We start from the raw sequence: 72,089 nt of genomic DNA, 5'->3' as shown, positions 1-72,089 counted from the left end.
AACAACGGGTGAACTTGTTTCTAAACGATACTTTGATTGATGAGAACTTTATACTGCCTAAGTCCTATTACTTATGTATCATCAGGTATCAAGAGGAGACGAGCATCGCACGAGGAGTAGAGGAGCAGCTGGACGTGAAGACGGACGTCAAGATGGACGTGAAGCTGGACATGGAGCTGGACATGAAGATATCTCATGGACGCGCGAGGGAGGAGCGGGAGGCATGCGCGAGAGGAGAAGTCGACGTCCAGGCCGGTCCAGCGCCCGGTTAGACCGGCCTCCAGACCGGCCAGCCCGGTCCCTGGCCCGGTTGACCGGGCGGCAACCGGAACGGATTTATCTAACAGGAGCCAAACCGGATTTTTGCGACGTTTCCGGTTTGCCGCCCGGTCGACCGGACCACGACCGGCCCGCCGGTCCACAGCCCGGTTGACCGGATTCCGAGCCGGCCCAGTCCGAGTCTGTCTCGACCAGATCTATTCTGGGTCGGTTTTCTTTGTATCTTTTCGACCAGAACTCGTCCCGGACGCCTATATAAGTGCCTTGGACGACCCCCTAGCTGCTTTAGACCACGTTTAAGATAAACCCTAGTTCATAGTTGTTTGCTAAGCAAAACTATTGTTCCCCAACTCTCCAATTCGTTGCGATCTGGAGTTTTATGCTACTGAAAGTTTGTGTGATCTGCTGTTCCATTGGGGATTAGAAGATTGCAATCTACCGCTTCGTGGTCGGCGGCTACGTGCGCAAGTGTGTGGAGTTGCGAATATCTTGCAGGGTTGAGAGCTGTTGCATTGGCATCAGGAATCAATCGAGAGACTTCGTCGGCGTCATACAAGTTATCCTCCTCATCATCATCGATTCCATCCGCTGCTACCATCGTGTGTTCATCACCACCGTCGCTTACTGAGAAGATCGGGACACCCCTTATCACCGAGTGTCTAGCCGAAAATAGTTCGGGTAGAGACTAAAGCATGCCTCCTCTTAATGTTATTCTCCTTGATTGTTCTTATTCATCTTGAATCAGCATCATCTTCTTTTATCGGGCGCGCGTCCAGCGCTCCCGATGGGAGTAGCCCCCGAGTCTAGGTACGGATGCTTGCAATCCGTGCGTAGACTCAAGTTGTACCACTCGACCGTTTTGCTCTGCCGAAGTTTTTCTGCAAGTCTTTATAGGTCATCCGATATATTTTCCGCACGTAAGGGATAATGAGTAACGTGCCCAACTTTTGCTGGTTAACTGCCGATGGCAAAACAACGTCACCCTACACAGAATCAAGTCCCCGGGCATGATCCTGGAGTGCAAAAAAGTTCTATCGGGTGCGCGTCCAGCGCTCCCAATGGGAGTAGCCCCCGAGTCTGGACACGGGCGCTCGTAACTGTGTGCAGACTCGAGCTGAGCATTCCATCCTTTTCTTCAAACGTTTCTTCTCAGTAATATCTTCGAGTCTTCATTTTATCAGGTGCGCGCCCAGCGCTCCCGATGGGAGTAGCCCCCGAGTCTGAACACGGGACCATCCGATTTTACTTCATTCTTCTTCGAATGCTTCGAGCATTTTTTACGACGTCACTGTTGACGTTATTGACGCCCTGATTTTGACTGACAGGACACGACCCATTGGGCCCATCCTACCTCTTCCTTGTTCTGTTTTTAAGTAATATCCTCCCTTTTCGCACGGTTACCAAGGCGCCTCCTCGATTTCCGTGATCAACAACGGAAAAAGGGTCCTCTTAAAGAACTGGAAACAACAACACGTGTCCACGCAATCCTCAAGTTCTCCCTTACTTAAAATCTCACAGGACAAAATCCTTAGCATTCCCTTCTTATTCACCGTAGCATATTCCTGTTCTTCTTCTACCTCTCTCTTTCACAACCGCTGCGCCGCCACCATCGTTTTTTAGATCTTCTCCAGATCTTGCAATGGTAAAGAAGAAGAACCTCGCTGCCGCCGTCAGTTCCACGAGCGGTGGCACCGCCGCCAAGGCCTCCTCGAATCTTCCGAAGAGGAGCGCTCCAGATGCTCCTCCCCCAGCTCCGGCGCCGCCAGCGCCGCCAAGCTCGATAGCCAAACCTGGAGACTGGCTAGCGTCCTCCATCACAAAGCGTGAGGGGAATGTGATTCTCCCAGGTGCGATCTCTCGGCCCAATCCTCCTGCTGGTTTTACCGTGATGTTCCTGTCGTTCTTGTATCGGGGTCTCTCGCTTCCTGCTCACGAATTCCTTCATCGTCTTCTGCGGACTTACGAAATCCAACTGTGGCAACTCACCCCTAACTCAATCCTCCATGTTGCTGTGTTCATCACCCTTTGCGAGGCGTTCTTGGGCGTCGAGCCCCACTTTGGGTTGTGGAAGAAAATTTTCTTCGTAAAGAGATACAGCAGTAGCAATGGATCTTTCGTCATTGGGGGAGTGGGGTTCGTTGTCCGTTCAGAGGTCAACTACTTCAGTTTCCCAATGAGAGAATCTGTGCAAGGATGGAGACTGAAATGGTTTTATGTTAAGGATTCCCCAACACCCGAGTCCCAGCTTCCTTGCTTTGCCGACGTCCTTGAAGCCAAGCCTAAGCATTCTTGGAAGAACATCCTTTCTCCCGATGAAAGGACAGCAGCCGACAAATTATTTGCCAAATTCCTTCGGATCAAAGAGGCCGATGGCCAAACCATGATCGGCACAAAGGTGGCCGCAGTGTTCTTGAAACGTCGAATCCGTCCAGTCATGACCAGGGTTCATCCGATGTGGTTGTATTCGGGTCCAAAGGATGAAACCAGGATAAACATCGCTGAACTATCGGAAAAGGAGCTGCTTGATGAAGTTCGTCGCCTCACTCTCTTTAGTCAGGAAGATTCGATCCCATTGTTATCTTCTTATTCTCCTCTTGATGCCGATCATCCGCCGTTAGAGGTAAATTTTCCTTCTCATACTCTTATTACCATGTTCCACTTTATCGACACAACTGCTATTGTTCTTATTTGTTCTTTTCTTCAACAGATCCCCGTAACTTCTGATAACTTGCATGATTTACCAAACAACACTTCCGAGGGAAGAGGTTCCTCAGCCCCTGTTGATTTTCATACTGCCGAGTACACGAGCCCAAAGAACGAACACGATGACCCGATAGATTCTGAGGTTGTCTACACCGATCTTCCTCCCTCAGCCAATGATGCTTGCGACACAGCGGGATCAGTGCGTGATGACGACGCTGATCGTGATGCCTTTGTTAATGCAGCTGTGGAGGAGACCAGAGCTTCACCCGCGAAGAGATCAATCGGCGGCTTTGCCGATGAAGATGATCTCTTCGACATGTAAGCGCCTTCTTCCAAGGATTTGTACTCTGCTTCCATCATTCACTTTCTTTTTTAACTTGTGCCAACCATCCCCTTTCGTAGTGACGAAGGTTTTATTGAGCCTCCGTCTAAGAAGGCCAAGTCTGGCGACGTTCCGCCGGATGTTGCGGCTTCCGAAGCTTCGGCTCCTACGGCAGCCCCCGTGGCTCAAGTGTCGACTGCCTCCTCCCTTTCTAGGGGGAAGGATATTCCTTCGACTGCTGCCGCCACGTCCCTTCCTTCAGGGAAACCTGTAAGTCTTTCTCGATCATAACGCAAACCTTCCTGAATATGCCTTGATTAACGATTCTTTATTAACATTTAATTCCCCTTTCCCTAAGGATCTGCGTGGCGTTATATCTTCTTTGGAGGCCTTCGCCTTCCAATTTACTTCCCTAGAAGCAGACAAGGTTCGGCTGCAAACGGAAGTTAAATCTTCTTCTTCAAAATTGGAAGGCGCAATCAAAATAGCCACCGAAGCTCGCCAAGAAGTCGATTCCCTGAAGGAGGAACTTGGCAAGCTAAAGGAAAAGCTGAAGGAGGAGTAGGCGTCTAGGCTGGTCGCTGAAGCTTGGGCGATCGAAAAAGATGATCTTCTTCGCCAGTCTTCCTTGGCTTTGCTTGGTAATTCATGTTTATGCTTCTCTGTCGATTATTACTTTATGAATTCGATTCTTTGTCAGTAATCTTTTCTATTTCATTCTCTTGCAGAGGCCGCCGACATCCCTGCCAATGCCTTGGACAAGATTCCAAACAACTCTCCGGCAAACGGTGTGTCGATGACTCTCGCCTCCCACCGGCTTACACGGGAGCTTCTTGAAAAGGGCAAAGGTGCCATGGCGCGGATGCACTCGATGATCTTCCCCAAGATCAGTCAAGACAAGACTCTGGGGCAGCTGATCGATGCCTTCGCAGTCGACACCAAGGAGGTTATCGAGGTATTCAAACGCACTTCGCGTACCTATGGTGTCCTCCTAGCCTTCCAACTTATGATGGGTCATGGCTTCAAGGCCGATATCGAAGAGATGTCTAGGGAGCTGCCGAAAGAGCAAGATGGGCGGTTCATTGATTTAAGCATCTTCAAAACGTCAGCCCTTAAGTGTGCACGCCAGCTCCTTGAGCTGGTTTCATCAAGGAAAACATCGGATGGCCCTATTTTATCGACCCAGACCCAAGCCCCCTGATTTTTGTAACAAACTTCACTTTGAGTTGATGTGAAACAATGTTCTGTCGCAAAACTTGTGATTGTAATAAACTCCGTGCTGGCAATGTTGCTAGTACACCCTTGCTATGACATTTTTACTTGTACTCTCCCGATGGGAGTAACTTCCGATGCTAAAACGATGCGATCCGTCATGCTTTTGACGCTTTTCTTTGCAGGTTTTCCCAGTGCCTGCGTTTGTTGACGATTCTTCGGGTGCTCTTTCTGAAGATGATCGAAGCCAGCGTATGAAGGATCGGATCGCGTAGCTGGAAAAGGACTTGCACAATACCTATGCCTTGGCTGCCATTATCAAGAAGAAGGGCGAGATTGCAGTCGACGTAGAGCGCTATGCTCTTACTGAGCTGCATAAGGCCACCGAAAGCTTGAACTGTAAGTTCCTTGATCCTTTGTGCTTATTATTCTTTGTCAGAAATGCATTGTCTGATCTTCCGTTGATTCCTTTGCTAGTCATAGCTCTGAACCGTGCTGAAGAGAACAAGCGAATTCATGAGCGCGTTAACGCATTAACCTAGCTGTCATCAGCCAAGGAGATTTTCTGGAGGGAGCACTCGAAAGCTTCGGCTGTCGCGCAGTTCCAAGATCGGGTCCAGCAGGTCCACCATTTCTTCGACAAGTGCTATAAAGCCCTAAGGGTAATTTGGAGGACGATGTTCCCCTTGAATGCGGTCCCTCCTACGCTGTTGACTCTGATGTCTGAATATGGGAATACCAAGAAAATTCGAGACTTGGTGCGAGCTCAGGTTTTTGCAGGGGCCAGATTTACACTTGCCCTTGTCCTTGCACGCTATCCTTCGGGAAATCCGCTGACTATCGCCAACGCGGTTGGTGATTTGGAGATGCTGTACCCGAAGGTAGTGTTGCCCACCAATATAATTGTGGACAAGGTTGAAAAGGATTCGAAGGTACCTGAAGAAAGAGAAACTCCGCAATAGTAATTCAGGGTTAAGTTCTTATTGTAAATAGGTAATTTGGCTACTTCATCCAAGCGTATGGATTGCGTAGTTGAAACTTTTTTGTTCGGTAGATACATGTATATGTACTTTTACCGTGTTAATGCCGTTGGCAAATTTTGAAGGGGCAAATCTTAATTGCCCGTTTAAACGCATGTGTATTCGTTGGTCAGCAAATTGTTTGAGTGATCAGCTCGTGTTGCAGGTCTTGCTAAACCCGTTGTATGTGCAACTTTGCTTTCAACCGATGTATGTTCAGACAGTAGCTCCCGAATATATCGGGAGCAGTAACTCTGCCGATGAGCCCGTTGTTCTTTGATATTTCCATAAGTAAAATATCAAACGTGGGTTGTGTTATATGTATTTCCAAACTCTTGCTATTTACGGTGCTCGTAGAGGCATCTATAGCAGAGGGAAGGGTTAGCGTCCTTGTTTATTTTGCATCCTGTAGCACTTGTAGAGGCTTTTTCGGAGCACGATCTTTTGCCACGTACTACGTTGCACCGTCGTTCGCCAAGGGGCGTAAGCAAGGTTTACGATGATGCGGTTTAGGTGCTCCGAATTACTGCAATGCTTTTCAAGGAATCAAAACTTAAATTCTCATTAATAAAAGAAACACGGGACTAAGGGGCGAAAAAAGGAGAGCCCTGTTTGAAAAGAAAGGGAAAACTAAACACTAGTGAACTGCTTAAGCAAGGAAAGGGTTCTTCTTATCTTCCGGCTTGTCCACCACGTTAGTGGTTATCGAAGCATCGTTGATTTCACCAGGGGTCTCGACAGCGACTGCCAGTGTCTTGCTGTCTCCTATGACTGTTGTGCCGTCAACTGCCGAAGATTTTGCTGCCGAAGCTTCTGGGGCAAGGTCGGCTTGCTTCTTCTTCGTTTCGCTGATGTGTTTTTCTTCCTTATTATCGCGTGACGATGACTTGGAAGGGAGATCGGTGATTTCCTGTTTCAGCCCAAACTTTGCAGCAATCCTCTGAAAGTCGCGATCACAATTGTCCGAGCGTGAGAAACTTCCATAGACTGTGATGTTTGTCCCGTTGCTCCCAGGCATTTTCAGCTTGAGGTATGCGTAGTGCGGTACATCCATGAACTTGGCATAAGCTGGTCTTCCGAGTATAGCATGATACTGCGATTCCCAGTTCACGACTTCGAACTCGATCTTTTCCTTCCTGAAGTTGTCGGGTTTGCCAAAGACGACGTTCAGGTAAACTTTACCAAGAGAGTACACCGGTGAAGTGGGGAGGATCCCATGAAAACAGGTGTCTGTTTCTTCTAGCATTCTCATGGTGATCCCCATACTCTTGATTGTGTCGAAGAATATCAGGTTTAGTCCGCTTCCACCATCCATGAAGACTTTCCTCATCTTGAACCCCCCCGATTTGTGCCTCGACTAATAAGGCAGCGTGTCCTGGTTTTGGTATGGTCATCGGCTGATCCGCTCGGCTGAACGTAATGTTCTGGGATGACCACTCGACATACTCTGGGATGTTCGCCATGATGCTTTCTGCCATATTGATTTCTCGGGTGAGCTTCTTCATTTCTCCTCTTGGAACACCTGTCCCGTGGATCATGCTCATCTGCCCACGCGGTGGTGGAAACGCGTCATTGGGTTGGTCAGGTTGAGCCTGCTGGACCTGATGCTGCGGTGGAGGTGGTGGTGGTGGCGGTGGTGGCTGTTGCTGCTGCTGGATGAGTTTCTGCATGTCAATTAACTGCCTACAATCTCTGAGCAGGTGGCTTGACTTTGTTTTGTTGTCTTTAGAATCAACGTACGAGTGCAAGTAGCAGGGAGCGTTGATCTGCTCGGCGAAGGGTAGCTCGGGAGTCCTCTGTGGTCGTGGTTTGTAGTTGCCACGGTTTCCAGAGTTGTTCCGATTGCCATCCTGTCGATCGTCTCGTCTGTCGTCATACCGATCGTCCTGCCGATCAGAGTATCCTGCAGCTACCAGGTTAATATCGTCGTAACTGCGGTTTTTCCTTTTCTTGTGGCGATCCCTTCGTCCACCCGAGTCATGCTTCGGCTGGTCGTCATCTTCGTCGTCACTGCGCTGCCGCGGCTTTCGTACGTTGTCCTCACCATCAACCCAGTTGTTGGCGATTTCCATTAATTTGGTTATGGTTTTTGGCTTTTTGCGTCCGAGTTCCTCTATGTAGCTTTCACGTCGGATGCCATCGCTGAAGGCATCGATTGCTCTATCGACAGAAACATCTTCGGCAGCATTTAGGAGCTTGGTGAATCTCCCGATGTATGCGCGCATCGATTCCTTCTGCTTTTGTTGGCAATGCCGTAATTCCTCAATCACGACGGGCCTTTTGTATGTTGCTTGGAAATTGGCAACGAAAGCGTCTACTAGGTTGTCCCAAGATTTGATGGAACCCTTCGGTAGGCCTCTTAACCAAGCTCGTGCTGAATCCTTCAGGTAAAGCTGCAAGCATTGCATTGCTGCTATCTGATTTCCTTTGTGCAGAATCACAGTCTGCAAGTAGTCGTCTATCCAGGACCTCGGCTCCTGCTGCCCATCGTATTTGGTGGCGTTTGTAGGGGTAGGTTTGAAATTTCTGTGTGGCATCGCCTCGCGGATTTTGTAGCTTAAACAATCGGCCCCCCTTAGGTCGCCGTCGTTCTCCTGCCTCTTGTCCAAAGAATCACTGTCATATTCCTCCCTAGCGGCGTGTCGTCGCCTTGCTTTGTCGATTCTGCTCTAGGTGATTTCATCTCGAGCATCTCTCGCATGATGCTTTGAGCCGCTGGCCTGTAACGTGGTCTTTTCCTTCCGTGGGACCAGATTGTCTCCCAATATTGCGAGACTTTCTAGGGCACCTCGATGGGCTTGGGCCATAGAACCTTCAGGGCGCTGAATGATGAGATATGCAGCGAGATTGGCAGTCGCTCCCGCGACGGTTTTTGGCCGTGGCATGCCCGCGGTGTCCGTGGTCATAAAGGACTTGGTCAGATTTGACGTTATTTCTCTGGCGTCATCTTCCGAGAGCCTGGATAATCTTGATCGGTGCTTGCCTGCGCCTTGAGTGCTTCGAGAGGTGCTTCCTCGCGAGCCTCTCCGTCGTTCACTAGATTGGTCTGCCGCGGATAGGCGTCTCTCGAGGGTGGCTTGCTCTTTCGATAGTCGCTCCCGGTTTTTCTCCAATATGGAGCGATAAGCGTTGAGGGTTCCAACCGAGGTTCCTGCAGGGAGCGGTGTGTTGTGAAGTACGGCTGCCTTGGCTGCTGCCCACTCCTCCTCTTCGATGGTGTAATCGTTGTTGTTGTTACTGGCACTGTTCCCAAAACTTGCTCATCTGCTGGAGCAGGGGGTGTGATCTCCGTCCCCCTGTTCCTTGTGTTTCCCGTGTTGTTGGGAACATAAACCTGGTGGTGTGCCGCTCTCCGGGTGGCACCTTGGACGATGTTGTCGACACTGTCCTCTCCCGATGAGTACTCGGCATTGCAGATGAACGGTGTGTCGCTTGATCCTAGCTCGTGCCTGGTATCACAGTTCAAGCAGTAGTATGACGTCATCTCCGAAGAGGCGGGATTGTCGGATCCAACCGACATGGAAGACGTCAAACGAGGAGTCTATGGCGCGGGCGAGTTCATTGAGCCTGTCAGACCAGCCAAAAGGTCGACTGATGACGACGTGCTTGGACTTGATGATCTGGAGGCGAGTGGTTCCAGCAGTCGAAGGACTCCTTTTGAGTTGACGTTGTAGTGGACGCTGCCGAAGGTCATCTCCATGTTTCCTTGTAGATCAGAAAAGCTCAAGCGATACGAGTCGTTGTGCGGGGTGAATTCATAGGAGCCGAAGCAAATCGGGCTTCCCAGACTCGGCGATGACGGTGTCGATGAAGCTGCCGATGACATGACTGGATCTGCCGATGATCGATCTTGTGTCGACAGGGTTCCCACAGATGGCGCCAATTGTCGAGGGTACTCCTCAGCAATGCCCTTCGATTGGAGCTTAGGGTTGATGGAATCCTGTAGGCTGACACGAGACATCGGTTCACAAACAAGCGGGGAGAGCGATTTACCCAGGTTCGGGGCCCTCGATGAGGTAAAACCCTTACGTCCTGCCTGTCTGATCTTGATTATGAAAATAGTGGGTTACAATGGGGTGCCGAAGGGTTCGGCTGAGATCTCGTCGAGAGGCTAAGTGCTGCGGCGACCTAGCTCTAGACTTTTGGTGGCTAAGATTGCTAAGATTGATCGTATTCCTGGGCAGCCCCTCTCCTGGTCTTTATATAGGAGGCCAGGTATCAAGAGGTCTAACCGAGTACGACTAGATTTACAGTAGTCCTAGCTCTAAACTTTCCTTGTTCGGCTCCTTCCTTGTCTTGTCCACCAAGGAATCTTCTGCTGCGCCATCCAAGTGGCCCGCCTTGCCTTCGAGTGCCTTCTTGGGCCTCCAACTAAATTGTACAGGATAGGGCAATGTCGGTTACCCGAAGGGTAATGCCCATGTCACCGTGCCTTTTTCTTCGTGTTGAGTCTAGTGGCTTGACGAAGAACTTGTTGCTCGATCGTTGCCCTTGTATCTTCATGTAGCTTCTTCATGTATTGGGCTCGCTTGTCGATGTTCATGTTTACTTGCTCATGTAGCGGAAGAGGAAGGAGGTCAATCGCCGTAGGTGGTTCAAACCGGTAGACGACCATGAATGGAATTCTCATTGTTGTAGAATGCTTGGCGTGGTTGTAGGCAAACTCCGCATGCGGGATGCAATCTTCCCATGACTTCAAATTCTTCTTGACAAGGACTCGTAGTAGTGTGGAGAGGCTTCGGTTCACCACTTCGGTTTTCCCATCGGTTTGTGGATGTGAGGATGATGAGAACAAAAGCTTTACGTTGAACTTGGCCATTAGTGTCTTCCAAAGGTAGCTCATGAACTTGACATCTCGGTCCGAAACAATGCTTCTTGGTACGCCGTGGAGTCTCATAATTTCCCTAAAAAACAAGGAGGCAATATGTGAAGCATCATCCGTTCGGGAGCATGGTATGAAATGAGCCATTTTAGAGAATCGATCAACCACTACAAAAATTGAATCATGTCCATATTTGGTTCGAGGCAATCCTAGTATGAAATCCATGCTTATATCGGACCAAGGAGCATAAGGAATAGGCAACGGTGTGTGAAGACCATAAGAGTTGGATGTGGACTTAGCTTGTAAGCATGTCGTGCAACGGTTGCATAGGCGCTCCACATCTCGCTTCATTCTTGGCCAATAGTAATGGGTAGATAGCATGGAGAGCATCTTGTCTCGCCCAAAGTGTCCCATAAGACCACCGCCATGTGACTCTTGCAAAAGCAACTTACGAAGGGAAGACTCGTGTATACAAAGTTTGTTAGCTTTAAACAAGAATCCTTGGTGCAAATAGAAATCATCGATGCCCTTTTGACTAGAACACTTTGCAAAAATTGGGCCAAAGAAGGTATCGGAAGCACATAAGTCTTTGATTTCATCAAGACCCAAAACATGGATATCCAAACGAGTGAGTAAAAGGGCGAGCTTGCGAGAAAGAGCATCCACAACTACATTATCCTTGTCCTTCTTGTATTTGAATACATATGGAAAGGACTCAATGAACTCAACCCATTTTGCATGTCTTTTGTTGAAATTGTGTTGACTTTTCAAATACTTCAAAGACTCATGGTCGGAGTGAATGACGACCTCTTTTGGCCAAAGATAGTGTTGCCAAACTTCAAGAACACGAACCAAAGCATAAAGTTCCTTGTCATATATAGGATAGTTGAGGCTTGCGCCATCCAACTTCTCACTATAGTATGCCACGGGTTTTCCATTTTGCATAAGGACACCAATTCCAAGTCCACTCACATCACATTCTATCTCAAAAGTTTTTGCAAAAATCGGGAAGAACAAGGAGTGGTGCCTCGGTGAGTTTCTTTTTCAATTCATCAAAAGCGTTTTGTTGTGCCTTGCCCCAAACAAACGGAACATTCTTTTTTGTAAGCTCATTTAAAGGGCAAGCAATGGTGCTAAAATCTTTCACAAAGCGTCTATAGAAACCGGCAAGTCCATGAAAACTTCGAACTTGACCAACGTTTTTAGGAGTGGGCCAATTGTGGATGGTCTCAACCTTGGAAGAATCAACTTCAATCCCATTGGCGGAAACCACAAATCCAAGAAAAACCAACTTGCTTTGTGCAAAGGTGCACTTTGGAAGTTTGCAAAGAGCTTTTCACGGCGCAAGATGCATAAGACTTCTCTCACATGTTGCACATGGTCCTCGAGATTTTTGCTATAAATGAGAATATCATCAAATTAGACAACCACACTCTTGCCAATGAGAGGTTGCAAGATGTGATTCATGAGACGCATGAAAGTAGATGGAGCATTTCAAAGACCAAATGGCATGACAAGCCATTCATAGGGACCAAGTTTTGTGTTGAATGCCGTCTTCCATTCATCATCAATTGCCATGCGGATTTGGTGGTAGCCAGTACGCAAATCTATCTTGGAGAAAATCGTGGCACCACTCAATTCATCAAGCACGTCATCTAAACGTGGAATGGGATGGAGGTATCGAACGGTAATGGCATTGATGGGCGACAATCCATACACATTCGTTGCGACTCATCCGGTTTAGGAACGAGAATCACGGGAACCGCACAAGGGCTTAAGCTTTCACGTGCATACCCTTTTTCGAGGAGATTTTGAATTTGGCGTTGAATCTCCTTTGTGTCTTCGGGTTTGGTACGGTAGGCAGCGCGGTTTGGTAGAGGGTCGCCGGGTATGAGGTCGATGCGGTGCTCGTTCCCTCGATGCGGTGATAGTCCATGAGGAAGCTCGTCGGGGAAGACATCTTGGAACTCCTTCAAAAGAGACAACAAAGACGAATGAAGTGTTGTTAAGTTGTTAGTCTCCGAGGATGGCCCCTTGCAAATGAGCACATAGTGCATATTTGTGGATGGGTTGTGGTGCACTGCTCTCATCTCACTCTTGGTAGCTATGAGGACACTCTTCATCTCACTCACATATGGCTTGTGGTGCTCACTTTCTTTTTGGTGGGTCACTCTCTCACCGCTCATCTCACTAGTGATAGTAGCTTCCTTAGCCCTCGCTAAAGCCTTTGCATTGTCCGCAATTACTTGCCTAGGAGTCATTGGGCGTAGGATGAATGTCTTGTCGCCGACCTTGAAGCTATAGGCATTTGTGTAGACATCATGGTTTGCTCTTTTGTCATATTGCCAAGGGCGACCAAGTAGCATGTGGCACACCGTCATGGGCACGACATCACACTCAACGGTGTCTTCATAGGCGCCAATCTTGAAGGATATTGTGACGTTGTGTTGTATCTTCACGTTTCCATTGTCACTTAGCCATTGCACATGGTAAGGATGGGGTGTTTCCGTAGTGTGAGGTTGAGCTTGGAGCATAGTTCGGTGCTTGCAAGGTTGTGGCAACTCCATCCATCGATGATAACCTTTATTGACTTGCCATTGATTCTGGCTCTTGTTTGGAAGATATTGCATCTTTGGTCTTCATTGGGGAGTGCATGGGTTGTCAACACTTTGGTCACCACAAGTGATGGGCTTGCATCATGCACACATAGGACTTGCTCTTGGTCTTCCAAGTGATCATCTTCATGATTGGTTGCGGCTTGTACCAATGCTTCATATTCACCTTCACTCAAGTACTCCACATCTCCATCATCCCGAGTTATCATAACTCTTTTGTTCTTACATTCAAAGGATTTATGTCCTTGAGCACCACACTTGAAGCAAGTGATGTTACTAGATCCCGTGGAAGCTTTGGAGGACATAGTTGATTGGTCCGGTTTGAATCTTGTAGTCTTGATGGCACTTCTTGTTAGCTTGGGAGGATCCTTGGAGGCACTAGCACTTGTATTTTTGATGCTTGAAGAGGTACTTGTTGCATTTCTTGCGGCAAAGAAGGTCTTGGACTTGGCACTTGCTAAGTCTTCTCGCACTTGGCGCTCGGCCCTTGTAGCTTGATGAAGTAACTCAACCATGTTGGTGTAAGGCAAGAACTTCACTATCCTCTTGACGGGAATGTTCAGCCCATTCAAGAATCTTGCCATAGTTTGCTCTTCTCGCTCATCCACATTGGCACTCATCATGGTCATGTGCATCTCCTTGTAATACTCAACGGAATTGAAGCTTTGCTTGAGTTGAGTTAGCTTGTTGAAGAGGTCACGTTTGTGGTGGGTGGGCACAAAGCGTTTGTGCATGACTTCTTGCATCTCTTACCATGTGTCAGTGGGCTTAAGTCTTCCTTGTCACGCTTCTTGTTTACTTCTTCCCACCAAACATTTGCATATCCCTCAAACTCAAGTGATGCCATGGCTACTTTCTTTGCTTCGGAGAAGTTGTGTATGCGGAAGATCTTGTCAACCTTGAGTACCCAAGATAAGTATGCATCGGGGTCTTCCTCTCCTTGGAACTTGGGCATGGTGAACTTGAGCTTCCAAAAGATTTCTTCCTCATTGCGGTCATTGCGTCTAGGAGGTGGTCTTTCTTCACCAGGGTCTTGACGTTGTTGAGGTAGATGTTGTGGACCTTGAGCATCTCTATTGTTGTTGCTATGTTGTTGACGAGGAGGTGATCTTCCATGACCTTGATCTTGATCATCATTGTTGCGGCGGTGTCGAGGCATCACACTTTCTTCACTTGATGCTTGGTGATGACTTGATTCCTCATTTCTCGCCCTAGGAGGTGGTCTTCTAGCATGAGGTCGATCATCATGATGGCGGCGATTATCTTGACCTTGAGGGTGTTGCGGTTGAACAACATTGATGATTTAGCGCTCTTGGTGCGCTTGCCTTTGTTCCTCTTCATGAAGGCGTTGCCGTCTAGCTTGAGCTTCTTGTACTTGTCGTTGCCGTTCTTGTTATTCAAGTGCTTGTTGTTCATTGCGGATACGCTCTTGTTCCCTTGTACGAACAAGCTCTTGATCATGTCGAAGGCATTCTTGTTCTTGTTGGAATTGAGCATGGAGATTCTCTTGTTGAAGGCGCTCTTCTTCAAGGCATTGACATTCTTGGACAAGTCGAAGTCGTGCTTGCTCTGCTTCTTGAGCTTGTTGGTGAAGCATTTGAGCATCCACATTATGGTGGCGTGGGTCTTCATTGGAATCATGGTGAGACGGTGTAGGAGCTCGTGACCTTGAACTTTGAGAGTGTGAAGACCATGAGTGGTGCCTCCTATTGTCTTGGCGGTTGAGTGTGTGAAGGATATTGTCCAACGCCGTCTTCATCTCCCTTGTTTCTTGACCTTGTAAAGCGAGTGTTGCTTTCAACTCTTTGTCTTGAGGTTCAATCTTCTCATTCAGGTCTTGAATTTGGTTATTGAGGTCTATCCTTTGCACTTGAGCTCTTTCTTCATAGCGGACGGTGATGTGGGCATTACCCTTCGGGTAACCGATATTGCCCTATCCTGTATTGATTAGTTGGAGGCCCATGAAGACACCTGGAGGCAAGATGGGCCACCTGGACGGCGCACCAGATGAATCCTTGACGGACAAGATAAGGAAGCGGCCGAACAAGGAAGGATTAGATCTAAAACTGTTGTAAACCTAGTCGTACTTGGTTAGACCTCTTGACGAGGGGCTGCCGAGGGAGGAATCAATCATAGCAACCGTAGCCACCAGGAAATCTAGAGCTAGGTCACCATAACACTTAGCCTCTCGACGAGATCTCAGCCGAACTATTCGGCACTCCATTGTAACCCATTATCATCATAATCAAGAACAGACAGGCAGGACGTAAGGGTTTTACCTCATCGAGGGCCCCGAACCTGGATAAATCGCTCTCCCCGCTTGTCTGTGAACCGATGTCTCGTGTTAGCTTGCAGGATTCCGCTAACCCTATGCCCCAAACGGAGGGCATTGCTGGGGAGTACCCTCGACAATTGGCGCCGTCTGTGGGAACCCTGTCAGCACCAGGCAATTCATCGGCAGCACCAGTCACGTCCGCAGCGTTCGTACTCGAGTCGCCAATGCCAGCGGAACCAAGGGATCCAATCCGCTGCCGATCTTTCGAATTCGTGCCGCACCGCGAAGAGCCTCACTTGATCCCTGCGGGATCGACTGGCGATATGGATGCTACTTTCGGTGGTGTTCACTTCATCATCGACTCTGGAGGTTTCCTTCGCCTCCCCGGGGCCAGCGTATCCAGTCTAAAGGCCGCAGTCCCAGAAAGCATCCCTCCAGTGGCAACCCTAAGGATTCCATCTAGGAGCATACAAGAGAACCACCAAGGGGGTTTCAACGTCGCAGCAGGGCGAGGGAAAAGACGAAGGGACTCGAACCATGGGGAGGAAGGACGAACAGTACCTCACCTTCGGCAGGTCGAGCAAGGATACCACGATACATTATCAATCAAGGGACGCACCCGCTCGCCGTATCTATCGGCTACAGAGCAGCTCGAGGCACCATGTTACCTCCACTCTTACATCGATCCGAAGGACGGTCGAGAGAAGTCTAGCCACCTGCTATGGAACTGTCGACAATTTCTGGAGATTCGGCAGTTCTGCGATGATCTCAGAGCCAAGGCCATATCAAGAGTTCATGCAATGGAGAGAAGGGCAAGATCCTACAGTTATGCACCTGAACCGTACGTACCAGAGCCATACATACCAGCAGGAGAAGATGAGCTTCGGGACGAGCGTGCAGCAGAGGTGTTCCCGGAACCATGCGGTCAAGTCAATATGATCCACAAAACCAGCTTTTCGAAGAGAGAGATCAAGAAATTCTCCCGAGAAGTAAAGTACGCAGAGGTCGCCATGGTCGACACACCTGACTTCATCGACTGGTCAGATCAGAGTATTTCCTTCAGCAAGGCGGATCACCCGAAAGCCGTTCCGAGGCCTGGCCACGCATCCCTTGTTCTCGAAGCGCAGATCGGAGGATACAATATGAGCAAAGTATTCATGGATGGAGGAAGCGGCCTGAACTTATTGTTTGCCAGCACCATGAGAGCAATGGGTTTAACAGTCGATATGTTAAGAGAATCCGATACAGGATTTCACGGTATCATACCGACTCGACCCGCCTATTCTCTTGGAAAAATGTCATTGGACGTGGTCTTCGGCACGCCTAGCAATTTCAGGAAAGAGAAGATCGAGTTCGAAGTAGTCGACTGGGAGTCTCAGTATCACGCCATCCTCGGTAGGCCCGCGTTTGCCAAATATATGGCCGTACCCCACTATGCATACTTGAAGCTGAAGATGCCAGGCAACAACGGGACCCCAATAACTGTCCATGGAAGCTTTGCTCGATCGGACAACTGCGACCGGGAGTTCCAGAAGATAGCCTCAAAGTCCGGAGTCAGGGAAGAGCTCAACGCAATTGACACCATTACAGATCACACGCAACCACCAGCCGACAATCAAAACGAGAGATCCGATGAGTTTGACGCTGCAAAGGAAGTTAAGAAGCTACAGGTGCACCCTACGGACCCGAAGAAAACGGTAACCACGTCGGCTGACCTTACTGGCGCATAGGAAGGCGCGCTCATCGAGTTCCTCCGTGAGCACTGGGAGATATTTGCATGGGAACCATCCGACATGCCAGGTATCCCCAGGGAACTTGCTGAGCACGCCCTTAACATTGATCCGACAGCCAAACCAGTGCAGCAGTCAATGCGCCGGTTTTCTGAACCAAAGAGAAGAGCAATTGGCGAAGAAATCAGTCGACTCCGTAAAGCAGGATTCATTCGGGAGCTCAAGGACGCCAAGTGGGTAGCTAACCCCGTCATGGTACCTAAGAAGGACACCACCGCTCTACGCATGTGCATCGACTACACCGGCCTTAATAAGCACTGCCCAAAAGACCACTTCCCGCTGCCTCGCATTGATCAGATAATCGATTCTACAGCTGGATGCGATCGCCTCTCCTTCCTTGACGCATACTCCTGGTATAATTAGATCAAACTGAAGAAAGAAGATCAGGAGCTAACCGCGTTCATCACCCCGCACGGCGTTTTCTGTTACAACGTCATGACCTTCGGGTTGAAAAACGTGGGAGCAACGTATCAACGTTGCATGCAGGCTTGCCTTGGGGAGCAGATTGGGAGGAACATCGAGGTTTTCATCAACGACATTGTGGTGAAAACGAAGTATGCTGCCACCCTCATCGATGATTTACGGGAAACCTTCGACAACTTGGACAAGTATAAAATTAAGCTGAATCCCAAGAAATGTTTCTTCGGAGTGCCAGGGGGACAAGTGCTTGGGTACTTTATTTCGGCCAGGGGGATTGAAGCTAACCCTTTGAAGATCAAAGCTATTCTCGACATGGAGCCGCCAAAGAATTTGCACCAAGTGCAACATTTGGCAGGGCGACTGGCAGCGCTTAGCAGGTTCATCGCCACACTGGGAGAAAAAGCTTTGCCTTTCTATAACCTGATGAAAAAGTCAGAAAAGTTCGAGTGGACAAAAGAAGCGCAAGAGTCCTTCAACAACCTGAAGAAAAACCTGAAGAACATAGTGACTAACCCAGAAGCCACAGGTCGGGTGTCCCAATGGGCCATCGAGATAGCGCCGCACGACATAACTTACGTTAACCGAATGGCGATAAAGTCACAAATCCTCCCAGATTTTGTGGCAGATTGGATCCAGTCGCAAACGCCAGCAACGCCTGACATGTCGGGATCATGGACAATGTACTTTGACGGGTCAAAACGGAGCACAGGCGCGGGAGCAGGAGTGATATTGATATCACCGCAAGGGGATAAGATGAAATACATACTACGTATGGACTTCCCCCTGCCGACGAACAATGAAGCAGAGTATGAAGCACTGCTGCACGGAATGAGGATGGCGAAAGCATGCGGGGCAACTCGCCTAGAAATCTATGGAGATTCAAACTTAGTGGTACCAAAATATGGAAGCCAAGTTTGAGAGATGCGAGCTCAAACATATCGGCAGAGCCAGCAACGAAGAAGCCGATACTCTGGAAAATATAGGGTCCACGCGCTCCCTCATTCCAGATGGAGTTTTTTACGAAGTCATTACCCAACGATCGATAAAGGAGAAAGCTTCGGCACCTTCAAAACCATCGACTGCCGAACCAGTGGCGAGCCAGCAGCAAACTGTCGAAGAACCTTCACCATCATCAGCAGAGCAAGTCCTCCTCCTTGAGCCGCTATGGACCAAACCTTTACTAGCATACCTAACTAAGCAAGAGCTGCCAGAGGATTCTGTGGAAGCAAGGCGGATTGTCAGGCAGTCAAAGGCCTTCACCGTGATAAATGGCGAGCTTTACAAGCGCAGCATTTCGGGTGTCCTCCAAAGGTGTATCGCCATTGACGACGGAAAAGCACTACTGCGCGATATACATGAAGGAACCTATGGACACCATGCAGGAAGCAGGGCCCTCGTAGCAAAAGCCTCCAGGGCAGGATTTTACTGGCCAACAGCAGCGTCGGATGCTCGAGACCTAGTCATGAAATGTGACCCCTGCCAGCGTTTTTCCCCAAAACCGCACTCCCCCGCAACAGATCTAATGACAATACCTCTAGCCTGGACTTTTGCTCAGTGGGGACTCGACCAAGTTGGACCACTGCCGAGGTCGTCGCCTGGGGGGCACACGTATTTACTGGTCGCAGTCGACAAGTTCACCAAGTGGATCGAGGCGGTGCCCGTTCGGAACCAAAAGGCCGAAACAGCCGTTCAGTTTTTCAGAGGAATAACTTGTCGGTTCGGTATGCCCCACAGTATCGTCACGGACAACGGATCTAACTTCGACTCCAAAGAATTTCGGAAGTTCTGCGACGATGGAGGAATCAAACTGAAGTTTGCATCAGTTAGCCACCCACAGACCAATGGGCAGGTAGAAAGGATCAACGGTCTAATAGGGGATGGCCTCAAGAAACGCCTTACAAGCGCGGCTGGAGCTTGGGAAGAGGAGCTACCATCTGTGTTATGGAGCTTGCGCACTACGCCTAACAGGTCAACTCAGTACACACCGTTTTTCTTGGTGCATGGAGCCGAAGCAGTCCTACCAGCCGACGTTCAGTTCGAAGCTCCTCGGGTGACAGCATACACAGAATCCTCTTCAAACATCGCGCTGCAGGACGCTGTGGACCTTCTCGACGAAGCACGAGACATTGCCTTAGAGAGAATGACGGTGTACCAACAAGCGTTGAGGAACTATCACAGCCAACGAATATGCAGCCGAAGCTTCAATGTTGGAGATATGGTGCTTCGGCTGAAGCAAGAAAGACCCCTGAAACTTGAATCCCCGTGGGAAGGACCATACATCGTCACTGAAGTGATACCAGGAGGAGCATACTGGCTCAAAAATCTAGCTTCGGGAAAAGACGTTGGGAATCCATGGAACATCGCACAGTTGCGACGGTTCTACACATAGGAAGCAATTGTTCTTACTCATCCAATAGCCTTTAAGGTTACTTTTGCATTATGAATAAAGTTCTAATCAGGTTTTCTACCTTTTTTCTTAATTCAGGTCCCATCACCCGACCATATCGTTTGGGGCCCTAAACAATCGGCTCTTACTCCCATCGGGAGCGTTGGCCTGAAGAATACGCTTACACAACTTCATTGATTAAATACTCTCAACGAGAGCTAAGATTAATGACGCACCAAAACAACCAATCCAGTCCTCGAAAAAGCTTCGAGTGCTGCAGCTGATGGTTACATTATCACAAAATGAGGCTCAAACCGGTGCACCGCCTGACGAAGCCAAGCGTCTAATTCCCACGACTAAGTCGATGGGTCTCGCTCTTACAAAAACTTACATATCGGCTTCGCAATAACATTGCAAAAATTCAACGAAGTCGTCGAGAGAGCAGGTTGAACTGATCACTCAGCCGCCCTCGACAATAAATTATCAACCCAACTTGTATAGCGTGTAACGCACGCAGTAAACTTGTACAAAAGCAATTTCATGCAGGTACAAGGATGTTACATTCAGGGCTAGGCTCCCTGGTTCCCTTGACCCCTCATTTCCTTTTCAAGACAAGACTCCATTCGAGAGACAATGGTATATGCGGGGCCTCTAGCAATATCATAATATTGGCCCAAACTCCTATCAGCATTTGCTACGGCCCTTAAATCTAAGGATGGGTGACACGCCAATACCGAAGCAAAGGCAAGTCCAGCACCGGCTAGAATCTCTTTCCGCACCAACTGCCGAATCATTTTTGGCGACTTGAATCGTGTGAACAGAGCAGATAAGGTTTCGGGAGCTTGATCTAGGGGAAACAAAGTATTCTAGACCATCGTGAGATGGGCATGGAACTTATCGAAGTAGTAATGTGCCTTCTCCACCCGATGCTCAAACTTCGCCATGATAATGGCCTTCGGATGATGCAGCCACATATCGTGTTTTGGATGAGCAGTATCAGTCATTGCCTCGACCTTCTCATGGATTTTCCTGTCCTCCTCGGATTTGTCTGAAGATACAACTGGAAAGGAACGAATATCAGTTAAAAAGAATATCCGAACTACGTCAGGAGTTAGAAGATGGGGAAAACACTCACAGCCCAAACTTTCAGTGGCAACATGAAGACCATCAAGAGCATATTGCTCGATAGCGGTTGCTATTTCCCCCTTCTTCTTCACCAACGCCACCATGGCTCGAAGAGAAGCAATTTCTTTGTTTAAACGAGACACTTCGTCATGTAAGCGGCGAACAAGGAAGAATCGGCATTAGTTGAAGGGTTCGAGAAAAGCTCGGCACGGGAAGAAGATGAAGGAATCTGCAGGACAATTTTCAATTCAGAAAGACATTAACATAAAACTCCCATCGGGAGGCGCTGGGATATATATTACATTCAAAAGGTTGTTCAAGCTGGCAACAGAGCTGAAATAAATGGGTCTAAGTCAAGATTACGACTGGTCTTATTTACAAATCAACAACAAAGCAAGTTTAAGGAGGCGCTGACGATGCGCCAGGGGCAGCTTCAGGAGCAGGCTTGGCTTGTTCTTCATCTACCAATTTCAGCAATTGATTGGCACAAGTTACTGCCGACCTTTTGAAGGGTTCAAGGTCGACTAAGTGGTTGTCATCATCCATATGCAATGCCTTAGACAACTTCTCCAAGTCAGACCCCAGCCCATGACCCATTAGCAGTTGGAAAGTAAGAACCGCCCCGAATAATCGAGAACGGCGTTTCAATACCTCCACTGGCTCTGAGGAGTCGACAAGAAAGGCATCCGCCATATCGCCAAGGGTCTTGTCCTGCTGCACCTTCGGGAAGATCATCGAGTACAACCTCGACAGTGCTCCTTTGGTCTTTTGCAGAAGTCCAAGGACTTGGACATTTGACTCAGCGGCAGGTGACAAGGCATCGGATGTGGAGTCCTCCCGGAGCCGATCGCATCGAGTAACAGTTATGTTGGCAGCCTCTGAAAGAAAGATAGATTAGCAGCCAGTAAAGAAATACTAGAAAAAGAATTATGTGTCGAGAATTTTACCCAATAAGTCTTTGATGGACTCACGGAGGACACCTTCCTTCTTATCGACTGCAATCGCTGTTGCACACCGGGCCTCTTGCTCCTCCTTCATCTGCTGCTTTAGCCTCGACAGCTCCTCCTTCAGCGAGACGTTTTCCTTCTTGGCTTCGGTGGCAAGCCTTTTGGCCAACAGCAACTGATCAGCCGAAGACTTTACGGTCTTCCGAAGTTGGGCATTTTCAGCCTCCAGTCGGGTAAACTGCTCGGCGAAATCTACCACCGCATCGACTGTGGCATAAATCGGCTACAGCAAGGAAGTCAGGGAGACTCAGTCGATAAGAAGGAGGTTCGAAACAAAGCAAAATTAAATACTTACGTGATCACGGGAAGCCGACGAAGTGGGAGCATCGCCAGGAGGAATAACCTTCGACACTGGGATTTTCTCCACGACCGTCCTCGTAGGAGGCGTTGACTTGGCAGAAGAAGGGTTTGGCTCTTTAGCCGATGATGCTCTCCCGACAGATAACTTAGCCCTCTTTGCGAGAGGGACGAGGTCATCATCAGAGCTACTTCAGAAAATAAAATGGTTAGCATATACGATGACGAGAGTCAAATTACGAAGAAGTGAAGATACTTACAGTTCTAGGTCATCCTCGGCAGCAAAGAAGCCTGATGGCCCCTTGTCGACAGGAGGAGGCGGAGAAGCTCCAACGACATCATTATCTTGGTCACTGGGACTAGATTCAGCCATCGTGATAAAATCCTCGTCTATCTGCAAGCGACGCTTGCTCCTGACGAAAGCAACTTCCTCGACAGTATCACCCTCTTGGACATCGCTGTCCTCGAAGATCTGCTGGGCATCATCGGTCCCCTCAGAATCGTTGTCATCATCCTCTGGATCCACACCGCTTTCTGGTGTAGGAGGATAGCATCGGGCGACGGTGGAAGCCTATCGGAAAAAGAGAGAAGTTTGCAAAACACAACGAAGAAAGCAGAGATGAAGGCAAACAAGAAGCAGCAAAGGTTACCTCAGCAGGGAGGTGGTCGAGATCGAAAGGAGGACGAGCCGATGTCAAGACAATGTTGTCCTTCATACTGAGGCATCTCAGGCGACGAACCTCGTCCCGAAGCTCATCCGCCGATAGGTCGGCAGAATTGATCCTTGACCTGTCACCTTCGCCGGTATAAAGCTATATCTGGTGGGGTCGAGACATCAGCGGCTGCACTCGACGTTGCAGGAACACTGAAACTACTTCAGTGCCGCACATCGTCAAGCCTCCGGTGTTCTTCAAGACAACGACCTGCTCAAACAGTCTATCGGCTGTCACCCTCTCTTCAGGAGAGAGGGCGTTCTGCCAGGACTTCTTCTTGCGAGCCACTAAGACGTCATCAAAGGGAGAAAGATTCGAGCGCCATCCAGACACTATGGGATCTCGCAAGTAGAACCACTTGTTGCGCCAACCCTGGACGGACTCCTTCATTGGATAGTCGAAGTAATCAACCTCCTTCCTGACAACAAAGCCGACGCCACCGACGATGGGGGGGGGGGCATTGCTGTCGTTGTGGCGCTTCACATAGAAGATCTTCCTCCAAAGGCCCCAGTGGGGGTCAATGCCGAGGAAGGCCTCACAAACGGTAATGAAAATGGAGAGATGGAGAATAGAGTTTGGGGTCAGCTGCCAGAGCTGGATCCCGTAGAAGAAAAGGAGAGAACGAAGAAACTCGTGGGCTGGAAGAGAAAGACCACGAAACAGGAAGGCGGCAAACATGACAGTGAAGCCCTTCGGGGGCTTTGGGCGAGAAACCGCACCTGGAAGATGAATGTCCTCCTCAGATGCGGAGATGAAGCCAAGGGCGCGCAGCTTGTTGATATCACGGTTGGAGATAGAGGAGGCACTCCAATCACGGCTGACTTTGGCCGCCTCCAAGGTGCTGCCGCTCTTCTTCTTGCCCATGGTGAACGGAACTTCTGATGAAGAGGCAGAGGAGGCAGGAAGGCTTGAGCGAGAAGATGAGCAGTAAACGGGGTGAAAGGTAAACAAAGAGGAGGCCCCCTATTTATGCCGTAAGAATTTGTGCAAAATCGTGGCCATAACTCCACAGGCGTCGTGGGAGGTGGAGCGAATCTGACTGTACACGTGGCGCCTGAAGGAGTGGAACCGGCGGCCCATTATTCCCACGTTGTGCGAAAATCGAGGAGACGCCTCGGTCGCCGCGCGTGCACTGGTCAAGCCCAAAAAACTGCCCGCGCAGAGCTAGGGTGGGCCCGTCAGGTCAAGTCCTGTCAATCAAACTACAGCAGTCGCACGTCAACAGTGACGTCATAAAAAGCTTGAAGCACTCGAAAGAATAAAAAACTATCGGATGGTGAACTTGAGTCTAAGCACAGACTACGAAGCATCTGCACTTAGACTCGGGGGCTACTCCCATTGGGAGCGGTGACGCGCACCCGATATATTGAAGACTCGAAGAAAAAAGGATGAAGAAAAAGAGGGTTATTTAGCTCGAGCCTGCACCCAGTTGCAAGCACCTGTGCCCAGACTCGGGGGCTACTCCCATCGGGAGCGCCAGAAGCGCACCCGATTAAAATTGTTTGCACTCCAGGATCATGCCCGGGGACTTGATTTTGTGAAAAGTAACGTTGTTTTGCCATCGGTAGTTAACCAACAAAAGTTGGGACCGTTACTCATTATCCCTTGCAAGTGGAGAATATATCGGAAGACCTATGAAGACCTGCGGAAAACTTCGATAGAGAAGAATGTTCGAGTAGTACAACTTGAGTCTACGCACGGATTGCAAGCATCCGTACCTAGACTCGGGGGGCTACACCCATCGGGAGCGCTGACGCGCACCCGATAAAAAGGACAATGCTGATTCAAGGCGAACAAGGACAATCAAGGAGAAGAACATCAACAGAAAACATGCTTCAGTCTCTACCCGAACAATGTTCGGCTAGACACTCGGGGGCTACTGACGTGGGCATTACCCTTCGGGTAACCGACATTGCCCTATCCTGTATTGATTAGTTGGAGGCCCGTGAAGACACCTGGAGGCAAGATGGGCCACCTGGACGGCGCACCAGATGAATCCTTGACGGACAAGATAAGGAAGCGGCCGAACAAGGAAGGATTAGATCTAAAACTGTTGTAAACCTAGTCGTACTTGGTTAGACCTCTTGAGACCTGGCCTCCTATATAAAGACCAGAAGAGGGGCTGCCGAGGGAGGAATCAATCATAGCAACCGTAGCCACCAGCAAATCTAGAGCTAGGTCACCATAACACTTAGCCTCTCGACGAGATCTCAGCCGAACTATTTGGCACCCCATTGTAACCCATTATCATCATAATCAAGAACAGACAGGCAGGACGTAAGGGTTTTACCTCATCGAGGACCCCGAACCTAGGTAAATCGCTCTCCCCGCTTGTCTGTGAAACGATGTCTCGTGTCAGCTTGCAGGATTCCGCTAACCCTACCCCAAATGCAGGGCATTGCCGGGGAGTACCCTCGACAGATGGTGGTATCTTTCATCATTGCTTCAAATTCATTGAGCTTGGAGTGGACGGCTTGAGTAGCTATCCAATGTTGGTGACGCATAATCGGTAGTTTGTTCCCTTCTCCACTAGACATGGTTACAACTAAAATAAGAACTATGTGGTGGGTGGTTAGGAAAAACTACCAAAAGTCTCAAAACTTGCAAACCAAAATCGAAAAGGTGTTTCAAGTCGGAGGACAACCGATATGTATGCACACACACAAAACAAAAACTCTATATGGTGTTAGGTATGGATGTGGAAAGCCAAATGGAAGAACCAAACGAAAAGTCTATTGTCAAAAGAGGGTAAGATCGAAAAGTCACAAGTCAAGAGCGGTGATCACAAAAGGCATACACAAGGTGGAACACACGCGTGGGACAAAATGGGGTTAGCGCGACTTGGAAAATGAGCACGAACAAAATTGGTCCAAACGAAGACTATTAGCTCGGTGTCACGCTAACGCAAGAGAGACCGTGGCTTGGTTGCAAAATTGAGAAGCAACAAGATTTGCGCAAGGCGCCTCTCTTCTCTTTTCTCTCTTTTGCTTATAAGCTTTGGACTCTTTTGTGTATAGGTGTCACTCACACTCTTTTTCTTTTTGTATTTTTCTTTCTTTTTTCTCACTATGCAAGGATACTACTATCTATGTAAGTATGCCACACTTCTTTTGCTTATATTTTCACACGAGCTTGCTTCGTAGCTTTTCTCAACACACGCACACCCTCACGGTCGGGACGCTTGCGCAATGGTTCACAACACTAGAAAGCCACTCTCGATGGGAAAGGTACGCAAAAGAGGTTAGGGCTACAAGTTAGGAGGCAAGTTATACCACTTGATGATGGTGGCCGACGATCTTGAACTTGCGATGGTGGTGGAGGTGTCAAATGAATCGCTTGGATCCTCGGGGTGCCGTCGTCGTTGTCGATGTTGCGGAAGCTTTGTGGTAGCTGAAATGGCACGCAAACCAAAGTCCAAACACAAGGGGTTAGTGCCAAAACGAAAAACGAAGGTTGTTGTCAAAATTTCGGCTGGCCAGAACTTCCGGTCACTGGGGGCGGAACTTCCGGTCCAGCCGGGCTGTAACATCCCAAATTGCAATAAAAAGGAAGAAGAAGAATTCCAGAGATCCAAAATTTAGAACCAACAAAAACTTTTATTTGCATATAGAGCTATGCATAGGACTTGTGCATTTTGAGTGATATGCCATGATGTTTGTTCTTGTGCTTATGAGATAAACCCTAAAACCCTAAAGTGATCAAGAGATGATCACAAATCAAATCAAATAAAAAAAGAAAGAAATCAAATAAGAAAAACCCTAAAACCCTCACATATGGTTTATGCCATTTTTGCAAATCTTCACCCTAGACCAATTTGACCTTCAACATTAGTTGTAATATGTTACTAAACACTTATTACAACTTTTGGAATCAAAGAAACACAGATCAAATCAAGTCCAAACTCAAATTGAGCTCACATAGAATAATGGTCAAATCTGCCATTTATATTCTGGTCACTACTTTGAGCCCCTGGTTTTCAAGTTTTTCAAACTAAACTTTCCCAACTCTTCGTACCACATCCAAGTACACATCAAGGTGAACAACTTTCATAAAGACCACCATAGCAAAATCAACTTGGATCAAAATCTATGCCCATGCAAAGTTGAGACTTTTTAACATTGTTAACAATCTCACTTTTTGCAAATTTGCATTTCTTTTATTTTTAAAATTCCACCACCACTTGTGAATGTTTCTGGTCATTTACCACTCATCCAAACCCACAATTTTGAAATTTTGAACCACTCGACCTCAACCAAATTTGGCAAGATTTTGAATTTGGCAAATAGGAGCAAATCCAAAACACTATTTTGAATAGTGTTTGGCCTAACCCTAAATGCCCACTTGAGCTCTACTGGTTCCCTAATCCCCTCTCATCCAACACCAGCCCTAGCAACCCTAAGAAGAGGGGCTAGCAAGATATGGACATGGCCATGCCGGCCATGTGCCACATGCAAGCTCCACCTCTCTTCTCCTTCTTCCCCATCCACGGCCCTAGTGCCACAGAGCTCCACCTCGCCTCCCTATACCAGCCTAGGCAAGCCACGGTCGAGGAGGACGGCGACCATCGCCGGAGTGCACGCACCAGAACGGCATCGGCATGCCGTTGGCGTCGCACGTGTGCACGCCACGTGCATCACTGGACACGCGCCGCGCCACCACCTCGAGCACGCCCTGGACCACTTCTCGACGGGTTGAGCATCACCACACGACCACGAAGCCGCCAGACATGGCCACAACCCGACCCGTGACCGCCACCGCCGGAGACGGAGGAGAAACACCGCCGCAGACGCCGCTAGACACGGAAGCAACCCGGCCAGGTTGGGCACCGCCTCGGCTAGCTAGCGCCACCTATCGAACCACCATGACGTGTAGAACAGTGCGCTGCCATCGCCTAGCTCGCTAGACCGCCGGAGAAGCCGCGCCATAGTCGAGTTCACCGCCACGCCACGGTCACTTGCTCGCCTATAAATAGAAGCCTCCTGATGTAGCCCCGGTCACCGACGTCGCTACACCAAGACCAACAAGTCCCCCAAGTGGACCGATGACACGAGCCCGAGTTAAAGCTCTTCATGATGAGGTGAACTCGCTCCTCACCACCCTTGATCTTGGTACCCCTTTGGATGGATTGCTACCTCATGCCGGGGCCTCGGAACCTCGTCCGGTTGCCGCCCGGTCCCAGGCCCGGTCTGGACCCGCCTGCCCGGTCCCAGGCCCGGTCTGACCGGCTCCCTGACCGGCCTGCAAAACTTAAGTCGCCCAATCGGCCCGAACTTGTTTCCTTCGTACCTTTTCGGCCCGTGACGCCTTGTAAGACTATATAAGCACCCCAGACGCCCCTTTAGCTCTTTAGACTTGTTTTGAACTCAAACCTACCTTTGAGCTTAGTCTCCCTTGGGTATCATCCCTCTGTAATCAAGGCCATCCTTGTTGTTGATTTGGATATTGTTGAGTGAGATTCTAGTACAAGCTACTCTCTCTCCCTCACCAATCTCTTTTCTCCAACACCAGTCTCTCACCGGGAATTCTGCCGCGTGCCTCTTCCGGGTGATTCTATTGGCGTGGTCCATCGAGCCACGGGGGTAAGTATCGGGTGTATCGGGTTGGTGTGCGTGCGTGAGTCTCGGAGTTCCTCGTGTTCGTCGTGTTCTTCGTGTTCCTCGCGTTTTCCCATCTTCCCTCTTGGTTTCGAAGTCAATCCGCGAGATCGGGCCACACACGGGGTCTTAGACCTCATCATATGGTATCAGCAGCTCTTGTTTACCGCGGATTTGACCTTCCACCCACTCGATTTCGTCCCTAGAAAATTTTCCAAAAAATCCCCAAAAATAGCCCTAAATTGCCTCTTGACCGATCTGTGATTTGGTTGCGTTTTGAGTGGTTTTGGTCCGTGGATCTGGTGTTGTTGTGCTCGATCTACTATTTCCCCAACTTTTAGCCTCCAATTCCATCGTTTCCCTTCGATTTGGTCGATTTGGCTTGGTTTTCGTGAAGAACAAGAGAGAGAAATCGCGCGATCCGGTTGAGCACCGGTCAACCGGGCTACAGACCGGCCGGGCCGGTCCAGAATCCGGTCGACCGGCCGTACAACCGGCCAGGCCGGTCCAGGAGCCGGTCCAACCGGGCCGCAGACCGGGCGCAGCAACGCCCCCTCCTTCGACCTCGTCTTCCGGCGATCTCCACCACCACCACCACCGCCACCACCACCATCGCAGGTATAACTTGCAGCTTGCACCTTGTAACCCCTCTTCCTTTGGCGATCTATCCCATCGAGCATTGCTTGTCTAGTGTTGCGAGACATTGCACGTGGCCCCGCATTGTGAGGTGTGTGTGTCGCGTTGAGTAAGGCACCCAAGCAAACACTCGTGTGGCAAGATAGCAAAAGCGAGGCTAACGCTAACATAGTGCGTCAAAAAGCCCCAAAAACACAAAAAGAGTGCGAGCAGCACCATACATCCATACATCCATACATCCATACGCCCATACATACAAAGTGTCCACGTGCCACCAAAGATACAAACGAGTGCAAGTGCCACCATATACAAAAGAGAAAAAGCTTTTAAGCAAAGAGAGATAGGAGAAGAGAGGCCGCGTGTGAATCTTGTTGTCTCTTCCTTTGCAACCAAAGCTTTGGCTCTCCTTGTGTTAGTGTGACACCGAGCACTTATACATACACTTTTCCGCTCACTTTTGGTTGCACTAACCCCGCTTATCTCGTGTGTGTGTTCCACAACTTTTTCCGTGTTTATAGTGATCTTCACATTGACATTTGGATTTTTCGTCCTCACCCACTTTTAACAACATACTCGATCTTGGATTTGTCTTTTGGCTTTCCACCACACTCGCCTAACACCATATTTGCTAGCTTTTGCGTGTGGTTTTGCGTGTGTTCCCGATACACTTGATCTTGCTTTCAGTTTGGTGGATTGCCTCAATACTATCTTACCTTGGTAAGAGTGCGAGGTAGTCTCCTTCCACTAACATACACAACATAGTTCTTGTCTTTGCCTCATGGATAGGAACGGAGATACCAATAGGGATGAAGAGATCCTCCGCAACACCGAGAGGTTGGCTACTCAACACAACCTATGGACGCAACGACAAGAGTTCAAGGAGCAACTCTCCCTCTTCGAGACCCGCATTGATGAGCAATACGATGAGGTGGCTCACAACTTCTCCACCATGAACCAAGACTTGGCTCTTCTTCGTGAAGCTACGGACAACTTGAATGGCCAAATGGCGGCCAATGATGCCAACATGGAGCGGCGCATGGATAGCCTCGAGCGCGCCATCACCAACTTGGGTCGTCATCGTCGACACCGCTCTACTTCCTCTTCATCAAGCTCGTCAAAGGACTATTACTCTCATGGTGGCCTTTCGTCCCCAAGCTCTTCCTCAAGGCATGAAGACCATCATCGACATCATCGCTCACATGCTCGTCATGAAGACTCCCGCTCCAACTCTAGGCGTGGAGAAATACATCGCCATGCTCGTCCACATGAGCGTCCTCCACAAGACCAAGTCCTTCACCAAGATCGTCACCAAGCGAATCGCCATGCTCACCATGGGCGTGATGTCCATCCCCAAGACCAAGATCCTCAAGATCCACCTCGGCGAGATCTCCGTCGCCACCCTCGCCATGATCAACGTGGACGAGGAGAGCTACACCATGATCAAGATGAGAGACCCAACATTGAGCATCGTCCTCAACCGCGACAAGATCTTCAACCACATCCTCACCGTGAGCCAAGTGAAGCAAGCGTTCATCTTCAACGCCAACCCAATGCTATGGTTGGCCGTAGAAGACCTCCTATTCCACCTCTAGCCGCAAGAGATGACGGCGCCCCTCCTCGTAGAAGAAACTTGGAGGATGAAGAGAACATGTATGGCAAACTCAAGTTCAACATGCCCAAGTTCAAAGGTGAAGACGACGCCGAAGCCTACCTCTCATGGGCACTCAAGGTGGACAAGATCTTCCGCATCCACAACTACTCCGGTGCCAAGAAAGTGGCTATGGCATCACTCGAGTTTGAAGACTACGCCAACACTTGGTGGGAGCAAGTCCTCACTCTTCGAGAAGAAAAGGGTGAACCTCCTATTGACACTTGGGAAGACATGAAGAAAGAAATGCATGCTCGCTTTGTCCCCGCGCACTACATGACCGACCTCTTCAACAAGCTCCAAAAGTTGAAGCAAGGCACCAAGACCGTTGAGGAGTTCTACAAGGAGATGGAGCTCACTATGATGCGAGCCAACATCCAAGAGTCCGAGGAACAAACAATTGCTCGTTTCTTCAATGGCCTTACTTACCCTATCAAGAGGATCGTCGAGTTCCAACCCTACTCCAACATGGTTGAGTTAGTCCACCAAGCATCGAAGGCCGAGCGCCAAGTGATTGAGGACATCAAGTACTCCAAGGCCAAGTCCTATTTCTCCTCCAAGTTCGCTACACCGACTCCTCTTACTACATCAACTCCTCACGCTACAAGTGCTAAGGCCGACGCATCCTCTACACCTTCCAAGAAGCCGACTATCCAAAGTCGCATGAAGCAAACGGTCTCCTCCACCGCCTCTTCTAAGGCATCCACGGGACCCTCTAGTGTCACTTGCTTCAAGTGTGGCACCCAAGGTCACAAATCGTTTGAGTGCAAGAACACCAAGGTTATGATCACTATGGAGAATGGTGACATCGAGACTCTTGATGAGGAAGAATATGAAGCCCTTGTGCAAGCCGCCGTGGAAAGTGAAGAAGCTTATGAGCAAGAAAGTGGAGAAGATCCTCTCTTATGTGAGCATGACCCAAGTCCCTCACTTGTGGTCACAAGGGTGCTAACCACACAACCTCATGATATGGAAGAACAACGGTGCAACATCTTCCAAACCCGTGCCGGAATTGGTGGCAAGTCGATCAAGGTCATCATAGATGGTGGAAGTTGCCATAACCTTGCAAGCACCAAGTTGTGTGAGAAGCTCCACCTCACTCTCCGCAAGCATCCTCACCCTTACCATATCCAATGGTTGAGTGACAAGGGCAACGTCAAGATACAGCATACCGTCACCGTCAACTTCAAGATCGGCCCTTATGAGGACACCATCGAGTGTGACGTGATACCCATGACGGTGTGCCACATGTTGCTTGGCCGCCCTTGGCAATATGACAAGAAGGCTATACATGATGGACTCTCCAACACATACACCTTCAAGGTCAACGACAAGAAGTTCGAGTTGCGCCCGATGACTCCTAGCCAAATCATCGCGGATAATGCGAAGGCTTTAGCGAGGGCACAACTCCGCACCCACCATAGTGAGATGAGAGGAGAGGGAGCGACCCACCACAAAGAGAGTGAGCGCCACAAGCCATATATGAGTGAGTCCAAGAGTGTCCTTCTAGCCACCAAGAGTGAGTGGAGAGAGCTCCAAGAGAACCCATCCACCATATTGCACTATGTGCTCATATGCAAGGGACCATCATCGGCGGCTAACGACTTAACCAACATTCCTCCGTCTTTGTTGTCTCTTTTGCAGGAATTTCAAGACGTCTTCCCCGACGAGCTCCCTCATGGACTACCACCACTCCGAGGCATAGAACACCGCATCGACCTCATACCCGGCGCTCCGCTTCCAAACCGTGCCGCCTACCGCACCAACCCCGAAGAGACCAAGGAGATCAACCGTCAAATTCAAGATCTCCTCGCCAAAGGGTACGTCCGCGAAAGCCTTAGCCCTTGTGCGGTTCCCGTGATTCTTGTGCCTAAACCGGATGAGACGCAACGGATGTGTATGGATTGTCGCCCCTTCAATGCCATTACCGTCCGTTACCGCCATCCCATTCCGCGTTTAGATGACATGCTTGATGAACTTAGTGGTGCCACGATTTTCTCTAAAGTCGATTTGCGTAGTGGTTACCATCAAATCCGCATGGCTATTGGTGATGAATGGAAAACGGCATTCAAGACCAAACTCGGTCTCTATGAATGGCTCGTTATGCCTTTCGGTCTTTCCAATGCTCCATCAACTTTCATGCGCCTCATGAATCACATCTTGCGTCCTCTCATTGGCAAGAGCGTGGTTGTCTACTTCGATGATATTCTTATTTATAGCAAAAACCTCGAGGACCATGTGCAACATGTGAGAGAGGTCTTGTGCATCTTGCGCCATGAAAAGCTTTATGATAACCTCCCCAAATGCACCTTTGCTCAAAACAAATTGGTTTTTCTTGGTTTCGTGGTTTCCGCTAATGGGATTGAAGTTGATTCTTCCAAGGTGGAGGCCATCCACAATTGGCCTACCCCTACAAATGTTGGTCAAGTCCGAAGCTTCCATGGACTTGCCGGGTTTTACCGCCGCTTTGTGAAAGATTTTAGCACCATTGCTTGCCCTTTGAATGAGCTTACCAAGAAGAATGTTCCGTTTGTTTGGGGCAAGGCCCAACAAAATGCTTTTGATGAGTTGAAGAAACACCTTACCGAAGCTCCCCTTCTTGTTCTTCCAAATTTTGCCAAAACTTTTGAGATTGAGTGTGATGCAAGTGGGCTTGGTATTGGTGGTGTTCTTATGCAAGAGGGCAAACCCGTGGCATACTATAGTGAGAAGTTGGATGGCGCACGCCTCAACTATCCTATATATGACAAGGAGCTCTACGCTTTGGTTCGTGTTCTTGAAGTTTGGCAACACTATCTTTGGCCAAAAGAGTTTATCATTCATTCCAACCATGAGTCCTTGAAATATTTGAAAAGCCAACACAACTTGAACAAACGACATGCAAAATGGGTCGAGTTCATTGAGTCCTTCCCATATGTGATCAAATACAAGAAGGGCAAGGACAATGTTGTGGCGGATGCTCTTTCCCGCAAAAACACCCTTTTGCTAACTCGTTTGGATTTTCATGTTTTGGGACTTGAAGAGATCAAAGAACTCTATCCTTCCGATTCTTTCTTTGCTCCAATTTTTGAGAAGTGCTCCGTTGAGCGAGGAGTGGATGATTTCTATTTGCATGATGGCTATTTGTTTAAAGCTAACAAGATTTGCATTCCCGAGTCTTCGCTTCGAAAATTGCTTTTGCAAGAGTCTCATGGAGGAGGTCTTATGGGTCACTTTGGACGTGACAAGACATATGCCATGCTCTCAACCCACTACTATTGGCCAAAGATGAAGCGAGATGTGGAGCGCCTTTGCCGTCGGTGCACAACATGCTTACAAGCTAAGTCTACCTCCAACCCTTATGGTCTTTACATGCCATTGCCTATTCCTTATGCACCATGGACCGATATTAGCATGGATTTCGTTCTAGGCTTGCCTCGCACTAAGCATGGTCATGATTCCATATTTGTTGTAGTGGATAGATTCTCTAAGATGGCTCATTTCATACCTTGCCATAAGAGCGACGATGCTTCACACATTGCTTCATTGTTTTTCAGGGAAATTGTCCGCCTACATGGAGTACCGCAAAGCATTGTGTCGGATCGAGACGTCAAGTTCATGAGTTATCTTTGGAAGTCACTCATGGCGAAGTTTGGAGTCAAGCTCTTGTTCTCATCATCATCGCACCCGCAAACGGATGGCCAAACGGAAGTGGTCAATCGAAGCCTCTCCACCCTCCTACGCATCCTCGTGAAGAAAAACTTGAAGTCATGGGAGGAGTGCCTTCCTCACGCCGAGTTCGCCTACAACCGCGCCAAGCACAAGACTACATCAAGGAGCCCCTTCATGGTCATCTATGGCTTCGAACCTTACATGGCACTCGACATACTTCCGCTTCCCCTCCACGAGCGCATCAACATGGACCTCGACAAGCGCACCGCCGCCGTCAAGAAACTACATGAAGAGACAAGAGCAACCATACAAGAATATGTTCTTCGTCAAGCCAACCGCATCAACACCAAGAAGAAGGCAAGGATATTCGAAGAAGGAGACCTCGTTTGGATCCACCTCCGGAAGGAACGATTCCCTCATGAGCGCAACTCCAAGCTCAAGCCAAGAGGAGATGGCCCCTTCAAGGTCCTCAAACGCATCAACGACAACGCTTACATCATCGACATACCGACATCCAAGTACTTGGTGAGCAACACGTTCAACGTCTCGGACTTGTCACCCTATCATGGAGATGAGGAGGTGCAAGAGTCGAGGACGACTCTTTCCCAAGGGGGGGGGGAGATGATGTAGCCCCGGTCACCGACGTCGCTACACCAAGACCAACAAGTCCCCCAAGTGGACCGATGACACGAGCCCGAGTTAAAGCTCTCCATGATGAGGTGAACTCCCTCCTCACCACCCTTGATCTTGGTACCCCTTTGGATGGATTGCTACCTCATGCCGACGTGTTATGTGTCATTAGGTACAAGGAGCATCAAGAGCACGAAGAGGAGGATACACCATGGTCAAGAGGAGGAGAGGAGCAGCTGGACGTGAAGATGGACATGGAGCTGGACCGGAAGTCGCCCGAAGAGCGCAAGGAAGAGAAGATGGCCGGCCGGTCCAGAACCCGGTCAAACCGGCCTCCTGACCGGGCCACCCGGTCCAGAATCCGGTCTGACCGGCCTCCTGACCGGGCCGCCCGGTCCAAACCGGGATTTGCGCTCGTGCCATCCGGGCAACATCCCGGGGCCTCGGAACCTCGTCTGGTTGCCGCCCGGTCCCAGGCCCGGTCTGGACCCGCCTGCCCGGTCCCAGGCCCGGTCTGACCGGCTCCCTGACTGGCCTGCACAACTTAAGTCGCCCAATCGGCCCGAACTTGTTTCCTTCATACCTTTTCGGCCCGTGACGCCTTGTAAGACTATATAAGCACCCCAGACGCCCCTTTAGCTCTTTAGACTTGTTTTGAACTCAAACCTACCTTTGAGCTTAGTCTCCCTTGGGTATCATCCCTCTGTAATCAAGGCCATCCTTGTTGTTGATTTGGATATTGTTGAGTGAGATTCTAGTACAAGCTACTCTCTCTCCCTCACCAATCTCTTTTCTCCAACACCAGTCTCTCACCGGGAATTCTGCCGCGTGCCTCTTCCGGGTGATTCTATTGGCGTGGTCCATCGAGCCACGGGGGTAAGTATCGGGTGTATCGGGTTGGTGTGCGTGCGTGAGTCTCGGAGTTCCTCGTGTTCGTCGTGTTCTTCGTGTTCCTCGCGTTTTCCCATCTCCCCTCTTGGTTTCGAAGTCAATCCGCGAGATCGGGCCACACACGGGGTCTTAGACCTCATCACCTCCCCTGGACGATCTGAGCACACCAGCAGCCTCCCCTCTTCTCCCTCAAGCTCCTCGACCACCTCACTGCTCGGATTAGCCACCGTAGCTCGCCAATCGACGCATCACTGCCGCATGCCACCGCGGAAGCTCGCCGCCGATTGGAGCCGCCCCAGGACGTGCCGCTGCTACCAGTCGCCTCGCCGTCGACCACCGCTTCACCGAGCACACTGCCCACTTTCGCTGGAGCCACGGTGATCCCTCTGACCCTCTACTGCTGCCGCGCCAGTGAGGGTATCTTGCCGGCGACGACGATGAACCAGCGCCGTTCGATCTGGATCTAATCCAACGTCCCACGTTCCCCGTACCGCTTCGGGTTGGATGAGCCAATGACGGGTGGAGCCCACCGTCAGACAACCCAGGCGTGCGTGGACGCGTGGTGGGGGACTCTGTCCATTTAAACCGTTTCGGCCCAACTAGTTTTCCCGCCAGCCCTTTTATTTCAAATTCGATTTTTCAGATTTGGTTTACATTCAATACTGGCCCTGTGTTTGAAATTGAATAGTTTCAAATTGGCTTGGTCAAATTTAGCAAACTTTATATTGTTGGAAAGCTATTGAAAAGATATACAATACTACCCTGGTGTCACTGTGAGATCGTTTGTAGAAATAATGTGACAAAAAGAACAAGTCAGGGACTTTTGCATATTCAAATAATTCTTAAAAATCAACCAAAAATGATATTATGTTGATTTGAACTCTCATAGCTCACATTTCACTTACACTAATTGTTTCTGTAAAAATATGGTGTGGTCACTCTGGGTGATCATGGCCTAGTTTAAATAAAGGACTATATGGCTAGTTTAGTTAAATGATATTATCCAAAACTGTTATGCAAATCATATGAAGTGTTTTACTTCATTTAAATCTTGTCCCAGGTACTTTCATATGAAGTTTGGACCCTGGTCAAAATACTCTCACATGAAATACTTGGTGATATTAAATCATAATTAGCATTGTTAAATAGTATGAGGTATTCTACCTCATTTAAATCATTTTCCCAAATGATGATGATGAATGGTTGACTTAGGTCAACATGATTTCATGCATGATGGTTTGAGGAAATTAAATCTTAAGAAGATTCAATGAGAGGAAATTATTTCCTCAAACACTAAATGGAAACTATCATTTACATATGTAATGAGAGGAAATTATTTTTCCTCAAGAAAGAAAACCAATACACCTAATTGTGTTATGTGTGTGATTATAATAGTTTGTGTGAAGTCATGTTGTGCTTAGTATAGCTATTGAACCTTGTTGAGTGATTATACCTCGTATTCGAATCTAGACGCTAGCACCGGAGAATACCAGGAAGAGGAAGGATTCTACCAAGAGGAGGAAGAGGAGAACTTTGACCACTACCAAGGCAAGCTAATATTCTTGCAAAGTGCAAAGCCCTTTGGGGCAAGGCACCATTAGTCTTACCTTACTTACAACAATCCTATCCCAAGTTTTTACCGTGCAAGTTTTTACTTGATTTATTATAGAGTTACTTTTATAGTTAACTTTGGTCTAAGTTAAGAGTATTACTAGAGTAGTAACGTTAGTCTCAAAGCTAGCCAAGCAAGATAGCACCCCTCATGATTAGTGCTAGTGCTAATAACTAAAGGTGACTACTCTAGATGGGAACATGTGACTTGAAGTGAATTTGAAACCTTGGAATGATGAGTCATTCCATTGAATGATTTTTGAAGGTGAATATGACTTGGAGAAGATGGTGATTTTTGATTAAAACTGATATTGGTTTGGATGCGATACCTTTCCAATTTTTGAGTACCCCCACAATACCTGATTATGGGTAGGGCTTAACTGGAAGTTTACGCATCTTAGTATGGGTTCCCTCTAAACAAGCATCATAGGGGTTATGCCGAGGCAGCCTCCGTTGTATGAGAAATGATGTGAATTGAGGTGAATTGTACGGCCAAGCCCTGTGCAGTTCCCAGGCTGACAGTTGGTCTTCACTGGGAGGCCAAGCTTATGGGGAGAGGTGCCTATACTAGGGTTTGTAAGTGAAAGATTATGGTTGATGATCCACGTACTATGTTACGATGATTCGGGGTTATCATCGATGGATGTAATCAAATGTTGTGGCACAAGTGTGCAACTTCTGCAGAGTGTAAACCTATTCAAATAGCCGTGTCCACGGTTACGGACGGTTGGAAAGGCCATACAGTTCCCGGTGTCAGATTCTTGAAAATGTTGGTGAAGTGAATGGTGAATGGTGACTTGTTTGTGAATCACAACTGATTTGTGGGAATGACACTAATGTTCCCACTTGAGTTAGTTAGCACATGAATAAGTCTTTATCAAATACTTGTGAACTAAAATTGGCTTTATGCAAATTAAACTAGAGCTTAGCACCCCCCTTACTAGAATTGTTAGCACTTACACTAGTATTAGTTTGCGAGTACTTAAAGTACTCACGTCTGTGTCCCTGGCTATTCAAATGGCCAGAGTATGAAGATGAACAGAACTACCAAGGAGATGACCAGCAGGACGGCTACGATAACTAGGAGTCTTCCGACGTCAAGCGTTGGCCTGTGGACTAGAGAGTCCATTTCTATTTACGCTTCCGCTATGAACATGTGTTTGTTCGTTGATCAATAGATCAACTATTTGTGTAATATGGATCATGTGATCTGAATTTGTAAGACAATATGGTTTGTAATGAATGATGACTATGATATTCGACTATTATGCCTCGCAACAACAATATTCCTGGGATTGCGATGAATGACATAATAGGCATCTGGACTTAAAAATCCGGGTGTTGACAAGTTGGTACCAGAGCCATTGTTTGACCTTAGAAGACCCTAGTTAGAATGGACGTTCAGAAAAAACTTAACTTTGAAATCAAATTAAGAGAATATTTATGAAAATTTATTCACACTCTTGTCTTTGAGATCTTTTCAAAAATTAATGAATCATGCTCTTTCTTATTTGAATCTACTTAAAATTTTGCCACACTTGTTCACTCTCTAACTTACTTATCCATTTCGCTTTTAGATGGAGCCGAATGAACCCATCAACACCAAGTTCTACCAGCTTGGGAATGGAGGAAGCTTGATCTTCGAGCACGACCTCAATGCCCTCTCGGACTTTCTTGGACGCCCTCACCCCGAGTTCCACGGAATCGAGGTGAATGACCAGGCCAGACGAGAGTTGCAGTGGATCATCACCGCTGACTTGAGGGGCAAGATGGAGCCTCCTAGCTCTGAGAGGATCCTCTTCTCCTTCCGCGAGAGCAACTGGCTCGACGGACTCGCACGTGCCCTTCAAGAGGCACTTGCGCGTCTATGTGGACAGAATGTGGTGCACATCCTCGCCTCCCGCTTCGCGCATCTCGTGAGGCGTGATGCCATAGGAGTGCCCATGGAGCTGCAGCCGCACCCTGAGCTGAGGCACCATGCAGAGTACCTCGACTTCATGCTGTACCAGTCTCAGAAGGATCTGGACGCCTCCCGCTCGTACGCCAACCAGACCCACGCTCACATCACCGAGCAGGGTGAGGCGATAAACTACTTGCCCGTGACCGCAAGACACTCCGCCAGCAGCGTGCCAAGAAGGAAGCTACTATTGTGTGCCTTCGCGCCAAGATAGCATCTTTGGAGGCCACTGTCAAGGCCCAGGAGGACCAGCTGAGAGAGATGGAGGAAGATGATGGAGGTATAGACCTTCAGGGAGGAAGAGCCTTCCTGAGCGATGACGACGACTTTGAGGAGGACGAGTTCACCGAGGAGGAGGACTATGAGTTCCTGGAGGCAGGACCCGACGACTTCGTCCCGATCGATGTTGATAATGAGGAGTAGTTGCACTTGATCACTTATGTAGGTGTGAGTTGTATCCCGTCCGTTGTATCGTAGCATGAGAGACTGGTTCTTAAAACCATGGAAGTGTTAGTTTGTAAGATGTAATGTGTGGTGTTGAATGAATGAATGTTTGTGTTTTTCATCCAAAGAATTCAAGTTTTAAATTGATGAACTTACTCAAAATCAACCATAGAAATTTCCCTCTTATCTCATGATCTTCTCTATGTTTAGATGGCCCCTCCCAATCGCAACAACAACGATGCCATGATGCAACTGCTGCAGACCCTGATGGCCGATGCAAAACCTTGCCAACCAAGGCCATGGAAATCATGACCACCCCGGATCAAAGCTCAAGAACTTCCAGAACACCAACCCTCCGGTGTTTAGCAAGACCGAAGAACCCCTCGACGCCGACGACTGGCTCCAGACTATGGAGAACAACTTGGAAGTAGCCGGAGTAGAAGCCAAGGAGAAGGTCTTGTTCGCAACCCATTACCTTGCCGGACCAGCCCGAGCCTGGTGGACTAGCACCCGTGCCATGAATGCAGGTCAATTCATGACTTGGGCAGACTTCAAGCTCAAGTTCAGCAAGTACCATGTGCCCCCGGGTCTTATCAAGAAGATGAGGGACTAGTTCCGCGAACTCAAGCAAGGATGGATGACGGTGGTAGAATACCGCGACAGGTTCCTTACCCTGTCAAGGTACGCCCCCGACGAGAGCGACACCACCGAGAAGAGGCGGGAGAGATTACTGAACGGACTGCATGATGAGATGCAGACTGTCCTCGTCAACATCCCCTTTGCCGACCTTGAAGCCTTAGTGGACTCCGCCATCCAGATGGAAGGCAAGTTGAACCAAGCCAACGAGAACCGCAAATGCCGCATGATGCACCAGAGTGGGCCCAGCAATGCTCCGAAGTATCGCCCCAGCTCAAGCGGAGGTTTCACCCCAAGAAACAACAACAAGCCCCAGATGCAGACTTCACGCCTGGGTTATCAGAACCGGAGTGGAGGAAACTCCAGGCCAGGAGGCCACCACAACAACAACTACTACAACAACAACCACAACAACTTCAACCGCGCTCCGCCCCGAGCCCCCAACAACAACACCAACAACACCAACACTGACCCCAGAACTGGAAGCAATGCCATCCCCGTCGCAACCAAGGACAAGGCCACCATCACTTGTTATGAGTGTGGTGTGGTGGGACACTACTCCAACGAGTGCCCCAAGAGGTTAGCCAAGAATGCCGCCAACACCGCTGCACCTGCTCAGCAGCAACGCCGCGTCTCCACAGGCAAGAAGTTCGCCCCCAACAACCCCAATAACCGCAACGGCCGTCTCTTCCACATGAACGCCGAGGAAGCCCAGGAAGCACCAGATGTTGTACTGGGTATGTTTTCTGTCAGCTCCGTACCTGCCAGAGTGTTGTTTGATTCAGGAGCATCACATTCATCTGTCACCGAAGACTTTGCATCCACAAGTAAAATCCAACCTATCAGTTTGAAGCATGTTATGATAGTTCAAATTCCCAGATCAACCACCAAAGCCAGAAAATTTTGCAAAAATGTACCCATCAGAATCCATGAAGTAGATTTTTATGCCAATCTGATTATTCTGGGAACCAAAGGTTTGGAAGTCGTACTAGGAATGGACTGGATGTCAAAACACCATGGACTGATTGACTGTGCCAAGAAAGCCATCACCATGATTAGCAGCACCGGTATCCTAGTTGAACATGTATCTGAAAGACTACCCAGAAAGTTTACCTGCAACCAAAGTGTAGCCAAACCAACTCTAGATCAAATCAGGGTCGTTTGTCGATACCCTGATGTGTTTCCGGATGATCTACCCGGTATGCCCCCGGATCGGGATATCGAGTTCATCATCGAGTTAATCACGAAACTGGACCTATAGCCCAGAGAGCCTATAATATGAACCCAACAGAGCTAGTGGAGCTGAAGAAGCAGATTGATGACATGTTAGCCAAAGGTTTGATTCGACCTAGTGCATCACCCTGGAGATCACCGGTTTTGTTTGTGGACAAGAAGGATGGTGCCACTCGTTTATGTACGGATTACCGTAAGCTTAACGATGTCACCGTCAAGAACAAGAACCCCCTACCCAAGATAGAAGACTTGTTCGACCAGTTGACCGGTGCCAAAGTGTTCTCTAAGATAGATCTTAGGACTGGTTATCATCAGCTAAAGATTCGTGCCACCGATATTCCAAAGACTGCCTTTACCACCAGATATGGGTTGTATGAGTACAACGTCATGTCGTTTAGATTAACCAATGCCCCAGCTTATTTCATGAACCTCATGAACAAGATCTTCATGAACTTTTTGGACAAGTTTGTCGTTGTCTTCATCGACGACATTCTTATCTACTCCAAATCCGAAGAAGAACACGAACAACATTTGGAGACTGTCCTAGAAACCCTTAGACACCACCAGTTGTATGCCAAGTTCAGCAAATGTGAGTTTTGGTTGAAGGAAGTAGGATTACTGGGACATATTTTGTCTGCAGGAGGAATTTCCATAGATCCCGCCAAGATCAAAACTGTTACAGAATGGCAAGCCACAACCACCCAAACCGAGGTCCGCGCTTTTCTGGGATTAGCCGGATACTACCGTAGATTTGTTGAAGGCTTCTCGAGCATCGCTCGACCAATGACCCAACTGTTGAAGAAGGACAACAAGTTCGAATGGACGGACAAATGTGAAGAGAGTTTCCAGCAACTCAAGAGTAGACTGACCTCAGCCCCAATCCTGATCATGCTGGACATCACCAAGCCCTTTGACGTCTATTGCGCCGCCTCCAAGATTGGTCTTGGATGTGTACTTATGCAAGAAGGCAAAGTGATATCATACCTTTCAAGACAACTGAAGCAACATGAGCAGAACTATCCAACCCACGACTTAGCACTTGCAGCCGTAGTCCTAGCCTTGATAGTTTGGCGTCATTACCTCATGGGTAATCGATGCGAGATCTAGTCCAACCACAAGAGCCTGAAATATATCTTCACCCAGAAGGAGCTGAATATGAGGCAGCGCAGATGGATAGAATTGATCAAGGATTACGACATGGAGATCCACTACCACCCCGGCAAGGCCAATGTGGTAGCAGATGCTTTGAGTCGACTGCCGTGTAAGTTGAACTCCATGATCGCAATCGAGCAACCCAGCCTGTTTCATGAGTTTGAACAGTTTAGACTTGAACTTGTTAGTGAAGGATTCCTAGCCAGCATAGAGCTTCAACCCACCTTGATTAGTCATATCAAGGAAGCCTAGAAAGGAAACGCTAGCATCGACGGAATCAAGAACCAGATAGCTGCAGGGAAAGCACCAGGATTCACCGTAGATGAAGCCGGAGTTCTTTTGATGTGGACTAAGTCCAAGGATGTGCCCGATCTTCACGGATTTGGGTGGAACTCGTGGGGATAGGTGGATGAACGCGATGAACATGAAGAACGCGAGGGGGAATCGTGGGGATACAACACACACACGCACACAAACCGGTTTTCCCTCGTAGGCCCGATACACCTACTCGATAGAGGTTGCGAGAAAAGACCTTCCGGTAGAAGTCCCGCAAAGAGATCGGCAAATCGAAGCTCGCAAAATCTAGAAGGGTGAAAACACCGGAAGGTTGATAGAAGTGCAAGCAAAATACCAAATAGGTAGAAGTGCGAGCAAAAGATCAAACAAACGATAGAAGTCACCAAAGAGATCTTGACAAGTCGATAAGGAGTCCGGGTGGGTACAAGATCAAGGATCTAGGTAGGGTTCCCACAAGGGTGAGCTAAGCTCAGGTTTAATTTCACATCAAGTCTAATCTCAGATCTGAGCCAACAAGGCTATTTATAGGTGGGGGCGAAGAGGTAAGTTACACGCTGAAAAGTGCTGTCGTGCTGAAGTTCGATGGGGCGGAAGTTCCGGTCAACTTGGGCGGAAGTTCCGGTCAGGGGCGGAAGTTCCGTTCTGGAGGGGCGGAAGTTCCGGTCGGGGCGGAAGTTCCGGCCAAGTTCCGGCCTTGTTCCGGAATTGCGCCATTGTCCCGGTCAGAGGGAACTTCCGCCCCTGACCGGAACTTGGGCAGAACTTGGGCGGAAGTTCCGGTCCCTTGGGGCGGAAGTTCCGGCCTGATCCATTTCGCTGGGTGCTGGAAGGCATCTGGAGGGCATCTGGCCGGAAGTTCCGGTCCTGGGGGGCGGAAGTTCCGGCCTGGCAACTGTAGCTCCCTCTTCGTCATTTCCAGCTCTCTCTCCATTGGCTTGGTCTTCATGGCTCGCTTCTTGGTCGATGTACCTGATTGAACATAGGGTATTGGCATGAAGTAGCAAGCCATCCAAAGGGGTGTCAAAAGCATACATGGAGAGGAGCGAATTCACCTCTTGGTGTAGGGCTTGGGCTCGAGCTCATGTCATTGGACCACGAGGAGGGCTTGTCGGTCTTGATGTAGTATCGACCTTGGGTAGGGCTACATCATCTCCCCCCTTGGGAAAGAGTCGTCCTCGACTCTAACGTCTCTTCATCTTCATGGTATGGTGAGAGGTCGGACACATTGAATGTGTTGCTCACCAAGTACTTGGATGTTGGTATGTCGATGACGTAGGCGTTGTCGTTGATTCGCTTGAGGACCTTGAAGGGACCATCGCCTCGGGGCTTGAGCTTGGAGTTTCTTTCTTGAGGGAAACGGTCCTTGCGAAGATGTAACCACACTAGGTCCCCTTCATTGAAGATCCGTGCCTTTTTCTTCATGTTGAGGCGTGTTGCTTGACGAAGAACTTGTTGCTCGATTGTTGCCCTTGTATCTTCATGTAGCTTCTTCATGTATTGTGCTCTCTTGTCGATGTCCATGTTTACTTGCTCATGTAGCGGTAGAGGAAGGAGGTCAATCGCCGTAGGAGGCTCAAAGCCATAGACAACCATGAACGGGCTTCTCAATGTTGTAGTGTGCTTGGCGCGGTTGTAGGCAAACTCCGCATGCGGGATGCAATCTTCCCATGACTTCAAATTCTTCTTGACAAGGACTAGTAGTAGGGTGGAGAGGCTTCGATTCACCACTTCGGTTTGCCCATCGGTTTGTGGGTGCGAGGATGAGGAGAACAAAAGCTTGACGTTGAACTTGGCCATGAGTGTCTTCCAAAGGTAACTCATGAACTTGACGTCTCGATCCGACACAATGCTTCTTGGTACACCGTGGAGTCTCACAATTTCCCTAAAAAACAAGGAAGCAATGTGTGAAGCATCATCCGTTCGGGAGCATGGTATGAAATGTGCCATTTTAGAGAATCGATCAACCACTACGAAAATGGAATCATGACCATATTTGGTTCTAGGCAATCCTAACACAAAATCCATACTAATGTCGGACCAAGGAGCATGACGAATAGGCAATGGTGTATAAAGACCATAGGGGTTGGAAGTTGACTTAGCTTGTAAGCATGTTGTACACCGTCGGCAAAGGCGCTTCACATCGCGCTTCATTCTTGGCCAATAATAGTGAGTGGAGAGCATGGCCTATGTCTTGTCTCTTCCAAAGTGTCCCATAAGACCACCACCATGCGATTCTTGTAAGAGCAAAAGGCGAAGCGAAGACATGGGAATACAAAGTTTGTTGCCCTTGAACAAGAATCCTTGGTGCAAATAGAAATCATCGATGCCCTTATCACTAGAACACTTTGCAAAGATTGGGCCAAAGAAAGTATCGGAAGCATATAAATCTTTGATTTCATCAAGACCACACTAATATCCAAACGAGTGAGTAAGAGGGTGAGTTTGCGGGAAAGAGCATCCGCCACAACATTGTCCTTGCCCTTTTTGTATTTGATTACATATGGAAAGGACTCAATGAACTCAACCCACTTTGCATGTCTTTTGTTCAAATTGTGTTGACTTTTCAAATATTTCAAAGACTCATGGTCGGAGTGGATAATAAACTCTTTTGGCCAAAGATAGTGTTGCCAAACTTCAAGAACACGAACCAAAGCGTAAAGTTCCTTGTCATATATAGGATAGTTGAGGCGTGCGCCATCCAACTTCTCGCTATAGTATGCCACGGGTTTTCCATCTTGCATAAGCACTCCACCAATACCGAGTCCACTAGCATCACACTCAATCTCAAAAGTTTTGGAAAACTTTGGAAGAACAAGAAGTGGTGCCTCGGTAAGTCTCTTTTTCAACTCATCAAAAGCTTTTTGTTGTGCCTTGCCCCACACAAATGGAACATTCTTTTTCGTAAGCTCATTCAAAGGGCAAGAAATGGTGCTAAAATCTTTCACAAAGCGGCGGTAGAAACCGGCAAGTCCATGAAAACTTCGAACTTGACCAACATTGGTAGGAGTGGGCCAATTGTGGATGGCCTCAACCTTGGAAGAATCAACTTCAATGCCATTGGCGGAAACCACAAAGCCAAGGAAAACCAACTTGTTTTGAGCAAAGGTGCACTTGGGGAGGTTAGCATAAAGCTTTTCATGACGCAAGATGCACAAGAACTCTCTCACATGTTGCACATGGTCCTCGAGGTTTTTGCTATAAATGAGAATATCATCGAAATAGACAACCACACTCTTGCCAATGAGAGGTCGCAAGATGTGATTCATGAGTCGCATGAAAGTAGATGGAGCATTTGAAAGACCAAATGGCATGACAAGCCATTCATAGAGACCAAGTTTGGTCTTGAATGCCGTCTTCAATTCATCACCTATTGCCATGAGGATTTGATGGTAGCCACTGCGCAAATCAATTTTAGAGAAAATCGTGGCACCGCTCAATTCATCAAGCATGTCATCTAAACGCGGAATGGGATGGCGGTATCGAACGGTAATGGCATTGATGGGGCGACAATCCATACACATTCGTTGCGTCTCATAAGGTTTAGGAACAAGAATCACGGGAACCGCACAAGGGCTTAAGCTTTCACGAACATACCCTTTTTCGAGGAGGTCTTGTATTTGTCGTTGGATCTCCTTTGTGTCTTCGGGGTTGGTGCGGTAGGCGGCGCGGTTTGGTAGAGGAGCGTCGGGTATGAGGTCGATGCGGTGCTCAATCCCTCGAAGCGGTGGTAGTCCATGAGGAAGCTCGTCGGGGAAGACATCTTGGAACTCCTTCAAAAGAGACAACAAAGACGAAGGAAGTGTTGTTAAGTTGTTAGTCTCCGAAGATGGCCCCTTGCAAATAAGCACATAGTGCAATATGGTGGATGGGTTGTGGTGCAATTCTCTCATCTCACTCTTGGTAGCTATGAGGACACTCTTCATCTCACTCATATATGGCTTGTGGCGCTCACTTTCCTTTTGGTGGGTCACTCTCTCATCACTCATCTCACTAGTGATGGTAGCTTCCTTTGCCCTCGCTAGAGCCTTTGCATTGTCCGCAATCACTTAGCTAGGAGTCATTGGGCGTAGGATGTATGTCTTGTCGCCGACCTTGAAGCTATAGGCATTTGTGTAGCCATCATGGCTTGCTCTTTTGTCATATTGCCAAGGGCGACCAAGTAGCATGTGGCACACCGTCATGGGCACTACATCACAATCAATGGTGTCTTCATAGGCGCCAATCTTGAAGGATACGGAGACGGTGTGTTGAATCTTGACATTTCCATTGTCACTTAGCCATTGCACATGGTAAGGATGGGGGTGTTTCCGGAGTGTGAGGTTGAGCTTGGAGCATAGTTCGGTGCTTGCAAGATTGTGGCAACTCCCTCCATCGATGATAACCTTTATTGACTTGCCATTGATTCCGGCTCTTGTTTGGAAGATGTTGCACCTTTGATCTTCATTTGGGAGTGTATGGGTTGTCAACACTTTGGTCACCACAAGGGATGGGCTTGCATCATGCACACATAGGACTTGCTCTTGGTCTTCCAAGTCATCATCTTCATGATTGGTTGCGGCTTGTACCAAGGCTTCATATTCTCCTTCACTCAAGTACTCCACATCTCCATCATCTCGAGTTATCATAACTCTTGTGTTCTTGCATTCAAAGGATTTATGTCCTTGAGCTCCACACTTGAAGCATGTGATGTTACTAGATCCCGTGGAAGCTTTGGAGGACATAGTTGATTGATCCGGCTTGAAGCTTGTTGTCTTGAAGGCACTCTTCATTTGCTTAGGAGGATCCTTGGGAGCAATAGCACTTGTGTTCTTGATGCTTGAGGAGGTGTTTGTTGCATTGCGCGCGGCGAAGAAGGACTTTGTTTTTGCACTTGCTATGTCTTCTCGCACTTGGCGCTCGGCTCTTGTAGCTTGATGAAGCAATTCAACCATGTTGGTGTAAGGCAAGAATTCCACTATCCTCTTGACGGGAATGTTCAATCCATTCAAGAATCTTGCCATTGTTTGCTCTTCTCGCTCGTCCACATTGGCACTCATCATTGTCATGTGCATCTCCTTATAGTATTCCTCAACGGACTTGTAGCTTTGCTTGAGTTGAGTAAGCTTGTTGAAGAGGTCGCGTTTATGGTGGTTGGGCACAAAGCGCTTGTGCATGATTTCTTGCATCTCTTCCCATGTAGCAATGGGTTCTATATCTTCCTTGTCACGCTTCTTGTTCACTTCTTCCCACCAAACATTGGCATATCCTTCAAACTCTAGTGATGCCATGGCCACTTTCTTTGCTTCGGAGAAGTTGTGTATGCGGAAAATCTTGTCAACCTTGAGAACCCAAGATAAGTATGCATCGGGGTCTTCTTCTCCATGGAATTTGGGCATGGTGAACTTGAGCTTCCCAAAGATTTCCTCTTCATTGCGGTCATTGCGCCTAGGAGGTGGTCTTTCTTCACCAAGGTCTTGACGTTGTTGAGGTGGATGTTGTGGACCTTGAGCATCTCTATTGTTGTTGCTATGTTGTTGACGAGGAGGTGGTCTTCCATGACCTTCATCTTGATCATCATTGTTGTGGCGTCGTCGAGGCATCACACTTTCTTCACTTGATGCTTGGTGATGACTTGATTCGTCATTTCTTGCCCTTGGAGGAGGTCTTCTAGCATGAGGGCGATCATCATGATGACGGCGATTATCTTGACCTTGAGGCCGTTGAGGATGAACAACATTGATGATTTGGCGCTCTTGGCGCGCTTGCCTCGCTTCTTCATCATGAAGGCGTCGTCTTCTAGCTTGAGCTTCTTGTACTTGTCGTTGCCGCTCTTGTTCTTCAAGTGCTTGTTGTTCATTGCGGAGACGCTCTTGCTCCCTTGCTCGAATGAGCTCTTGATCATGTCGAAGGCGTTCTTGCTCTTGTTGGAATTGAGCATTGAGGTTCTCTTGGTGAAGGCGCTCTTCTTCAAGGCGTTGACGTTCTTGGACAAGTCGAAGACGAGCTTGCTCCGCTTCTTGAGCTTGTTGGTGAAGCACTTGAACATCCACATTATGGTGGCGTGGGTCTTCATTAGAATCATGGCGAGACGGTGTAGGAGCTCTTGACCTTGAGCTATGAGAACGTGAAGACCTTGAGTGGTTTCTTCTCTCTTCTTGACGGTTGAGTGTATGGAGGATATGGTCCAATGCCGTCTTTATTTCCCTTGTCTCTTGACCTTGTATGGCAAGTGTTGCCTTCAACTCATTGCCTTGAGTTTCAATCTTCTCATTGAGGTCTTGAACTTGATTGTTGAGGTCATTCCTTTGCACTTGAGCTCTTTCTTCATAGCGGACATTGGTATCCTTGAGCATGGCTTCAAATTGATTTAGCTTGGCGTGGACGGCTTGAGTAGCTATCCAATGTTGGTGCTGCGTCATCGGTAGTTGGTTCCCTTCTCCACTAGACATGGTTACAACTAAAACAAGAACTATGTGGTGGGTGGTTAGGAAAGACTACCAAGAATGTCAAAACTGGCAAACCAAAATCGAAAAGGTGTTTCAAGACGGAGGGAAACCGATATGTATGCACACACACAAAACAAAAACTCTATATGGTGTTAGGTATGGATGTGGAATGCCAAATGGAAGAACCAAACGAAAAGTCTATTGTCAAAAGTGGGTAAGATCCAAAAGTCACAAGTCAAAGGCGGTGATCACAAAAGGCATACACAATGAGGAACACACGCGTGGGACAAAATGGGGTTAGCGCGACTTGGAAAATGAGCAAGAACAAAATGGTTCTAACGAAGACTACTAGCTCGGTGTCACGCCAACATAAGAGAGACCGTGGCTTGGTTGCAAAATTGAGAAGCAACAAGATTTGCGCAAGATGCCTCTCTTCTCTTTTCTCTCTTTTGCTTAAAAGCTTTGGACTCTTTTGTGTATACGTGTCACTCACACACTTTTTCTTTTTCTTTTTGTATTTTTCTTTCTTTTTCTCACTATGTAAGGATACTACTATCTATGTAAGTATGTCACACTTCTTTTGCTTATCTTTTCACACGAGCTTGCTTCGTAGCTTTGCTCAACACACGCACACCCTCACGGTCGGGACGCTTGCGCAATGCTTCGCAAGACTAGAAAGCCACTCTCGATAGGAAAGGTACGCAAAAGAGGCTAGGGCTACAAGTTAGGAGCAAGTTATACCACTTGATGATGGTGGCCGACGATCTTGAACTTGCTATGGTTGGAGGTGTCAAATGAACCGCTTGGATCCTCGGGGTGCCGTCGTCGTTGTCGATGTTGCGGAAGCTTTGTGGTAGCTGAAATGGCACTCAAACCGAAGTCCAAACACAAGGGGGTTAGTACTAAAACGAAAAACGAAGGTTGCTGTGGAATTGGGGGAAATTGGTGGAATTGGGGGATGTGGGGGTCAAATCCGTGGCAACCAAAGAGCTGCTGATACCATATGATGTGGACTAAGTCCAAGGATGTGCCCGATCTTCACGGATTTGGGTGGAACTGGTGGGGATAGATGGATGAACGCGATGAACACGAAGAACGCGAGGGGGAATCGTGGGGATAAAACACACACACGCACACAAACCGGTTTTCCCTCGTAGGCCCGATACACCTACTCGATAGAGGTTGCGAGAAAAGACCTTCCGGTAGAAGTCCCGCAAAGAGATCGACAAATCGAAGCTCGCAAGATCTAGAAGGGTGAAAAGACCGGAAGGTTGATAGAAGTGCAAGCAAAAGACCAAATAGGTAGAAGTGCAAGCAAAAGATCAAACAAACGGTAGAAGTCACCAAAGAGATCTTGACAAGTCGATAAGGAGCCCGGGTGGGTACAAGATCAAGGATCTAGGTAGGGTTCCCACAAGGGTGAGCTAAGCTCAGGTTTAATTTCACATCAAGTCTAATCTCAGATCTGAGCCAACAAGGCTATTTATAGGTGGGGGCGAAGAGGTAAGTTACACGCTGAAAAGTGATGTCGTGCTGAAGTTTGATGGGGCGGAAGTTCCGGTCAACTTGGGCGGAAGTTCCGGTCAGGGGCGGAAGTTCCGTTCTGGAGGGGCGGAAGTTCCGGTTGGGGCGGAAGTTCCGGCCAAGTTCCGGCCTTGTTCCGGAATTGCGCCATTGTCCCGCAGTAACATCCAGTAAGGTTTTCGCCGACTTTCGGAACTTGGGCGGAACTTGGGCGGAAGTTCCGGTGGGCGGAAGTTCCGGTCCCTTGGGGCGGAAGTTCCGGCCTGATCCATTTCGCTGGGCGCTGGAAGGCATCTGGAGGGCATCTGGAGGGCATCTGGCCGGAAGTTCCGGTCCTGGGGGGCGGAAGTTCCGGCCTGGCAGCTGTAGCTCCCTCTTCGTCATTTCCAGCTCTCTCTCCTTTGGCTTGGTCTTCATGGCTCGCTTCTTGGTCGATGTACCTGATTGAACATAGGGTATTGGCATGAAGTAGCAAGCCATCCAAAGGGGTGTCAAAAGCATACATGGAGAGGAGCGAATTCACCTCTTGGTGTAGGGCTTGGGCTCGAGCTCGTGTCATTGGACCACGAGGAGGGCTTGTCGGTCTTGATGTAGTATCGACCTTGGGTAGGGCTACATCATCTTTGGTACAAAGGACGCCTATGTGTGCCAGCAGATTCGGAACTGAAGCAAGTCATCCTGAAAGAAGCCCATGACACCCTTTACTCAATTCATCCCGGAGGTACCAAGATGTATCAAGATCTGAAGGAGCAATTCTGGTGGCATGGAATGAAGAGAGAAATTGGAAGCTACATCGCCAAGTGTGATATCTGTCAGAGAGTCAAGGCGGAACATCAACGACCCGCAGGATTGCTGCAGCCACTGCAGATTCCAGAATGGAAGTGGGACTCGGTACGAATGGACTTTATCACAGGTTTGCCCAAATCCAGCAAAGGAAATGATTCGATATGGGTATTTGTCAATAGACTGACCAAGGTAGCCCATTTCATCCCCGTCAAGACCACATACCAAGGCCCAAAGTTAGCTGAGTTATATATCTCCAGAATAGTCGCCCTGCACGGAACCCTGAAGTCGATAGTGTCAGACAGAGGATCACAATTCACCTCAAGTTTCTGGCAGAAAGTGCATGAAGGACTAGGAACCCGGCTGAATTTCAGCACCGCCTACCACCCGCAGACCGATGGACAGACATAAAGAGTAAACCAGATACTGGAGGACATGTTGAGAGCATGTGTACTGGAATATGGATCCAAATGGGAAGACTGCCTGCCTTACGCAGAATTCTCTTACAACAACAGCTACCAAGCCAGCCTACAGATGGCCCCCTTTGAAGCCTTGTACGGAAGGAAATGTCGTACCCCTCTGAATTGGTCGAAGGTCAGAGAAAGCCAAGTCTTTGGACCAGATGTTCTTCGTGAAGCCAAAGAGAAAGTACACAAGATCCGCGAGTACCTCAAGACGGCACAATCAAGACAGAAGAGCTACGCCGACAAGAGACGCCGGGAGATGACCTTCAAGATCGGAGATTTCGTCTATCTCAAAGTATCCCCCCTGAAAGGAATGCAGAGATTCCAGCTAAAAGGAAAGCTTGCACCCCAATATGTCGGACCCTTCAAAGTTCTGAGTCGCCGAGGCGAAGTATCTTATCAACTGGAGCTACCAGAAGAAATGTCGGCTGTGCACGACGTGTTTCACATCTCCCTCCTCCGGAAGTGCCTAGAAGTCCCCGAGAAGACCGAAGTGTTCAAGAATATCGATCACAGATCGGTGGATATCAGCAAGGACTTGACGTACCGCGAAATGCCGATTCGCATCCTGGAGGAAGCTTACAGAACCACCCGCAACCGAAGCATCAAGTTCCTGAAGATACAATGGAGCAATCATACCGAAGATGAAGCCACTTGTGAACGCGAAGACTATATGAACAAGGAGTACCCAGATCTCTTTAGTACCTAATTTTCTTTTAGATCTCGGGACGAGATCTTTTGTTAGGGGGAAGGGTTTGTAACATCCCAAATTTCAGTAAAAAGGAAGAAGAAGAATTCCAGAGATCCAAAATTTAGAACCAACAAAAACTTTTATTTGCATATAGAGCTATGCATAGGACTTGTGCATTTTCAGTGATATGCCATGATGTTTGTTCTTGTGCTTATGAGATAAACCCTAAAACCCTAAAGTGATCAAGATATGATCACAAATCAAATCAAATAAAAAGAGAAAGAAATGAAATAAGAAAAACCCTAAAACCCTCACATATGGTTTATGCCATTTTTGCAAATCTTCACCCTAGACCAATTTGACCTTCACCATTAGTTGTAATATGTTACTAAACACTTATTACAACTTTTGGAATCAAATAAACACAAATCAAATCAAATCCAAACTCAAATTGAGCTCACATAGAATAATGGTCAAATCTGCCATTTATATTATGGTCACTACTTTGAGCCCCTGGTTTTCAAGTTTTTCAAACTAAACTTTCCCAACTCTTCGCACCACATCCAAGTACACATCAAGGTGAACAACTTTTGTAAAGACCACCATACCAAAATCATCTTGGATCAAAATCTATGCCCATGCAAAGTTGAGACTTTTTAACATTGTTAACAATCTCACTTTTTGCAAATTTGCATTTCTTTTATTTTTAAAATTCCACCACCACTTGTGAATGTCTCTGGTCATTTACCACTCATCCAAACCCACCATTTTCAAATTTTGGAACCACTTGACCTCAACCAAATTTGGCAAGAATTTGAATTTGGCAAACTAGCCATCAACCCGTGCACCTACACGGGCTAGTTAATTTTATGTTCTTCGCTCTATCTTAGAATTTTTGCAAGTTTTGGGTAATATATATTTTTTGGTACGGGTGTCTTTACTGACTTCATCGATACTATTTATCTTAATAACTATTTATTTCGTATCTGTATAAATAACTTCTTCAAATCAGTATAATTTGTGGGTGTCCTAAAAGAGCCGACGTATCCAATAGATAATATGTGAGTATACATGTGCTCATATGTTTTATTTGTCTTTAAATAAACTCCAAGAAGCACCCCATATTTCAAAAAAAAATCCATAAAATTCACATAAACATACTACTCGAACCATTCAATAATTCAATTGTCATCATCTATCTTTGCCTAGTAACATGCATCGACTCATGGCAATCTATATCCTCTCACTTCTTTCTCTACAAATTCATATAAATAGACACTTATCCGTTTCTCTCGTAGCTGTTCTGAATATCAAGATTCTGGATGTTGTTGTGATTCACGGAGCAACAACTGCCATGCTAGTTGTGGAGGATCAGCTCGCGGATGTAGAATCCGTACCACCACGGGCCTAGTCTTGGAGGTTTTCTTGTTGCCATTCTCTTCCTCCTAGGAAAGAAATGTTTCGCGCTCCCCCTACGCCGGTTTCCATCGGCAACTGGCACGACCGACGATGCTTAGGTTCTTGCCGACCACCTCGCCAATTTCTTTTTGTTGTATGAAGTCCAAATGAAAATTTCATTAAAAGGTCAGTGCTACCTTCTTTGTGTTGGCGGTCATTATAAATTTCAACTTGTACTTGTAAAATACCAAATTCCAAGTGTTGTCCATAGATCAACGAATTTTTTTTCCTCTCTCATGGAGTATCATACAGTTGTAAGAATGTTTGGGGACTTGTAGAGAAAGACATTAAGCTGGCATGATGTGAATTGTTGCAAGCACGCCATCACGGGCTAGCTATTTTTTAGAATGCGTAGTATATACTACTAAAATTTTGGAATTTTAATGAAATTTATTTATTTGCAAATTTATTGTAAAGATAATTATTTGGATGTACTTGAGAAAACTTTAGAGATGTTAGCACTAAATAAAGGCTTGCAAATGCATTCATACATATTTGTATCTATTCGTATGCAATTAAGATATTTCTCCTTGATCTATGCACTGAGAATTACTTATATACACCCACCGTTCCTTTCTATAGTGCCTATAGATTTTTGGCATTTGTTTCAGAATATAAGGTTGTAGCTTAGCTTTTTTCAATTACCCCCTACCCGTTTAGCTTCCAAATTGTTTAGCTCCCAAAATTGTTATGGTAAGTTTGGAAGATATGGATTTCCCAAATTTTACGTTGATCTCAAATCGTTCAGCTAGGGATCTTGTGTAAAAAATACTCTTGCGCTAATTTCCGTGCCAAAAAACAATAGGCACTATAGAATGGAACAGAGGGAGTATATAATACAGTAATACTTGGTATTTCATTAACTTAGGTACATAACAATAAAGTATCAGTAAAATAATACATCAATAAGAGGGGTGACACAACACTGAAATGGCTTACATTGTCAACTTTGAAGTCTTTTGTTAGTGATTTGACACCAACTCCTGTAGTAGAACGACAATTTCAACGTCTACATTAACTTCTGAAGTATACATGTGCCATGTCTTGTTACTATTGATGGATTCAAAACTTTTCTCTCCCTAAAACAAATTTCATATAGAGATGGCGCCTCTACAAATGATGTGAACTGATCCACATGGAACATCTGATCAAAAGAGATTGAATTTGTGTGTGTGTGTCGATTCCAGTGTTTATTTCTAGAGAGACATGTGCATCGACGTTGATATGGACCAATAGAAGGTAAAAAATGATTTATATTTACAAACTCATATAAATTTCATGTTTATTTGCATCCTAGATACTAAGATTTCTAAATCACCTTCCAAGATTATTCAAGTGTAAGGAGCCATTACCTTCATAAAGAAGACCCCGGAATCATCACTGTCCTACATGTTTTTACGCAAAAATGGAAAAAAATTGATGACGTTGAACTGGTAAATTACCATCTGTAAGTCTGTTAGTGATTACATAATTGATCTTGACCTTTGCTTGCACGCCAGACCTAAACATCGAAATTAGCTGAAGATACAATCCATATTTTTACGGAGGGATACATAATAAGCCGAGTAGAAATGTTTCAAAGTTCTGAAGGTAATTGCTGATGAACATTGTCCTTCAGGTTGATTTTAAAACACATACTTTACACACCTTAACTGAAAGAGGCCATCATCATCTAGCAAGCACGAAAACATACCACTATGATGTGATAAAACTAACATTGATCGGAGATGTCCAAAGTCATAAACTATGATGCTATGTGATAAAACCAACATTGATCTGAGATATCCTGTATAGAGCAACCATAAAAAGTTAACTCCAAAGGTCATCAATGTGGCTGTTTTTACCATGTGAGCATAATAAAATTCTCATCCATTTCCAGCTTGTCTCCATGGAAACTACGAATTAGAAATCGAAAAGAAGTAACCCCTACGTCCTTGCCATAAACCTGTCATAGTGGCTATATTGATTGGATGATCTAAGAACCGTATCTAATTAAGTAAACTAATTGGAATTTATCGGCCGAATCACCTAAGAGTTCATTAAGCCAGCACATCTCCTTGTGGCGGTAAGGGCAAGGAAAGAGTTAGGACTGCATCAACTTGAATGGGTGACAATAATGGGTGTTGTTGACATAGTGCGACACAGCGGCTGATTGGTTGGAGCCTTGGGCGCGACATTAATAGGAGAGATCCATCGACATGGGCTAAGCGTCAGTAGGTCAAGGTCTCGTGGAGATAATAATAGGTCATTTTTGTGAAATAATAATAATAAGTCTTTTTATTATAGTACAAATGGAGATTATGGTGAAAAGATTTATCTCGTCCATTTATCTTTTCATCGAGCGGAGAATTACATGTTAGACTTCAACATTAACGTGGAGGCTTGCATCCAACCATGAAATTTAAGATGGTAATGAAACTCTTTTTCCTAGGTATTTGGAGGCTCATATCCTAGTTGCATAGCAAGAAACTGAGATAGCCCCTTCACTTGCTTCATAAATAGTGTTGTTTAGGCTAAGTACTTTAGAGAAAGTTTGTGCAGAAGCTACAATAATATATCGCATTGCATTATTATTTTCTTATTTCAAAAGACAATAGACAAAATTAGATAAAGGATCAATGTATATACCTGAATTGAAAACTAATATAATGATCACTTCATCTTCCTTCCTGACCAAGTAGACATCCCATCAAGCCGCACCAAGCTGAGCAACAACAACAACTTCAGTCCTTATATGCCATAAAAACAAATATTCGGTACAAACAGTAAGTAAATTGAGCAGTGTTCTGAACTGAATCTGGAGCACAGCTTATAAGCATCTTGAAAAATTTAGGATTCACATCCAAGATTGTGGCTACTAATCCCTTGATACTAATATCACGTACGATTTTGTATTACTAATAACTTTGGCTATTGAATTATCTCCTCAGGGAGACAATGGAATATATTTACATGCGTACATGTTATTTCATTGTCTCTATCGCAGCTGACATGGATATGGATGAATTGCATCAGACCACAGCTGCTACTGCTAATCATTGCTTATTGCTTTGGCATAAGTCAACCGCACCATTCGCCTATCAGCTTGCCACTGCAACTGCACAATATTGCTTTTATTTCTTGCCTGTATAAACTGACGTACTTTTTTACTTCACTAACCTCCGCCTGAGCGGTTCATTGTTTCATCCCCTTTTGGATTAGGCATGCTCAGGAACTGCTGTTTGAAAGCCTCGTAAAAAAACATGATTCAAAAAAATGTTTTTTCGAAAAAAAAAAGTTATGTCGGGAAGAAAGGGAGACAGCAAGGGAGAGAAGGCTGCAGTAACATATACAGCGGTAAGTAAAGTACAACCATGTCTTTCGTCGTCTCCTTCACCGGGACCTGGATGTCTGTATGGTCCGCTTCGGGAATCATTGCCATCTGCTGCATCGTCCGCACCATCTGGACCAAAACGGCTTTGATAACTGCAATTTCTTCACCCAAAGTGCACTAAACCTTCGTTTGCCGCTGACTTGAGTCATGGTAAACCGAAGGAATTTTATGAATTAGCCCGCCGCCTCGATCCCCCATCGCCGGAGTTACTGGAAACTGGAAAGTACAACCATGTCAGGGTCGTCTCCTTCACCGGGACCTGGATGTCTGCATGGTCGGTTTCCAGGCCTTGATTGCTTCGGGGATCATTGCCATGATATGGGGTGGCCCGATCTTCTCAGTAAGCTTGCGGTAATGGTGATGATGGTGATAGATAACTTGGTGTCACCGATGATCTCTCCTCGCTAGATCCCTGATGCCAATGCAGCAGCTCTCTACCCTTCGGATATTCACGACTTCACACACTTGCGCAACGCAGCCGTCGACCACGAAACGGTATAATTGCAATTCACTTATTCCCAATGGAACAGCAGATCACACTTAACTTGCAGTATATAATCTCCAGATCGAAACGAATTGGAGACAGGATTCAAGATGAATGCTTGCAGCAGTCTCAAGAACTAGGGTTTATCTAAAACGTGGTCTAACCTCTCTATGGCGCATCAGGCGCTTATTATATGGGGGGTGCGGCTGGCCAAAGGCAAACCGACCTGACCTGGTCCTCTAACTTGGTTCGACTCAACCAAACGTGATACAAACTGACCCAATGGTTGGGTGCAGCCAACTAGGCGCGCAGGCCTTATGCCTCCTGCGTGATGTCCTCCTCCTCATGCTGGTCGCCGGCCTCCCTCTCCTCCCTCGCGTCCATGTGCATGATCATCACGTCTTGCTCCAGCTCCTCGCTCCCTCGTGCTATGCCTTCTTCTCCCATGAACCTGAGTATGCAAACACACAAAGACTTAGGCAGTAAACAATTCTCATTAACAAAATAATCAGATTCTATTAGGAGCAAATTCACCTGTTGTTCTATTAACTTTGCACGAGCTCTTGTGATAGGTCCAATTCTGATTTCATCATTGGACTTCGTCTTTGCAGCAACTTGCTTGTCATCATCATGAAGTGGAGATGGAACAATAGTAGGGATGTCCTCATCATCTCCCCCCCCCCCTTCAAAAGGCGTCGACCTCGATGCTCCAAGGTCTTCTCCATCATATGGTGACAAATCAGCAACGTTGAAGCTGTTGCTAACGCCACCAAACTCAGCAATAGGAATATCAATTGAGTAGGCATTGTCATTTATCTTGGCTAGCACCTTGTAAGGACCAGCACCACGCGGCCTCAACTTGGACCTTCGCAGCTGTGGGAACCTATCCTTGCGCAGATGCACCCAAACCATATCTCCAGGCTGAAACAAAACTTGCTTTCTTGATTGGTTTCGTGTAGCAGCAATGGTCTTGCCTTTCTTCTCAATGGCCTCTCGTGTCTTCTCATGAATTTTCTTCACATAATCTGCTCTTTTTGATGCCTCCATATTAACTCTCTCATGCAATGGAAGAGGCAGAAAATCTAGTGGTGTGATTGGCTTGAAACCATACACCACCTCGAAAGGACAAAGCTGAGTAGTAGTGTGCACCGCTCTGTTATACGCAAACTCAACATGTGGCAAACACTCCTCCCACTCACGCAGATTTTTCTTGATCATAGCTCGCAGCAATTGTGACAATGTTCTATTCACCACCTCCGTTTGACCATCTGTTTGGGGATGACATGTTGTGCTGAACAGTAATTTCGTTCCCAGCTTGCCCCATAGTGTCTTCCAGAAGTAGCTCATAAACTTCACATCCCTGTCAGAAACAATTGTCTTGGGCACTCCATGCAAGCGAACAATGTCCCTGAAAAACAGATTAGCTATGTGCGACGCATCGTCGCTTTTGTGGCATGCAATAAAGTGTGCCATCTTAGAGAATCTATCCACTACCACAAATATACTATCATGACCTCTTTTAGTGCGTGGCAAACCTAACACAAAATCCATACTTATATCTTCCCATGGTGTGGTAGGTGCAGGTAGTGGAGTATACAAACCGTGAGGCTTCATCTTGGACTTGGACGTGTTGCATACAATGCAGCGCCTAACAAATCTGTCCACGTCACGCCTCATCTTGGGCCAATAAAAATGATCAGCGAGCATGAGAAGCGTCTTCTCACGCCCAAAGTGACCCATCAATCCGCCAGCATGTGATTCCTGCAACAATAGCAAACGTACCGACGATTCTGGAACACATATTTTGTTAGCACGAAACAAAAATCTATCATGTATGTGGTACTTGTCCCATGCAGTTCTAAGCATACACAAACGATATGGTTCAGCAAAATCATGATCAGTGGCATACAAATCACACAAGCTCTCTAATTCGGGAATTTTAACATCAAGATGTGTCAATAGCATGTTCTTCCTAGATAGAGCATCAGCAACAACATTTTCTTTCCCTTTCTTATACTTGATTATGTAGGGAAACGACTCAATGAACTCAACCCACTTAGCTAGGCGCCTATGCAAGTTAGATTGAGCTTTCAGATATTTTAAAGCTTCATGATCAGAATGTATGATAAATTCTTTTGGCCACAAATAATGTTGCCAAACCTCAAGAACTCGAACAAGCGCATACAATTCTTTATCATACACAGGATAATTCAGTCTAGCACCAGAAAGTTTCTCGCTGAAATAAGCAATAGGTCTACCTTCTTGCATCAACACACCACCAATTCCTATACCACTAGCATCACATTCAACTTCAAATTGCTTAGAAAAATCTGGTAGTGCAAGCAATGGTGCAGAAGTAAGCAAACGTTTCAGCTCATCAAATGCATGATCTTGTGCAGCGCCCCATACAAAAGGCACTCCTTTCTTAGTTAATTCATTCAATGGTGCAGCAATAGTACTAAAGTCTTTCACAAAACGCCGATAGAAACCAGCAAGACCGTGAAAACTGCGTACTTGACTAACATTCATGGGAGTAGGCCAATTTTGAATTGCTTCAATTTTAGATGAATCTACCTCTACCCCATGCGCAGATACAACATATCCCAGAAATATCACTTTATCTTTTGCAAATGTGCACTTCTCAAGGTTAGCATACAATTTAGCATCACGCAGCACTTGCAAAACTTGTCTAATATGCGCACAATGTTCAGATTCAGTGCGGCTATAAATAAGTATATCATCAAAATATACAACCACAAAACGACCAATAAACTCTCGCAAAACATGATTCATTAAGCGCATGAATGTGCTAGGTGCATTAGTAAGACCAAAAGGCATAACTAGCCACTCATATAAACCAAATTTAGTTTTGAAAGCAGTTTTCCATTCATCCCCTTCTTTCATCCTAATTTGATGGTATCCACTACGCAAATCAATCTTAGAGAAAATAGCAGCACCACTCAATTCATCTAGCATATCCTCTAAGCGTGGAATAGGATGACGATATCGAATAGTGATGTTATTAATAGCTCTACAATCTACGCACATGCGCCATGTACCATCTTTCTTAGGCACCAAAATAACAGGAACAGCACAAGGGCTAAGAGAAACACGAATATACCCCTTGTCCAGAAGCGCTTGTACTTGTTGCTGTATTTCCTTTGTCTCTTCGGGGTTGGTCCTGTACGGAGCACGGTTTGGAAGAGTGGCACCAGGAATCAAATCAATTTGATGCTCAATTCCACGCAATGGTGGCAGTCCTGCGGGCACCTCCTCCGGAAACACATCGTCGTACTCCTGCAATACATTAGAAACACCAAGAGAAACAGGTTGCATATCATTAGAAACTAACACCTCGCCTTTGTACATAAGCACAAGTGGCATGGCTGTAGGATCCTCTCTAAATTCTACCATGTCTTCTTTGGTGGCTAATATAAGCAAACTAGGCACTCTCTCACTTTTCGTTATATTTTCACTCACAGCTATTACATTATTTTCTCGTGTAGGTGGCTGTTCTAGCTTCACTTCTGTTTTCTGACGAGACTCATTGACAATTTGCTGCGGTGACATAGGCTGTAGATTAATTTTCTTGCCCTTAAACTCCAAGTGATAGGTATTGGCTCGGCCATTGTGTTGCACATGGCGATCATACAGCCATGGCCGACCCAGCAGTAGGTGACAAACAGTCATAGGAACGACATCAAACTCAATGGAATCCTTGTATGGTCCTATCGCAAAATTCACACGCACCATATGATTTACCTTCATCTCTCCATTATCACTCAGCCATTGGATGTAGTAGGGATTTGGATGAGGTAAATATTGCAGGTTTAGCTTGGCACATAACTCCTTGCTTGCTAGATTGCGGCAGCTACCTCCATCAATGATTACTTTGCAAGCTTTGTTTGGGCCAACTAGTGCTTTTGTTTGGAACAAATTGCAGCGCTGGGAATCAGCATGTGGCGTGACACTCAAAGCACGCTGCGAGACAACAATGGTAGGAGCTGGGGAAGCAAAGGCATCCATGCCGCCCTCACTTGTGTAACCATCATCATTGGAATCATACGGATCAGCGTCATCTCCAGTCTCATACTCATTATCATCATTAACAATCATCACCTTTCTGTTTGGACACTCTCGCTTGAAGTGCCCCTTGCCACCACATGTATGGCATTGCATATCTCTATTACGAGCTGTAGACATGTTGGAACCAGAGCTAGGCGCAGGAGCTGCTGGTTTCTTTGCATGAGAAACATTGGAGGCTGGGTGAGAATGTGAAGAAGAGGGGCCTCTGGTGGCACCCTCCATAGGCGCTGCAGATTGGTGTGGCGCCCTGCTAGAGAACCTCCCAGAAGAAGTATATCGTGCCTTGATTTGAGCCTCTTCAGCTAGCTGCGATTCAGCCTCCCTTGCATGATGCAAAAGCTCGTTCATATTGTTGTAGGAATGATGCCTAACAATACCTTTGATGTTGTACTTCAGCCCATGAAGAAATCGCTGCATGGTCATCTCAATAGATTCTCGAACACGTGCACGCTGCAGCAACATCTCCATCTCCATGTAATAAGCATCAACAGTCATGGTTCCTTGCTTCAAGCGTGTCAATTTATCATAAACGATGCGCAGGTAATTAGTGGGAACAAAACGAGCTCGCATGATCTCCTTCATATTGCGCCATGTAAGAACAGGAAGCTCGTTGTTATCTCGTCTTTCCGTCACAATGCTATCCCACCAACGCAAGGCATAACCATCAAATTCTGAAGAAGCAAGCTTGATCTTCCTATCTTCAGTGTAATCATGCAAACGCCATAATTTTTCAATCTTGAGCTCCCAAGTAAGGTACTCCTCCGCATCAGTGGAACCTTCAAATCTGGGAATCGTGAACTTGGGCTTGCCCAATCCATCATCCTCCTGAAATGGCACACGCCGAGCACCAGGTGGTGGTGGTCGACCCTGTCCTGGAAAACCACGCCCACGTCCATTGTTGCCCATCATGTTTTCATTATCTCCATGGACACTATCAACATCGCCATGGTCCTCATGGTGGCGTTGCTCAACAGTTACACGCAGCCCATTGACGGAAGTTGTCAATTGATGTATGCTTGTCTGGAGAGCAGTGACTTGCGCTTGCATAGCATTGACTGTAGTTTCAGTGGCATCTACTTTCATTTGCACAGCTTGAATATCAGCGTCAATGTTTTCAGTGGATCTAGTAATAACCCCTTGCAAATGATCACGGAGAGCTTCATATTCCCTCCATGTAACAGTAGCATCATCAGCCTTTTTCTGCATCACATCATCAACACCACTAACAGACATGATTAGTAGGTTAGTGCACTAAATCAAAAATCTTTATGGTGGCACACTCACAACTCACTCAAAACTGACAAGAAAAGGAAATCTTACCGTTCCAAAGTGAATAGCAAATGCGTACCCGTTCGGATAAAGGACTAATGCACTGATGTGATGAAGTGAATACCAGGGTATAAGAGCAATCACACGACAAAGCAGGAGTATATGGTGGAGCTGTAGGTATGGAATCCTAACTACACCAAAGACAAGTCCTAGTGCTGATCGTGTGAACAAAACACCCAAGGGAAACACACACGTGGAGATAAACGTGGCAAAGCAACTATAAAACAGGGAATGTTGCAATGCACAAGAGAGACACTAGCAATGCTCAATGTAACAGGCACAAGATTGCTCAATCTACGAGGGCAGCAACTTAGATGTATGCTTCGGCCGGCTTCTCACTTTTCTGTTTTTGATTCTTTTCTCTTTTCTCTTTTTTTTTTCACTTGTTTTTGACTCTCTTTATAAAACCAATTCACGGAGTACTGTAGCTACAGTAAATTTGGCACGGCAGAACAATTTGCACTCAAAAACCCTAAACAGAGCAGCCCGTGGAGCACAAATATGCTAGTCTCAAATAGGTAAGCTCCTACACAATTATATAGTAGAAAGGCTGTGGCTATGTTTATCAAAAGATGCAGAAAGGTACGCTATGTGGACTCGGTTTTGAAGGAAAACGAGAAAAACTCGGATTTGTACCACGGCAGAAGAACGCACAGAACTCGTGCCGCGGCAGGACTCGGAGCAAGCGTGCCAACGCGCTGGATCAGACAAAACGTGGCGCGGTGTCTGATCGGGAGCGTTCGCTTCCTACGCGCGAGACCAGACAGATCGCGTCTTTTGTCTGATGGCGAGCGATCGAAGTGGACTCGAAACCTAAAACCGACTAGAACCTAGACTCCTACGGAACAAGAAATAGATCGGATCAAAGAAGGAAAACGACCAGCAACTAAAACCAATCTACGATGCAATCTAGGCTATGGCAAAACTATGAACCCTAATTTTTTTTTGGCTTTTCTGGATAGGACGAAAATCAAAACTAAACTACGGATGATCTGGTGGATTGCTTACCGAGGAAACACTGGAAATCTGATACCAAGATGATATGGGGTGGCCCGATCTTCTCAGTAAGCTTGCGGTAATGGTGATGATGGTGATAGATAACTTGGTGTCGCCGATGATCTCTCCTCGCTAGATCCCTGATGCCAATGCAGCAGCTCTCTACCCTTCGGATATTCACGACTTCACACACTTGCGCAACGCAGCCGTCGACCACGAAACGGTATAATTGCAATTCACTTATTCCCAATGGAACAGCAGATCACACTTAACTTGCAGTATATAATCTCCAGATCGAAACGAATTGGAGACAGGATTCAAGATGAATGCTTGCAGCAGTCTCAAGAACTAGGGTTTATCTAAAACGTGGTCTAACCTCTCTATGGCGCATCAGGCGCTTATTATATGGGGGGTGCGGCTGGCCAAAGGCAAACCGACCTGACCTGGTCCTCTAACTTGGTTCGACTCAACCAAACGTGATACAAACTGACCCAATGGTTGGGTGCAGCCAACTAGGCGCGCAGGCCTTATGCCTCCTGCGTGATGTCCTCCTCCTCATGCTGGTCGCCGGCCTCCCTCTCCTCCCTCGCACTACTAGGGAAAAGCCTATAGGTGGAGGCAAGTTGTGCCGGCGCACCACCTTGTGCATGCGCCGGTGGAAAGGATTGCCGGCGCACCACATTTCAGCCGCGCCGGCGATGAAGAGATACTGCCGGCGCACCTCTGGGAAAGGCTCGCCGGCGCTATTTCCTGGCATGGCCCGGGCCGATTCGGGCCAGGCCCAAGAATCATTGCCGGCGCACCGGCCCAGTGGTGCGCCGGTGGAAAGTTTGCTATTGCCGGCGCACCCACCTGGGCCGGTGCGCCGGAAATGATTCTTGGGCCTGGCCCGGTTGTGATATAGCCGAAAGGGGTATATGTTGCCGGCGCACCATGGTCCAGGTGCGCCGGCAATAACCTGGCAGTTATTTCAACCACCAACCAGCTAGCCCACTCACTCACACACTCACTACACTCCACTTCTCCACACAAACCCGAGCCTTCTCCCAACCCAGCTCATTTTTGCCCATTTCTATCCCCAATTTCACCAATTTGACCAAACCAAATCAAAATTTTTGAGCAAATCTTCCCTTCCTACATGCATCTCCCACATCCCCCTATGTAGATCTAGATCTACTATCCCGCATTGACCGCTCAATCTAGATCTAGATCTAGAAAGTCGGCTTCCATACGCCATTGTCGCGGCGCGTCGTCTCGATCTTATCGACGAATATATCAAACAAATAGGTGATTAATGAACAAATTAAGGAATGAAATCGATGTATGTTGGACATTTGAAGAAAAGCTCTCGTGTGTGGCATATATATATGTTGTGCTTGTGCTTGTGTGTGTGTTGGCGTTGAAAATGAGTTGCCAACGTTGCGCCGAAATGTTGATTCTTCAAGTTTCCGTTTCGGCACATTTAAGGCGCTCCTATGTCCTACCGTGTAGGAAGGTCATGCCGAAATTTTCCGTGAAAACTACCGACGGATGCATGGTTCTAATGAATTATGTAATCTTACCATGCAGGCGATAATGGTTATCGAGATGAGTGAAAGCATCGTGATGAGATATCTGAAACACGCGATCATCGACATGTATGAAAATAACCGCACGGAGGTATTGTGTCCGTGCCGGAGATGCAAACGAGGGAAATGGTTTGACCCGTATTCAGGCAAGTTGCAGGGGCACCTGCTCACTAATGGTTTCATGCATGGACACACTCAATGGATGAGTGATGATGGCGTGGAGGTCAATGGGGCGACGGCGGCAGGTGGTAAAAATGGCCGGCAAGAAGGAGGGCATCATGATGCGATGACGATGAAGAGTTTGTCGCACATGACGATAACCTTGACGACGACAATAACCTTGACGACGACAATAACCTTGACGACGACGAAGAGGTGCCGCTAGCTTCAGTCGTGCGGGACCCTCATCTTCAAGATCTGCTTCTCGAAAAGACGAAAGGCGCCAAGCGGAAATCAAAGCTTGAGCAACTCGAGATAGACTCGAATACTCCGTTGTACGACTCAGGTCGCGGGTTGGGGAGTCTCGCTTGAGAGTAGCTCTCGATGTGCTGCAGATGAAGGCGAAACACGGATGGACGGACACAAGCGTCGACGACATCCTGGAATACGTGAAAGATCTCCTTCCTGCCGGGAACACGTGTCCTGGTAGTCTAGCCGAGGCCAAGAGAATCACGTGCCCTCTCGACTTACCCCACGAAAAGTATCACGCCCGCATCAACGACCGTCTCAGGTATCGCAAGGAGCACATGGACAAGACCAAAGGTCCTGTGTGTGAAGCTGAACGGTACAAGAAAGGGAAGAAGAAAGCTCCTCGGAAAGTTGTGTGGTACTTCCCGCTCGCCCCCCGGCTTCAACGGTTCTACGCGGACCGCAAGGAAGCAAAGCTCATGCGGCTGGCACGCAGAAAGAAAGGAGGCGGTGTTGAATGATAAAGAGCGGATTGAGCACCCGGTCTTTGACGCACCCTTCGGATGCAAGCCGGTGGAAAGCATTAGACAATGAATTCGGAAGTTTTGGGGCGGATCCCGAAACATCGGGTTGGGTGCGAGCACGGACGGATTCAATCCGTTCGGAAACCAGAGCAGCACACATAGCACATGGCCCGTGTTTGTATGGATCTACAACCTCCCGCCACTGGCTGTGCATGAAGAGGAAGTACATACGAGATGAGTATGCTAATTCAAGGGCCGACACAGCCGGAAACGATATCAACATGTATCTCGAACTATTAAAGGAGGAGCTTGAAACGTTGTGGGCGGAGGAAGGGGTAGATACATGGGACGCCGTCGCGGAAGAATATTTCCCTTTGAGAGCCGCGTTGATCACGACGGTGCGGGACTACCTCGGATACGGTTACATTTCGTGCCGGGTGTGCCCTGGACACAAGGCATGTGTCGGGTGCATGGAAGAGACGATGTTTTTGCAGCTTGGTAAGGATGGCTCTTCGAAACGGTTTACATGGGGCATCGAAGGTGGCTACGAGAAAACTGACCCGTGGAGAAAGCGTGGAGATCTGTTCGATGGTACAACTGAACCCCGAGGACCTCCACGTAAGAAGAGCGGCGAAGAGATCGATACATTGCGAAAGGTTGGAAGGAGTGCCTGCGCCGGGAAAGATTCGTCAAAAGCCTGGAGAGAAGAAGAAGAAAAAGGAAACGACGCCGCTCATTGGTGTATGGAAAAGGAGGTCCGTGTTTTGGGACTTGCCGTCTTTGGAAAATTCTCGATACACCTCACTTGCCTTGATGTCATGCATATTACAAAGAACGTGTGCGAGAGCTTGCTTGGCACTCTTCTCAACATGCCGGACCGGACCAAAGATGGGCCGAAAGCAAGACGAGGACCTGAAAGTTTTGGCCATCGGGGAAGAGCTTCGGATCCCGCCGGCCCAAGAGGGACGATCGGAGGAGGAGGCGGACGGCGGTCGAAGCGCAAAAGGATTAAGCAGCCGGACTATTACTGTCCCCCCTCCTGCTTCACTTTTAGTCCGGCCGAGGTCGATCAATTTTTCAATTGCCTTGTAGGAGTCAGAGTGCCCTTCGGTTACTCCGGGGTAATAAGCAGATACATGGACCCCAAGAAACGAAACTTCAGCGGCATGAAGTCTCATGACTGTCACGTGATGATGACGCAGATTCTTCCGGTTGCAATCCGAGGTATAATGGATGACCATGTCCGTGCAATGCTGACTGGGCTCTGTAACTTCTTCGACGTCATAACTCGGAAGTCGATAAGCGTGAAGAAACTCGCAAGGCTCCAGGAAGAGATCGTGGTGATCCTATGTGAGATGGAGATGTACTTCCCTTTGCATTCTTTGACGTGATGGTCCATCTGTTGGTCCATATAATGGATGATATCGTCGATCTAGGGCCGGCATTCTTACACAACATGATGCCGTTTGAAAGAATGAATGGGGTCATTAAAGGATACGTTCGTAACAGGTCACATCCGAGATGGAAGCATCGTACGGGCTGGCTCACCGAAGAGTGCATCTCTTTACGCACGAATTATCTAGACATCGAGGACCACTGTTGGTTTGCCTCAAAACAAGTACCTCCGTAGGTTCGAGGGAGTAGGCCACAAAAATGGAAGGAAGGAACTGCACGTGCACATGTCTGGTCGGAGTTCCGACTTTGACAGGGCCAACTTAGTAGCGCTACAACACATTGACTTGATCGATCCTTGGTTGAAAGAGCACAAAACCATGATAGAGAACAGTGGCAAGCCGATGATGACGGAAGCAGAAATATACAGAGAGCACAACTCTGGTCAATATTTTATGCATGCATGTATATATAACTCATATCTTCATGTTCTTACATTGCTTTGTTATTATCTTAAAAAGATAAGAACATAAATATAATGCATAACTCATTTTTTGTATATGATTTGGGAGGAAAGAAAATAAACATAAAATAAAGTGAAAACAAATAAAGAAATGAAGAAAAAGTAAAAGTAAAATAGAAAAGGAAATGGCCAGGGGCTGGTGGGGGCTAAGTCCCACGTATAGCCGGGCCCATGTTATTGCCGGCGCACCACCTGTTTGGTTCGCCGGGGTAGCGTTGTCCCCGGCGAACCAAACAGGTGGTGCGCCGGCAATAACATGGGCCCGGCTATACGTGGGACTTAGCCGCACCGCGCGACACTTCTCTCCCTCCCCATTCGAATTCCCCAATCGACGAACCCTAGCTAACCGCGCTGTTCTTCTCTGCTGCCGCCACCGTCGACCTCGAGCACCGCCGTCCTCACCCGAGGCGTCGCCACACCGTCGCCTCGGAGAGGAGGATCGAGCGAGCGCCGGCCACCGTCGCGGCGGAGAGGAGGATCGAGCAGGCGCCGGCCACCGTCGCGGCGGAGGAGGAGGAGGGCGTCGCACACGCGCCGGCCATCGTGTCGCCACCGTCGGTAAGAATCCGCCAGGACCTCCTCCACCTTCCCCTCCCCCTCTTACTTCCTCTGTCCCTCCCCCGATTTCCCCTCTGTCACATTGGAATTGGATGCTCCTGTTACTGTCACATTCAAAAACCATGCCCTAATTTTAGTTCTTGCATGCGATGAGTCGAATTTCTTACCGACAACATGTACAAATTAACTCAATTTCACCGATTTACTTGATGAATTTTAGTTTTTTACTTAAAGACAGGAGCATATTTATTTTGTCAGTTCCTTGTCACCGATTGGGGTAACTACCATCTATGTCATTTGCTTGAAAATGACACGGTGCTAAGTTTAGACATGCCATGTATTGTTATTTGATTTGTCTGTTAGAACTGTCGACTTGCATTGCATTGGTTAGATAAGGTTTAGTTGGTGTTTTGTGATGGCTGTGTAGCTCATCTAATTGCTACATGCTACTGGTTGATTTAGTTGGTTAATCAAAATGAAAATGGAAATGGTTTTGCTAAATGGTTAAATGAAAATAAAATGCTCATGCTTATGCTACTGCAATCAAGTTGAAAATGAACTTTATATATGTTGGTTTTGCTAAATGGTTAAATGAAAATAAAATGCTCATGCTTTTGCTAAATGGTGTTGCATGCTCATGCTAATAATATGAATGAAATTCATAGGTTAATTTGTTCTCTGGTTTGAAAAAGGAAAATGAATGCTAGCGAGTATGTTAGTTCTTGATTAAATGCATTCTCTGGTTTGCTAGGTAAAGAAGCAGCAGGTTTAGCTCACCAAACCATTTATAAAAAGAAAGTGAAAATGCTAGCATCTTGACTGGTGTTCTCTGGTTTAAAAATGCTAGCATTTTGGTTATGGTACTGCCAATTCATATAAAGTTCATAGGAGAAAAGAATGCTACTGCATTTATTCTCTGGTTTCATAATGGTTCATGCTATATATATGAAATGCTCTCTGTAATTTTTCAACTAGAAATAAAATGATGCAGTAGCTTTAAATGATATAGCAATAAAGTTGAAAATGAACTTTATATATGTTGGTTTAGTTGGTTTAGATGAAATGCAAATGAAGTAGCTAGCTACTTTATGCTACTTTATGAAGTAGGTTTAGTTCATAAAAAGAACAAGTGCTGTTGAAAAAAGAAAATAAAATGCATGCTACTGAATTAAGAATGCTAGCAGTAGCAAGAAAATTCTTTAATAAAAATGCATGCTACTGTCAAATTATGTTAGCAATAAAAATAAAATGCTTTAATAAAATGCTTTCTATACTAAGTGCTGTTGAAAAAAGAAATTGAGTTGGGGTTTTTTATTATAGTGTAAATGAAATGCTACTGCTCATGCTCATGCTCACTGCCAAAAAAGAATGCTCTCTGGTTTTGCTCTCTGGTTTGCTAAAATGACACATGTGAGCTTCTCTGGTTCATTTAAAAGAAAATGAAAATTGGTGCTATGTTCCTTATCTGGTTCATTTAAAACAAAATGAAAATGATAAGGTACCTAGTGTATTTTGTATAAGTGGGTACAAGCTCTGTTTGGCACTGTTTTAATTATGTAGCCAGAGAGTAGCATGGTGTTGATGTACAAGCTCTGTTTGGCACTGTTTGTTGGAGAAGACACATGTATCATATATGTGAATTTCTGTTGTAATTAAGTAATGCTGCCAGGGATGCCAGGGATGTAAAATGCTCACTATACTGGTTGTAGTACATGCAATGCTGCTGCTACTATTTGCTACTATTGTTGCTGCTACATTTTGAGTTATGTAACTTGAGAGTTAAGATGTTTCTGCTACTATTGTTGCTGCTACATTTTGAGTTAAGATGTTTACTGCTACTATTGTTGCTGCTACATTTCTATTACGAGGATTGAGTTGCTATTGAGTGCCGGAATGTCGATTCATTTCCGTTCCGGCAATTCTAGCACTCGGCATGACCAATTTTTAGCAAAGGTCATGCCGAATTTTTCCGTGAATTCTAACTCTTTTTCGTCTTCTATTAGTGCAAGCCACCATGTCGTCTCAAGAAGAGTTAGAGGAGCACTACAATAGGCACTTCTTTAGGACGGAGGAGGATGCCGAGGCCGCTGGTGTTGGCGGTGACGAGGACCATGAGATGGAGGATGCCGGCTGGGGGT

At 47.2% G+C, this 72,089-nt stretch overlaps 1 pseudogene; it reads right to left on the bottom strand.

Moving 5' to 3' along the window:
- Positions 1-21,098: 21,098 nt before the first annotated feature.
- Positions 21,099-48,086, bottom strand: LOC139832851 (uncharacterized; annotated as a pseudogene).
- Between the last annotated feature and the right edge of the window lie 24,003 nt (positions 48,087-72,089).

This window comes from Lolium perenne, chromosome 1, assembly GCF_019359855.2.
Source record: "Lolium perenne isolate Kyuss_39 chromosome 1, Kyuss_2.0, whole genome shotgun sequence".
NCBI lineage: Eukaryota > Viridiplantae > Streptophyta > Magnoliopsida > Poales > Poaceae > Lolium > Lolium perenne.
Note: the sequence above shows the minus strand (reverse complement) of the source record. Positions and strands in the feature narration are given on the sequence as shown.